Genomic DNA, 60,948 nt, shown 5'->3' on the forward strand with positions numbered 1-60,948 from the left:
TCTTGCAGCTTTGTCCTTTGCTTCTGCCTCTGCTTTCTTCAGCCTCCATCCAGCACCAAGGTGAAAGTTGGAATGAATCTCTCTTGCCTCCGAGAGAGGGCTTCTCTCTGAACTCACTTGACGCTCCCCTCTCAATCTTTTGAGCTGAACTCCCAACTGAGCCTCTGTCTGCTTCTTATAGATCTCCTCTGAGAGAGTGGGATTATGGGTTTCCTCCCAGAGTACTCTCTGGGCCTAAGAGCCTCTTGCTTATATGAGCTTTCTAAAGGTGTGAACACAAGCATTGTTTCTCAGTTTCACTTAGTACCTTGTTTCTTCTGGCCCATAACATCTCCTCATAAGATCAGATCAATCATATTGAACCATGCTAAATTATATAATTATTGTCTCTATCAACTCTAATGACTTTACACTTTGTAAGGATTCCAACAGTCCATGAAGGAAGAACATATTTCATTCTGAGTGCAGAGTGTTAATTAGAGCAAGGAAATTAGGTCTTTTTGTGTACATATGCATATAGGTATTTGTGTACATAAATCTATGTATGTAGATGTCGTATGGGTATGTATACATGTTTCTATGTAAGGGTAGCCATCTCTAGCATGGAAACAGGCAAAGTGAAGGGGAAATTTTGACATGATGATATTGCTGTGTCTTTGAAAGGAATAGCAAGATGTTATAGACTTACAGTTTCATGTTCAATCATCTTTTTTAGAGATGACTACCGTTACATAGAAATATAGAAACCCAGGTTTCTGCCAGAATGGAGCCTCACAGGATAGGAGGTGAGAGGAAAGGTCTATGGCTCTCTCTCAGAAGAAGCTGTACAAATGATGGGACACTTCTTATTTTAGGTTACTGTCTTTACAATCATTAGGGAGTAAGTATAGACTAATATCTATGAACTAATGGGCTGGATTTCAACATGAAGCAACTCTAGATCTTCATCCTTTCCCTAAGGATGTAATTACAAATTTCTCTCCATCTTCATCTCTCTGATTTCCCTGCCCAGGGCTTCCAGTTCCCAGAGAAGAGATGATCTCTTATTTTGAGGAAAGGGAGCTATGAATGTAGGATCAAAAAGGCCTGAGGAGCTATTCTCCAGGTAAGTGAGGTGAAAGCAGGTGTAAGAGATTTGTGCTTCTAGGAGTTATCAAGAAGTGCTAGGCTTAGGGAAGAACTACCTAGGAGTTCTTTTTCAGATATTTCTTTCCAGTGGGGTTATGGGCTGGTCAATGAATCTAACTTTCCCCATCTGTAAAATGAAGGAGTTACAGTCTATAGCCTGGCAGGTCCTTTCCAGTTTCATCTATGTTCCTATAAGATGCCACTGTTTGGGATTTGGGGGCATGAAATTCTCCTGAAAAGGAGATTAGATTATCCAAGGTGAGACATTTCTTAGAACTTTTTCAAATTAGTAAATAATTAAGTGCCTGCTTCATGGCAGCCCTGGGCTACACACCAGGAACATAAAGAGATGTAAGAGACATTCCCTGCTCTCATTGAGGTCACAGAATGGCAAGGCAGTCAGTACACCAGCAACTATGGAGAAACCCTCTGTGAACCAGATAAATTGAATAAATTTACTCACTAAATCATTCATTGGCAAGGATAATAATGGTTCAAAAGGGAGAGCAGAATTGGGGAGGAAATAGTCAAAGTGAAACAAAATAGCTACCATTTATACCCCACTGTGTCATGTTCTGCATTGTCTTATTTTATCCTCAAGAGAACCTGAGGGCTTAGCCATTATTATTATGTCCATTTTACAGGTAAAGAAACTGAATCAAAAAGTGGTCCTATAACTTAACTAGCAAGGTTCTGAGGTGGGATTAAAACTCCAGTCTTCCTGATTCAAAGCCCTATCCATTGTGATTATATTCTGATTTTGAAAAAGATATGATGAAAATGGTCATACATGTATCGGGTGGAAAATAGAAGGAGAAAGAGACAAGCTCCTGTTGAGACATAGAAATTCGTTTTTTTAAACTCTGTCCAGTCAAAGAGAATTGCTAATTACTGTTTTTTAAAATCTATATTCCTATTAACTCATGACAAATATGGCACTAAATGACTCGAGGGTCAATTACAAATATTGTTTTGTGTTTTTTTTTATATAATATTTATATTCTCACAACCTTTAAAAGGATAGCAACTGAAACCCTACAGAATGACCAACCCATGTTGCCAACCAATTCCTTTGAGAAACTGCCGGATAGAAGAAGATAACATACACAGAGGATACATTCAAATTATAAAATAACCTCACACATTTCAATGAGCAGCACTTTAAGTCTGTTTTTCTGGAAAGATTGTGGCCTTCCATGATGATTTCATGATGGCTTCTCCTGTCCTTGACTCCTGACCATGATTTTCAAGTAGCCTGCCTCCACTGCTGCAGGAATATAGACCCAGGTAACATCTCAATCAAGTGATTAAAGATTTGTTGAGATAGGTATGCTAGGTAACAAGGAGTGAGAGAACTACTCTGGTCCAGTGAGAATAGTCCCCAAGGGTCTTTGCAAACCTGTAGCCATTTGTACATGAATGTCCAACCTTCCTGGAATACTGGAAACAATCTGATGTCAAGTTGAGAAGCCAAAAGACTGTATTGCACTTAGAACCAGTGAGAGTTTGCTCTCCACAGTCCTCCACAATAGTGTATTGGTGATCATGAGAGATTGAAATCACTGCAGAAAGAGCTGTTATGGTAGAAATATGCACATCTGTGTTGTCCCAGAGGACAGCTGTCTTTATAACCAAATCAGACTATTATTTATCACTTAAAGTGCCACTAACATATTTTTGGGTCAGATCCCTTAGATCATTATCTCAATCCTTCAAGGGTTTCAAAGGGAAAGGATTGCAGTAGTGGAGCATGAACTACCTTTCCATATCACAGGATTATGAACTCAATTTTCTATATGAGATACATTTTCAAATGTGGATAATTTCATGCATTTTTTTGAAATTGTGTTTGTTAGAATATGCAGGGGGCACATAATGATAATTTTTATATCTTTTTTTTATTTAATAGTCTTTTATTTACAAGATATATGCATGGGTAACTTTACAGCATTAACAATTGCCAAACCTCTTGTTCCAATTTTTCACCTCTTATCCCCCACCCCCTCCCCCAGATAGCAGGATGACCAGTAGATGTTAAGTACATTAAGATATAAATTAGATACACAATAAGTATACATGACCAAAATGTTATTTTGCTGTACAAAAGGAATCAGACTCTGAAATATTGTACAATTAGCTTGTGAAGGAAATCAAAAATGCATGTGGGCATAAATATAGGGATTGGGAATTCAATGTTTTTAGTCATCTCCCAGAGTTCTTTCTCTGGGCATAGCTGGTTCAGTTCATTACTGCTCCATTGGAAATGATTTGGTTGATCTCGTTGCTGAGGATGGCCAGGTCCATCAGAACTGGTCATCATATAGTATTGTTGTTGAAGTATATAATGATCTCCTGGTCCTGCTCATAATGATAATTTTTAAAAAAGAAATAAGTAATAGGTATCTCAAAAAAACAAAATCACTTATATCTCAGGTAAATACAAAAAACTTTCTGTTACTTTCTGAATATGACCTCAGATAACATAATAGAAAAAAAAAAAAAGAAAATTGAAAGTGATCATGTTATGATTATAGGCAGGATAAATCATGAAAGTTTAGTATAAATCATGAGTGTTTAGTATATAAGCACCAAATTACATATCTAAAAAAGGTTGAAAGATCAAATAATGAAAGGGAAATAGAAAAGTTTGTCACATACTATAGGCAGAGTATGCCCATTCACAGGGTATAACTTCTAGTCTCAGCTTCTGGGATTTAGGTCAAGTCATTCAGCCATTCTGAGCTGATGGCCTGAGTTGTTCACTTAAAGAGAATGAAGGCACTTTTTGTACTGACACATATTTAATGTGAAGTTCCAATATAAGTGTCCATAAAGCTCCTTAGAATTTAAATTTTGTTTGAGATGTGAACTAATGGGATTTAAAATGATTGTTTCTGCCCATTTAAGATTTTTCTCTTTGCCTAGGAAAATAATTTCTCCTCTGCTGATGAAGGGTAGGGGATATTGATGTGTGTGTGTTTGTGTGTGTGTGTGTATGTGTGTGTGTGTGTGTCTGTGTATACACCTGCATCATGTCTATATTTGTTTTATTATTTCTTTTCTTTTCTTTTCTTTTTTTGAAAGAAGAGCTCAGACTTGAAATGAAGGAAACTACAGCAGAGCTAAGCCTTTCTGTGGTAGAAATTCACAAGCAAAGATTCATGAGTCGTGATGGTCCCTGTGACATTACTTGGAGAGAAATCTATGCAACACATGAGAGAATTCAGCTTAGAGAGAGACATTATGAATGTAACCAATGTGAAAAAGATTTTATAAAAAAAGAAACTCTTATTGGACATCAGAGAAACCACACTGGAAAGAAGCCTTATGAATGTAACCAATGTGGAAAATGTTTTCTAAAAAAGGAAACTCTTATTGTACATCAGAGAAAACACACTGGTGAGAAACCTTATGAATGTAACCAATGTGGAAAATGTTTCATAAAAAAGGAAATACTTATTGTACATCAGAGAAAACATACTGATGAGAAACCTTATGAATGTAACCAATGAAGAAAGACTTTTACAAAAAGGGAAGTCCTTACTTTACATCAGAAAATTCACACTGGAAAGATACCATATTGTACTCTGAACTCTGAACTTGAAATAAGGGTGTTGTTAGTGTAATTGATAAAGACAATGGTAGTTCAGTCATGATTCACGCCTATGACAAGAGAGCATATAAGCTCAGACAAACTCAGCCAGAAGGAGAACTAGAAGACAGAGACCATAGTGGTGGTTCTCCTGCCTCTCCCACAGAAACCAAGACACATTCAGGAGGACCTCAAGAAGTTGGCAGAGGAAGAGAAGACAAAGGACTGTCAGCAGGAGCTCAAGCTCTCGGAACCAAGGAGAGAGATGGGCCTCTAAGAAAACTAACCAAACTCTAGGAAAGGAGACAAGACTTTGTAAGAGATAGTAAAGGATCTGGACTTTAACACCTGGCTGCACTTGTGGTGATTACTGAACTGAAATGAAGGCTGCTCCCAGAGCCCCCCAAGAAAATTGAACCAAGAGAACATTACATTTTAGAGAGAACATTACACCTTATGAATGTAACCAGTGTGAAAAGACTTTTAGATAGAAGGGAGCTCTAACTGGACATCAGAGAACCCATAGAGAAACCTTATGAATGTAAGCAGTATGGAAAGTGTCTTTAAAAAGGGGAAGTTTGTGAGTAGATGCCCAACAGGTAGAGAATGGCTGAATAAGCTATGGTATATGAACATTATGGAATATTATTATTTTATAAGAAATGATCAGAGAAGCCAGAGAGAGTTATATAAACTGATGTTAAGTGAAATTGAATTGTTTGCCACCTAGGGGAAGGAAAGGGAGAGAAAAAAATTGGAACACAAGGTTTTGCAAGGGTGAATTTAAAAACTATCCATGCATATGTTTGGAAAATAAAAAGCTTTAATAAAAAGAAAGGGAGGAAAATGGGAAGTTTTTACTCTGAGTTAGAAAATCCACACTGGAAAGAAGCCTTATCAATGTAATCATTGTGGAAAGACTTTTAGAGAATATAGAGCTTTCTCTGGACAACAAAGAATCCACACTGACAAGGACCTTATGAATGTAACCAGTGTAAAAAAAAAAAAAAAAAAAAACTAACACAAGAGAGTTCTTACTAGACACCAAAGAATTCATACTGGAGAGAATCCTTATGAATGTAATCACCATGGAAATGCTTTTTGAAATGGGGAATTACTTACTCCACATCAGAGAATCCACAGCAGAGAGAAACTTTATAAATGTAACCATTGTGGACAGGATTTTATGAAAATCTGATTAGTTATTGCCAGATCTGTGAAAAAAGATAAAATCATTAAAATAAATAGGAAATTTAATTAGGTAGAGAACACTGGCAGCAGATGTGGTGGTGCTGATGTTTTTATACTAAGCCTTCTCTACCCATAACCATACTGGGGAGGGAAGGAGGGAAAGGAGAGATCACCGATAGCTTCTTAAGCAGAATGGATCTGTTTTCACCTAGTTAACCACTTGAAAGGCAATACAGTGGAATGGAAATATCATTAGATTTGGAATCAGAGGTCATGAGTTGAAATTCTGATTCTGTACCTGTGTGGTCTTAAAAAAAAAAAAAAAAGTAATTTAAATTAGCTGGGTCTCACTGCATTTAGATTAGGTTCTCTGTCAGCTCTAAATCCTTTAAAGATTCTGTGGATCTGGAAAGCTAAAGAGGGACTTGAAGATGAATACCACCCCTCAATGCTGTTCTTGCTGGGTCCTCAGTTTCAGATTCAGGCTAATAACTAAGTCTTCTGGGTGTGGTTGGCAGTTTGGAGAGGCAGCATGACATAGGAAATTCTAAACCTTGATCTTTGTTGAGTTAGGAAATTTGTATGTCATTCCTAAATGAACAGCTCTTTTTGTGCAACTACTGAAATAGATTTCTTGCCATATTTACTCAAAAGAAAAGTTTTATTAAGATGCTTTTAAGAAGGAAAAATTTAAACCCTGAGGTTACACTTTATATCCACTAATTTGACAATGATGATGCCAGAAGTTGGAAATATTGTTGAGGAGTGGGGCTATAGAATTAGAGACATAGTAATACAATATATATAGATATGAATTGGCCCAATCGTTTTGAAAAGTCATTTGGTACAAATGCCCATATTCTGTGACACAGAGACCCCACCACAAGGCATGAAATTGCCTAAGGGAGCGAAAGTTAGATGCAAAAGAGAAATAAAATAGATGCTTTTCAGTTGGAGAATGTTTAAACAAATTGTGGTACATGAACAGAATAGGGTACTTTGGTGTCATAAGAAGCTGTAGATAGCAACAGCTAGGTGGTGCAGTGGATAGAGCACTAGCCCTTCAGTCAGAACAACCTGAGTTCAAATCTGGTCTTTAACACTTTCTTGGCTGTGTGACCTTGGGCAAATCACTTAACCCCAATTGCCTCAGCCAAAAAAAAAAAAAAAAGAAAGAAAGAAAGAAAGAAAAGAAGAATAAGAAGAAAGAAAAAGAAAAAGGAAGAAGAAGAAAGGAGGAGGAAAGAGAAGGAAAGAAAAAGAGAAGGCTATGTGGCCCTGGGCAAGTCACTTAACTTCAGTTACCTCAGCCAAAAAAGGGGGAGGAGGAAAAGAAGGAAAAGGAGGAGGAGGAGGAGGAGAAGGAGGAGCTGTAGATTTATAGAATTCAGAGAAGCATGAAGATGAACAGCAGCTAGGTGGTGCAGTGAATAGATCCTGGGCCTGGAGCCAGTAAGACCTGACATCAAATCTAACCTCTGACACTCACTAGCTGTGTGACCCTGGGCAAGAAAGTTTTTATTGCCTCTAAAAAATGATATGGAAATGGTCTCAAAGTAGCCATTCATAGCTTACTTCCCTTGAGGAAGGCAGTTTCCAAACCAAGAATTCACTTTTCTATTGAAATCATAGGTCCATCCTCAGCAATGAGATCAACCAAATCATTTCCAATGGAGCAGTGATGAACTGAACCAGCTACACCCAGCGAAAGAACTCTGGGAGATGACTAAAAACCATTACATTGAATTCCCAATCCCTATATTTTTGCCCACCTGCATTTTTGATTTCCTTCACAGGCTAATTGTACAGTATTTCAGAGTCTGATTTTTTTTTTGTACACCAAAATAACAGTTTGGTCATGTATACTTATTGTGTATCTAATTTGTATTTTAATATATTTAACATCTACTGGTCATCCTGCCATCTGGGGGAGGGGGTGGGGGGGGTAGGAGGGGAAAGATTGGAACAAGAGGTTTGGCAGTTGTCAATGCGGTAAAGTTACCCATGCATATAACCTCTAAGTAAAAGGCTATTAAATAAAAAAATAATAATAATAGCTAAAAAAAGAAAAGAAAAAAAAAAAGAAATCATAGGTCCAGGTATAAGGTGGAAGGGGGAAAAGGGACAATCTTGTTCTGTCTCCCTTGAAGGGTATTTCTGAGAAAAGTACTTTGTAAAATTTAATTATTTTACAATTATTAACAAAGGCCTTGTCCACTGAGAGTCAAGTAAGAGTGTACAGATGTAGAAACACAAACATAGTAAACAGCTAAAGAACATCAAAAGGAGAAAGCTATTTTTAAATCTTAAGGTTATATTGTCAGAATAGATTTCCTGCATCACAGAGCTCTGCTTTGTTGCCAAGCCATAAAGCTACCTATTAAAGCCATGAGTTACAAGCAGCATGGAGAATGGGGCATTTGTTTCTTTTACTAGAAAATGTATGACTGAATCCCAGACATCTCCTCACTTTTTCCTTTTGTCAGCATCTAAGCATGATTCGTTGGTAAAATCTCTTTATTTTTTTTTAAAGAGCCACATTTGTATTCATCAGCTAGTCATCAGTAGTGATAAATTAATATTCAAGGTATTTGTGAAGAATATAATGATAACATTTTGTTCTTTTATTTTTGCTCCACAAAGAGAAAACACATAAAGTTGTACCCAAGGAGGCACAAAGAGAAAATGAAAGCAGGTGCAGAAAAGTGACAAAAGTTCATTCTGTTCCCACTTTAACTAAAACATGTCAGCTCTGGGAAGCTGAATTAAGCTGCCATTATATGGTCTGATAATCAGTGAAGAAAGAGTTCATAACATGAACAAAAGTAGAAAATCTCACACATATGCACACACACACTTGGAGGTGTGAACGTAATATAGTGTAATGGATAAAGCACTAAACATTGAGTTCAGAATCCAATAAATTTTAGCTCAACAGACACTAAAACACTTATAAAATATCAGGTATACTTGGCATTAAGGATTCAGAGAAGTCTCTGCCCTCAAAAAGCTGACATTTTCTGCTGGGGAGAGTGAAAACATGTATACGTGTAAATAAATACAAAGTTAATGAGGGAATTTCTTTTGGGGGGAGAGGGAATTGGTTGGTACTAAAGACTGCATATAGCAAGGAAGGACATATATGAAAAATGGCCCTTAGGCTGAGCCTTAAATGAAGCCATAGCTTACCAGTAAAAGTGAAAAGAGAGAATTCATATGTGGCACATGGTACCAGGATGATGGTGACCAGAGATGGATTGCTGGGAAGAAAGGTCATAGTTCACATCTAACTTCTGACTGCTTTGTATGATAACCTTTCTGAAAATTGGGCAAGCTTCTGCAAGGCTAAGTCACTGACATTAGATTCTGCATACTCATGGTAGGAATTCCCATATTAATAAAAGCACAGTTTCTTTGGACGTGTGTGACAAAGATGTAAAATAGATTTACATACACATCCATGTTGGTGTTGTCCTTTGTGCTTAAGAGAACCAAGATGACATCTCTGTATTGGGGGCAAGGTAAAGTATAAGCCAACTATGGCTGATCCATCCAACATAAGCCCGTATGAATGTCATGGTTGAGCACAAATGGTCTATATGAATATTTGGAGTGGACTTGGCTCTAAATCTGTGCAGCAGTTCTTTTGAGCTACTGAAATTCTGCTTTGCTCCTGGACCACTGCACCTTCTCTGATGCACATATACCACACTGGGTAGTCCTGTGCAATGTCTCTCATGACTCCTAATTGATTACAAAGTTCTTCAGAGAGACCTTGAGAATGTCCTTGTGTCATTTTTCTGACCACCCTGTGAGTCCCTGCCTTGTATAAGTTCTCCAAAAAAATAGTCTTTTAGGCCAACATACATTTCACAGTCAATGTGGCTGGCCCACTGGAATTGCTCTGTCTTTGGTAGGACTTGTCGGTTCGGCTCAAGCAAAGACCTCAAAAGGCTGAGGATGCCCAGAAATGGCTCTGCCCAGCATGTGGTTTCAGATGCACATAGACTGACTTCTCTATTAAACTTGTTTTTAGAACTGGCTTCACCTAGACTGAGGATGACTGAGAAGAAAAAATGGAAAGATAAGCAAAGCACTAATTTGATATGACCAAAGGAAATTTGATGAGGCAAACTCACTTGGATCTCCACTATTCTAGCACTTCAAGAAAATCATGTATATCAGGGACCAAGGCTCCAAAAGATCTTCAAGGCGTGCTTCAGCTCATGGATTTCTCCTCTGGGTATAGTGGTAAAGTCAATCAATCATTTAACATTTATCAAACACTTATCATAGCAGGTTCTGTGATAAGTGCTGGGAATACAAAGGGAGGGGAAAACTCTAGTCACAAAAAGCTTATAGCTTAATAAGAGAGACAACATATAAACAATTATGTACAAGCAAGATATAGACAGAATAAATTGGGATGGTTTCCAAAGTTAGCCACTAGGATTAAGAAGGCCTGAGAAAAGCTTTATGCAGAAGATGCAGCTTCAGTTATGATTTGAAGAAGCAAGGGGAATTTAGAAGATGGAAATAAGGAGGGGATTATTAAATTATTAACCATTATTAAATTACAGGCATGAGGGACAGACAGTGAAAAAGCTAGGAGTCTGGAGATAGACAGTCCCATGCAAGGAATAATGAGGAGGTCCATGTCACTAGATTAGTCACAGGTCCCAAGTCTAAAGATTGAAACCAAGACTAAGTTTCTGATCAGTCACAGGATACATGAAGCAAAGAAAAGTATAAGAAAGATAGAAATTAGCCAAGTTAATGAGTGATTTAAAAGCCAAGTAGAGTTTATTGAACACTGGTGAGGCTCACCAGGGCAAGGAAATTCTTGATGTAACAACTCTAAATATTTTTCCTTTCTCCAGATGTCCCAAACTTGGTATAACTCTAAATATTTGAATGACTTTAGATATCTCTGAATGAGGTAGAGTTCATAATGGTATATGGTATAATATAGTTCATATAATGTTATAATGGAGTTCATAAGAGAACTATTTTGACTATTTATAAGCTCAGATATGTGTTTTCTTCACTTTGGGGTGAAATAAAGCCTGTTCTGTATTTGATGTATTGTTAGCCCTGATGCTTATATGGGAGCTAAGGATCCTTTTTCCCTCTTAATGGAGACAGAATTACTGATCAGAAATTATGGAAAAGCCTAAAGATTCAATCCAGGACTAAGTTTCTGGGCTATATGTTAAAAAGTACATATAGGGGCAGCTAGGTGGTACAGTGATAGAACAGTATCCCTGAAGTCAGGAGGACCTGAGTTCAAATCTAGCTTCAGACACATAACACTTCCTAGCTGTGTGACCTTGAATAAGTCACAACCTTAATTGCCTTAGCAAAAAAAAAAAAAAAAAAAAAAAAAAAAAAAAAAAAAAAAAAAAAAGAAAAAAAAAAAAAAAAAAAAAGAAAAAAAAAAAAAAAAAAAAAAAAGAAAGAAAAGAAAAAGGAAAGAAAGAAAGAAAAGAAAAGAAAAAGAAAAAAGAAAGAAAAAAAGTACATATATACTTTCTGCAGATGTTTACAGATGGGCAATGTACAGGCCTAGGAATAGAATACTTTGTATTCCATTTGGGAAATGCACAATACTTCCACTGACCCCAAATTGCCATCTGACACAAAAACCAATCTCTTTAACCTGAATATTCTCCTAGAGATATTTTATAACCCTAGATCACTGAACATTGTAATTTTTTTTATTATTATTATTATAACTTTTTATTGACAGAGCCCATGCCTCGGTAATTTTTTTACATTATCCCTTACACCCACTTTTGTTCCAACTTTTCCCCTCCCTCCCTCCACCCCCTCCTCCAGATGGCAAGCAGCCCCTATACATTGTATCTAGCAGTCCTAGATACAATATATGTGTGTGCAGAACCGAACAGTTCTCTTGTTGCACAGGAAGAATTGGATTCACAAGTTAAAAATAACCTGGGAAAAAAAACAAAAATGCAGGCAGTTTACATTCATTTCCCAGTGTTCTTTCTTTGGGTGTAGCCGCTTCTGTCCATCATTGATCAATTGAAGTTAAGTTAGATCTTCTCTTTGTCGAAGAAATCCACTTCCATCAGAATACATCCTCATACAGTATCATTGTTGAGGTATATAATGATCTCCTGGTTCTGCTCATTTCACTCAGCATCAGTTCATGTAAATCTCCCCAATCCTCTCTGTATTCATCCTTCTGGTCATTTCTTACAGAAAAATAATATTCCAAAACATTCATATACCACAATTTACCCAACCATTAATTGATGGGCATCCATTCATTTTCCAGCTTCTTGCCACTACAAACAGGGCTGTCACAAACATTTTGGCACATACAGGTCCCTTTCCCTTATTTAGTATCTCTTTGGGGTATAAGCCCAGTAGAAATACTGCTGGATCAAAGGGTATGTACAGTTTGATAACTTTTTGAACATAGTTCCAAATTGCTCTCCAGAATGGCTGGATGTGTTCACAGTTCCACCAACAATGTATCAGTGTCCCTGGTTTCCCACATCCCCTCCAACATTTCGCATTATCTTTCCCTGTCATTCTAGCCAGTCTGCCAGGTGTGTAGTGGTATCTCAGAATTGTCTTAATTTGCATTTCTCTGATTAATAATGACTTGGAGCATATTTTCATATGGCTAGAAGTAGTTTCAATTTCTTTGTCTGAGAATTGTCTTGAACACTGTAATCTTTAAGAAATTCAAATTATAGGTGACTCAATGAAGGAAGGAAAGGCATATGATGCTGCAGCATGTTTCAACTTTTTTCATGTGAGATATAGTGGCAAATACAGCATCCAGAGAATGTAGGACTGGAGGAAAAAAGAGCTATTACAATTCCATAATAAGATAAAAGGAAGGAAGACAGCTTTTCTACTACCCTGACACTAAGAGAATGTCAAAGACAATGTAGCCATCCTTGTATGCACTGATCCCAGGTAAGCTATTTATAGAAGGATTTGGGAAAGAGTCTCAAAGTGATGAAAATATATGGATGAATTATGATTTACAGCATTGGAATATGTACATTGAGAAAACCAGAGATCACCAAGAGCAAAGGTGTCCAATAGAAATGGAAGTCACTAATCTGCATAAGGATCCCTATAAATCCATGAATTGTTTTAGTTTTAAATGTAATTGTACCTCCTTTTTCTTCATTTTGTTAAATATTTCCCATTTACATTTCAATATAGTTTGGGTTATATTCTGGAGTGTTGTGACCTGGTGTAGTATTGAAGTAGCATGATTTAAAATCTATGTGAGTTTGTGTCCTCTCTCACCTTTCCACCACAACTAGGTAAGACTATCCAATGACTATCCTATGAATGCTATCCCACTTAGTACTTTTATCTCCTTCACAAGAGGTACCCTAAGGTATAAGCTGGTCTTGCCTTTTTCTGACACAGCTAAAAAGAAAGATTTGAGGAGAAAACACCAGTAATTAAACTTGAACATGATGTATGGCCCCAGGCAAGTCACTTAACCCCAGTAGTTCTCAGTTTCCTCATCTGTAAAATGGGGCTAGTAATAGCACTTGCCTCCTAGAGTTGTGAAGATCAAATGGAGTAACAGTGATAAAGTATTTTGCAACAATTAACAAAATTGTCACAACTTGGCTACTTTAAAGAACCACAACTCTCCCTTTGTAGAAGTATGATTGACTACATTCCACCTAAAGCACACATAGCATTTCTTTTTTTTTTTTTTTTTTTTTTAATAGCCTTTTATTTACAGGATATATACATGGGTAACTTTACAGCATTAACAATTGCCAAACCTCTTGTTCCAATTTCACCTCTTACCCCCCCACCCCCTCCCCCAGATGGCAGGATGACCAGTAGATGTTAAATATATTAAAATATAAATTAGATACACATTAAGTATACCTGACCAAAACGTTATTTTGCTGTACAAAAAGAATCAGACTCTGAAATATTGTACAATTAGCTTGTGAAGGAAATCAAAAATGCAGGTGTGCATAAATATAGGGACTGGGAATTCAATGTAATGGTTTTTAGTCATCTCCCAGAGTTCTTTCTCTGGGCGTAGCTGGTTCAGTCCATTACTGCTCCATTGGAAATGATTTGGTTGATCTCGTTGCTGAGGATGGCCAGGTCCATCAGAACTGGTCATCATATAGTATTGTTGTTGAAGTATATAACGATCTCCTGGCCCTGCTCGTTTCACTCAGCATCAGTTCATGTAAGTCTCTCCAGGCCTTTCTGAAATCATCCTGTTGGTCATTTCTTACAGAACAATAATATTCCATAATATTCATATACCACAATTTAATGCCATTCTCCAACTGATGGACATCCATTCAGTTTCCAGTTTCTAGCCACTACAAAAAGGGCTGCCACAAACATTCGTGCACATACAGGTCCCTTTCCCTTCTTTATAATCTCTTTGGGATATAATCCCAGTAGTAACACTGCTGGATCAAAGGGTATGCACAGTTTGATCACTTTTTGAGCATAGTTCCAAACTACTCTCCAAAATGGTTGGATTCGTTCACAACTCCACCAACAATGCATCAATGTCCCAGTTTTCCCGCATCCCCTCCAACAATCATCATTATTTTTTCCTGTCATCTTAGCCAATCTGACAGGTGTGTAGTGGTATCTTAGAGTACACATAGCATTTCTATCACCATCAATTTTTCACAATAAAGGGAAGCAGCAATGTGCAAGAGACAACTGGAAGATAAAGGATTGTGATATTTTTATATTCTTTCTCTGACTTTTACTCTCAATGTTACAGTCACTTGTCTGTAAAATGGGAATCATGTTAATAGCTCATCTTCTGATAATACTTTTGAGTTTTCAAAGAGCTTTATCCAGAGGCATCTCAAGCTCAACACATGTAAAACAGGACTGATTATTTTTACCCAGCTCTTCAATTCTTTCTTCTTCCCAGCACCTCTATCATTACCGAGGATACTGTAATCCTCCTAGGGATTATTTCAATATCGTTTTTTTACTTCACTCTTCCTCATTCCACATATCTGCCAAATCTTGTGATTCCTATCTATTCAACATCCCTTTTTGAAGGAGAGGAAGGAGAGGAAGGAGGAGTGAGAGAAGGAGGGAGAGAAGAAGAGGAGGAGAAGGAGGGGGAAGAGAAGGGGAAGAAAAGGAGGAAACGAGGAAGAGGAAGAAGAGGAGAAAATAGATGATGCTAGATAATGATTAACATTAATAATAGCTAGCATTTACATAGCACTTTAAGATTTGCAAACTTCTTTGCGTTATGATAGCCTTCCAATTGGTCTTCTTGTAATGTCAAAAGAAACTGAGCAAGACAGAGATTAAAGACCAATTCAATAGTTTATTAAATGGAGAGAAATACTGGGACCAATGGATCCCGGGGCTAGAAGAGACTATCATCTCAAAGAGTCTAGCCCCAAGTATCGGGACAGCAAGGCTTTTATAGTATAACAAGAATAATGACATAATGCAGAGACCTAGGTGGGGATAGCCTCATAGATGGAGGTTACTGATATTCTAATGACATTAAGAAATGTCTATAACACCTTTATTTCAACCATTAAGAGGGGAACGGTCATAATCTTAAGGCAGAATACGAAATAGGACAAATGGAAGAACTGGTCACCCCATTAAAAGTGACCTTTGGCATTACATTCTAACCTCATGTCTATCCATTCCAATCCATCTTCCACTTAGCTACTGAAGCGATGTTCTTCAAACCAAGGTCTGATGATGTCTCATCCAATTCCCAGGCACACAGGACACTCGACACACACTTATGAATTTCCTATTAGCTATAGGATTAAATATGAAATATTTTGACTAGTATTTAAATTCTTTCTTATCTTTCGGGCATTCTTATACTTTTTACTCTCCTCCATACATTCTATAGCTTTATGCTTACTTGGCATTCCTCCCTCACATTCTGTCTTTCATTTCAGCCTTGCATAGCCTGTCGCCATCCCTAGAATTCCCTTGCTCCTAACTTCTACCCCTTACTTCCCCTGGCTTCCCTCACATCCTTCTCATCTCCCCTGTTTGTGCTCTTAGTGCCTTCCTTCTGAGATTATGTTAAATGTACCCTATGTGTGTGTGTTTAATCCTTTTCAGATTTGTTATTAAAATTTTTAGTCCTTGAGGGCAGGGATTATTTTTGATCTTTTTTTGAATCATAGGAAATAACAATCTGGCACACGGTAAGCACATAGTAAGATTTCTCTTTTAAAATGTATTTAATTTTTAATTTATGGAATAAAACAAGCATTTTCATAATGTAATACAATTTTTAAAAAGATGAATATATGTGAAACTGTAATTCCATTTTAAACAACTTGCTTATTACTTTTAAATATATACTAGACTTATCATGTAAATTTCTCTTTTCTTTTTTTTTCTTCTCTCCTTCCTCCTCCTCCACCCCAGAGAGGGCTACCAGTAAACTAACATTAAAGCTGTTGAGGTGTGGATCGAATGTTGAGGTCTAGATTTGGGGTACCTAAATGAAATTAGAGTTTAGTTAAGGTCTAGTGGCAGGTCTGGGGTACAGGGAGTCAAACAGAGTTCCCCTGCAACCCCCTTGGATTCGGCACAAGGATATGGCGGTATATGAGGTCTAGTAGCTGCCTGGAATTCCCAATAAAAGCATTTATTGGCCCGGAGAGCTAGATTGATAAAAGAGGTTTATTATTGAGTTTAAAAGTAGGAGATAGGTGAAGGTAGAGATAAGGAGGGCACTGGACAGAGGGTCCAGTGGACAGAGGGTCCTCACATGGCTGGCATGTTTGGAATCTCTGCAAAGAGGGGTTCCCAGTGTGGCCCTTTTAAGTCACAGACTTAGCTTGAGGGGCTTTTGGGTGTAGCCCCAGGTGGGGCTGGGACAGGTCCGATCTTCTATTGGAATTCAAAGGGACCAGGATTTGTGAGTCAAAGGGTAATTTACATTAACTAGGGGGGGTTGGGAATCAAAGATTGGAATCTTTCCCGCATCAAAGCTTTTAAGCCTCACAACAATCCTGTGATGTAGGTGCTATAATTACTGAGTTTCTAGATTCAGAAAGTGAGGCTTAAAGAAATGAAGTGACTTGCTCAGGATTACATAGTAAAATATGAAGCAAGATACGATCACAGATCTTCCTGTGCTCATGGTCAATACTCTTTCTATTAAACAATTCTTTCTAAAAGAAGATATATGTATAATATATACATATTATAATTATAATAAATAAGATAATGCATTTAAACACTTTATATGTATATTTTTGCTGTTATTATTACTCCATTTTTCTGATGGGTTTCAGATAGAAATGATCTGAAGACAAGCTTGCTATATCCTGCTACTATTGTACATTTCATGTTATGAAAACTATTGTCAGATAGATGCAGTGACTTTCTGAAAATGAAGAAGATTAGGATTAAAGTCCTTCTTATTTGTTTTTCACCCAGAATAGAAATGAGGCTGATTCCATGGCTAATCAGCACAGAAACTTTGGTTTGCCCTATTTTCAACACTGATTGGTTCATCACTCCTCCTAATACCATCTGGTGTGCACCCTTTCCTTCCCCTTTATAATACATGGGGGGAAAAAATCCTTTCTTTAAAAAGAAAAGGAGAGACAACTGCAAAAACAGTAAGTACATTAAATAAATTTAGTAATATATGCAATATTTCACACCTATGAAATATAGCACTTCTACAAAGGAGCAGAAAAGGGTATTTCCTTATATCTTCTTTGGCTTCAATCTTGTTCTTTGTAATTTCCCAAACTTCATTTTCAATTGTTTTTTAGAGGTTAATCTTTGCATGCACATTATTGTAGTCATCATTTAAACTATTTACTTAGTCCTGTCTTCTTCACTTCCCAGCAGTTCAATGTCTTTCCATGCTTTTCTGTAAACATATTTGCTATTTCTCATAGCATAGTCATATTCCATTTCATTCATATGCCAAAATCTTTTTTAACTCTTCCCCAAAATAGTTCTTTATTACCAAGAAAAGTAATATTAGAAATATTTTAATGAATTCTGCATTTATATGTATATATTGCCTTTAAAAAATAAGTTACCTTCTTCAGGTATGACAAGTAGTAGAATATCTGGGTCAAAGAATATACCATTTTAATCACTGTTTTTTTTACATAATTCCAAAATGTTTCCAGAATGGTAACATTCCACAGTTGTACCAACAGTGTATTAGTGTGCCTATCTTCCCATAACCCTTCCAACATTAACTTTCCTCATTATTTTTCATCTTTGCTAACTTGATTTATATAAGATAAAACTTAAGGTTTTTTTTTCTTCTTTTTATTGATGATTTGAAGTATTCTTCCAGTTTGTGATTTTTTTGGGGAATTGATTATTGATATGCAAGGCCTACTCAACTATTAGGAAATATAATATTTGATGTTGTATATTTATGTTAAATTTCCATATGTCTTGGACACCAAATCAATAAATTTGATACAATGATATATTCCCAGTAAACTGTGTCCCTGTGCATTAATTTAGTTTGTACAAAAGTTCTTCAATTTCATGCATCCAAAATTATCTGTTTTATTTTTTTGTAATCACCTTTATCCCTTATTTGGTTAACTCCACATATCTATGTGAACGAGATGAGATGAGATATTTCAAGACAGTTGTGAAAATCCAGTAAGGCTTCATCTACTTCAGAGTTTGAGTAGGCCTGAAGGACTTTGAAGATTGAATCAAGGGCATACTTAAGTCCCCTTCCTGCTGTCTTCTCATGACATCATTTTCTCCATGTTTCAGTCAAATATGGGCATCTGTGTACTTATTGGTCAAGTTCAATTTCTTGGGTAGTTCCCGAGTTTAGAATGTAAGATCCTCAGCCAATGAGGATAAGGGTCAGTGGTGGGAAGGGGGTATTTGCGTTAGGGATTTCAAGTGTTAACCCTGCCCCAGAAAGTGCATCCTCCCTTCCATTGTCTGTCCCGCCCTTCTCATGAGAATGTATAATAAATTTTGCTTTGCTTCTAGAGATCTCTCCAGCTTTTTTTTTTTTTATTAAATGGTGACCCCTCACCATTTCTGAACCACACATATGAATAATATGTGATGTTTCTCTTTTAATTTTTATAATGTAATTTTTAATATTTCACTATTATATCCATTTTGAAATTATTGTGGAAAATGGCATAAATTGTTGGTTGAGGCATTATTCCTGTCAAACTGGTTTCCAGTTTCTCCCGTCATTTTTATCAAAGAGTGAGTAGTTTCCTACGTGTTATATTTTCAGATTTCTCAAATATGGGGTAATTTTTTCTTATTATTTCTCATTCTTGTATGGTCCTAGATCTACTTTTAAAACAACAACAACAACAACAACAATAATACCAATTGGCAGAAATGGAAACCAATAATTTAAACTCATGTACATGCATCACATGGTTAGTATAACTTTCTGGTGAGACAATGACAGTAAATTTAAAGTGTCTCCTTTAATATATCCTAGTTTCCTTTAATGTGTCCTAATATCCTAGTTTCCTAGGAGACATCATATTCAGTAGCAATTCTTGACATTATTTTAATGGGGACATATTTTAAAAGGAAAAAAAGGAAAAGTTTTCCATGTTGACATAAAATCCTTTAGCATTCTCACTCTGCTCAGATATATTTTGCATATCTACAATGCTTAACTAACTCATGATTTCAGAACTGAATCAAGGCTTAATGAAAATCAAAAACCTAATTTAATGTTTTGGTATTTTTATGTACATTGTCCAAAAATCATTGACTATATAACAAGTTGTTCTTTATAATCCCAGGACTTTTTAGTACCATCTTTATGCTCCTCAGAAAATACACTGCTTTCTTCTAAGTTGTTTTAGGTATTTTGAGCAATAAAGCTGTGAATGTTTTCTACATGGTGCATAAACATACAACTCCTCTGCATTTGGAAAGGTCATTGGTGCTATCATCAGTTGATCATAAATGTGTATTGCCTTCTGTTCAGAAAGCTGAGATCACACTTTCAACAAAGAGGAATGAAGCTATTTTAATAGTAATTCATGTGCGACTATAAAGTGTTTTATCCAATCATTACAAATGTTATCCATCCATACATTCCACCTTCCACTATTATGAGGAATCTGGAATTTCAATTACTTCATTTGACATATTTTTTTTGGTTTTTCGTCATCTGAATGGTAACACATTCTGTCATGATGCAACTTGAGTTTTTAACGTGTTGGGATTCTTTTGACCATATAGATGACTAGAAATGTCCATTTCTTCCTTCTTCAGTTTTCTCTCTCCTAGTTTTTTTTGTTTCTCAAGTCGCTCTAGTATTATTTTCCATTGATATTAAGTTGTTTATTTTGTTTCTTACACCACTTCAACTTATGTCACTTTAACATTTTGACTGATCTTTTACTTTTTATTAAAGATATCAAGAATTTCTGATAAACATATTTTCCAAATTTTATCATATACTTTTAACATTGTATTTAATAGATAATAACATGTTTGATTTTTTTGTTGAACAATATGAACTAGACGTTGATGTCAAAGGTTTCAAGATGGACACACAAAAAAGATGATGTGCATTATGATGCTTTGGGTAGTTGACTTGTATAAAAATAAGCAAATACATAATTCCTCTTTATATCTCTGGTGCTTCTGGAGCATATCCTTTTGTGCATCTCAGAAATTATAATGTTCTTATAAATGATATAATTTTTGAGCAAATAAAGTTGAAATTTTTTTTCTAATATATTTCCTCAACTCTTCTATCATTTTCTTAACTCACATGTGTCATGGTGGCTTTTTAGTTATTTTTAGTTAGCTCCATCTTTCCTCCTAGGATACTTAATATATCAAGTAGTTCTATCATTTCCAAACTATGGTGCTTTGTTCATTATTATCACCCTGTTCATCTCTGTCCCACTAGAATTTTGGGACTCTGTACCTAGAAATGCTCAGCTCCAATTTTTGACTTTCACTTTCTTTTGCCCCAAATCAAACTTTCATTTTATTTCTTAATCATCATTTCAAAAAGATATTACCATATGTGTACTGTCCCTCACCCTACTTGTGCTTTCCAATTTTTTTTTCCTGTGTCTTGCCTACCATTAAAATGTAAGCTCCTTAAGGACTATCTGTATTTATATATCTACAATTAGTCCCTAGTGCACAGTAATCACTTAAAAGTTTTATCATCCATCTTTTCATTGCATAAAAATCTTTAAATGATATTATCTGCCAACTATTATGGGAAAATATATTTATGCACAGTAAATATTCCCCTTTGGATTATTATTTATCTACTAGCTAAATCTGTAATGTTTGGGCTAGCTATCTTGAGAATCTTTGGATGGGCCTTGGTCTTAACAGGAGTGTCATAACAAGGATGGTTAGGGATAGAGTCTGAAGTCTGGAGTCTGAGCTTGAGCTTGAGCACACACATACTCGAGTCTGCTTATTTCAATTCCTCTCAGCCCTTAAATACCTTAGTACAATTACATCACTATAGCACACTGAGCATGTGCCAACTGTAGAAACATTATATTACCATATCACATTAGAACTAAGTATATGTGAACTAGAGTACCATTATTTCATCAATCACACTGAGTAAACACCCTACTGTAAGTATCTTTACTTTTCCAGAGTTCCCCAATATCTGCAGTTCTCTACATAAATCCATGCTATGAAAGTTTTTTAAAGCACTTCAAAATTACAATCTAAGGATGCCCATCTTTTCAAAATCTTTGAAGATTTCAGCATTGTTTTCAACATTTGTTTCATTATTAGATTAACAGTTTTGAGTTGCTGTTAAATATAGATTTTCAAGGCTGCCTATTTCTGCTTTCATTACAATTTCTGTTATTTCATCTCATTTGGGCATAGGAATATAGCTATTTATGACAACAGTCCAATACTGATCAGCAAAACTCTGTTATTTAATTTGAGGCTAAGTATATTATTGTTTTTAAAGCAATATAAAATCTTTATCTTTCAGTTTCTAAATTTCATATAATTTGATATTGGTAAATAATAAAAATAGGTGTGATAGATTTGACTTTGAATGGGGCTGTTATTGTGTTTTCTCATCCTTTTTAATGAGGTATGAACAGAAATATGTCGGAATCAAACCAAAAACCTGCCAATATTGTTTTCTATTTAATGTTCTAGAGGCTATCACATAGAAATATAAACAATTGATTTTTGTAGTTACATAAGTTATTAGGATGTAACATAATGTTCTCTCTAGGATCAATGAAAACATTCTCGTTTTCTCTAAAGCAGATGGGAAAACAGGAATAATGTGTACCTGATCTTGTTGACACATGATTTTGGCATTTTATGCTGGTCTTTATATTTTGAAGATTATTAGTTCTATATAGCCCTGAGTATATAATCAATTTGGCATATGATCTTTAAGAAACTTGGAAGTACTTAGGGCTTAAGTCCAGACCAGTGAGATTTAGGGTTCTCACCATCAACCTCAGGAATAATTTGCTGCCAAATAGCTAAGATGTCCTATGAATGTCTTATGAATAACTAATACCTCATTTTCTCGTAAAATACCAATGGGCAACGCAATTGTAATAGCCTTACCAACACCAATATTTAGGAAAGCTATTTCCTTTTTTGAATTTCATTCAGAGTATATTGTTTCATGAACTAGCCCTTATAGCAACCTTATAAGTGGACAATATTGGCCTTATTTTAAAAATAAAGAATGGAAAAACTGTCTTGCCCTAGTTTGTTTAATTAGCATCAGTCATCAATAAAATCTTAACTTGCCTGCCTCCTCCCTTTTACAAATATTAATATCATATTTCTAAAGCAATCATATTCTTTTGGAACTATGCCTCAAAGGGCACCAAAATCTGCATACCCTTTGACTCAGCAATAACCAAAGAGATCAAAAAAGGTAAAAGGGCTATTTTACAAGAAAATACTTATAGCAGCTCTTTTTGTGGTGGCAAAGAATCAGATTTTGTTGGTATGTCCATCAGTTAGGTAATGACTGAATGTGTTATAGTATATTAATGTAAAAAAAGTAGTGTTCTACTATAAGAAATGATAAGCTAGCAGATTTAAAAAAAAAAACAAAAAACCTGGGAATATTTACATGAAGTGATGCAAAGTGAGGGGAGGAGAACCAGGAGAACATTGTACATAATAACAGCGATATTGTATGATGATAAACTATGAATGACTTAGCTATTCTCAGCAATACAATAATCCAAATCAATTCCAAAGATTTAAGGGAGAGACAAAATCTGAAACTCAAAATTTTTTAAAATGAATGTTTAAAACTGTCTCTATGTAATTGGGGAAAAATAAAATACCATGTTTAAAAAAGTAAACATGTTCAATACATTCCACTTTTTGCATATTTATTGTGTGTGTGTGTGTGTGTGTGTGTGTGTGTAGCATGTGCATGGGATTCAGCACTGGTGGGAGTGTGTTAGAATTCATCTACTCTAAATTTCTAATAAGTCTAAGGCACCAACTCTAACCCATAGAGGTTAAATGACTGCTACAAAATTACTCAACTAATAGGGGAGATAGAATTCAGAAAGATCATTTGACAATGTAACCATTGCACAATGATGCATACAAATAAATGGATTCTGAGTCACTATTCCAGATAAGGTCCAGGATCCCAAAATATGAAAATTTAAAATAGCCACCAGATCTAAGTATGGCTAAGTTATTAAAGATAAATGACTAGATAACTTCCAGATAGCATAAAGACTTTTTAAAATAACATTTATTTTAAAATTACCAAATAAATTATGAATATTTAAAAGTGATTATCCTAGCAATTTATACAGAAAAATCAAAAGGAATTAAAATTACTATCCGCTGGACCATATCATCATTAGGGGACAAGTACACGAGTACACATATCAAGGGAGAACGACAATGATCTGGCCTTCAAATTGAAGAGAAGGATAAAGCAGGTTGGGTTACATTTGAGAAATGGTTCAGTGATTCAAATGATATCAAACTACCTCTTCACATGGACACAAAAATATCTTTTTAAAACTAATGCTATCCCAGATATGTGATATGATTGAAAATCTCAAGCCACAATCATTTCTGAATAATCAGAGATGGCAATGACTCAAAGGGTGATGAATAGAAACACAGTTAACAGAAGTAGCATATGTCCAAAAGTAATCTGCATGTAAGAAGTAGAATAAGGGAAATTCTATAAGGCATAGAATGAAGAACCTGGGTACTACATAAAATGTATCAAGACCTAGAAGAAGGCTTCAAATGGTTTGGGAAGATTCTCTGGGGATGAATATGACAGAAAATTGAGAAGCATTATATAAGATGAGAAGGTGGATTACAATCTTTGCTAAAGGAAGAAATACTACAATTGGGTAAAATCATGAATGAATTAAAATACATCTATACATTTAATAATAATAATAGCTATATATAGTTCATTACAATTGGCCAACTCCTTTATCCCTTATGATTTTTCTCTGTGAATTTCACAACACCCCTGAGATTGATAGCACAAATAAATTATCCCCATTTCATAGATGAGAGAACTGAGGCTCAGAGAGTTTTAAGCGATTTACCTACGGTCACACAGTAAATCAGTGGCAGAGCTGGGATTAGAACTCAGGTTCTCTAACTCTAATCCAATGCCATTCTCACTACACAGTGTGTGTGTGTGTGTGTGTGTGTGTGTGTGAGAAAGAGAGAGAGAGAGAGAGAGAGAGAGAGAGAGAGAGAGAGATAAAGCATATAAGGATAAGATTCTGTAAGCCTTGGCCCTCAATTTCCCTCCACGTCCATGGGGTAATTACAGTACAGTAAACTATTATTCACCCTGTTTTGTAGATGCTGAATAACCCTGGAAACAAATATAAATAAAAGAATACCATTCTGAGTGGATTCTGGCCAAATGCCCCAAGGACACATTATCTATATACTGGAACTAGCCATTCCAGGAGTAATGCTTCGCTCTTGACACTCTGGCAGGACTGGGCCCCCTTCTGGACTTGCTCAGTAATGCTGGCATTTAGCCACCTTTGCTCCCTGGGCTATTTAAGTCATGATGTATCACTACCCAAATTGGAATCTCACCCATGAAGAGGATGCTCTGCTTGGGACCCTCCCAGTCAGGACTTGTAGGGATGTAATAAGATCTCCTATGTTGGTGTTTCCCTGAATTGGTGATGTATTTTTTCTTCTCTCCTCCTTTAGTCTATGTATCACTTTAAATTATAGTTGTTACATTAATCATAGGATACATTAAGTGCTTTTGTTGTAAGAACTGCACTGTCAATTCTTGTTTTCCTTTTTTATAATTCATTAGTATTATTTATTGTTATTAAACATGTTCATATAACCTGGTATATTAGATCTTACTGTGGGAGCGAGTCATTCTGTAGGAGCAAATTTATAAATCTTAAACCTAACATAATTGGCATCACAAACAAGATTAATTTTCTGTACAGGATGCCACTTTTCCAAAAGGTAAGCTTAGGAGAAAAGGAGATGTATATCCCTGGTTATGGTGATTTCCCTTGTTTGTCCCTGGCCAAAGTATGGGCACAGGGCACTAGAACATGTGAGGATTGAGGGTCTTGTGTAAAGTAACGATCTCCCACCCAGGTAACAAAGTGTTTGCAACAGATTTCCTATTGAAAAAGGGAAAGAAATGACAGGTATTTGTAGGAAGGTTTGGGCTTTGTTGTACTGTCTGTAATGAGAGAGACTGGAAAATATTAGGGAAAGTGGAACTGGAAAAAGAACTTGCTTAGTTACAAGGCAAGTTATCTGTTACAGTGTCAAAACGTTATATTGGGATATCAAGCTAGAAATGATCAGAACATAACAGAAAAGGCTGCAGTAAAGATGGCACAATATAAATAAAAGAAAAGGAAGGGGAAGGTTAATCAGAAGAAAGTACATGCTGTGATAGCTTCACCCCAATTGACTGGGATCCAGATATATGGGATGGTGATGTATGGGATGAAAGTGAGGAGGAGGATTTAGAAGAAGAGGTATAGAAAGATCATGAGAAAAAATACCCAGATGATTTGACTGCTCACCCATGTATATAGCAAGAGGTTAGAAGAGGGCCCAAATGGAGCTCAAAGGACTAAGAATGTCACTGAGGATTTTACACAACAAGGGGTTACTGACATTGTTGCCCACTTCTTCCAAAAGTCAGAGGAGCCCTTAATTACCTGGGTAGTCTGTCTTGGTGATGGAGGAATGGGAGGAATTTGGCTAGATTCTAAAGACTATCACAAATTTATTAGTATATCCAGCAAAATAACTGTTTGGACATGTATACATATATTGTATTTATTATTATTATTATATATGTAAAATATATACTATAAAGTAAAATATATGTTATATATTATACTTTAACATATTTAACATGTATTGGTCAACCTGCCATCTGGGGGAGGGGGTTGGGGGAAAGAGGGAAAAAGTTGGAACAAAAGGATTTGCAACTGTCAATGCTGAAAAATTACCTATGCATATAACTTGTAAATAAAAAGCTATAATAAATAAATATATATATAAATTTATTAGTACATGTTCCAATCCCTTTATTCAACAAGCTTTTAGAGACTTGCTAATACAAATGCTGCTGCTGGCACTCCCATAAACCCCTCCCTTTCACAGATAGCACAAGAGGGTCTGAAGAACCAATGTTCTAATACTACAACATGGCCAAATAAAGACACAGTTTGGTACCCTCTGAAAGATGGTATTCAGAGGTTAAAAGGGGAGGTCATGAGAACTGCTATAATGATGAGAGACTCTGATACAGAATTGACAGTCCTGTAATAGCTCTCCATCACAACCCAATAATTAAAACCACATTTCCCACTTAGAAACATCTTGTGTTAACCTTGCCATTGGCAGCCAGGAGAAAATTTAGGGAGAAGATTGTTGGAGTCCAGCCCCTGTAGTGAAATGAAGGGTGCCATAGGCAGTCAGTTAGAACTCTTCAGATTTTGTGGATCAGTACTGAACGAGATAAGGTGAGATCTTTCAAGACAGTTGTGAAAATCGAGTAAGGCTTCATCTATTTCAAAGTTTGAGTAGGCCTGAAGGACTTTAAGCATTAAGTCAAGGGCATACTTAAGTCTCCTCCCTGCTACCCTCCTGAGGGCATACTTAAGTTCCCTTGTTATCCTCCAATGACATCAGTGTCTTTCTGTTTAGGTCAAATATGGGCAACTATGTACTTATTGGTCAAGTTCAATTTCTTGGGTAGTTCCCGAGTTTAGAATGTAAGATCTTCAGCCAATAAGGATGAGGGTCAGTGGTGGGAGGGGGTATTTGGGTTAGGGATTAAAAGTGTTGACCTTGCTTCCTACGGTGTCTCCTCCGTTCGATCATCTGCTCGAAGGGTGGGAGAACGTAAAATAAACTTTGCTTTGCTTCTAGAGATCTCTCCAGTTTTTTATTAAATGGTCTCTGAACCACACAGTACCACAAATATATATATACCTTAAATGCTTATAGATTTGCTACAAAGTACACTCTTTTGAAGTTCCTATGACAAACAAGATCTACTGTGATGTAAATGATTAAGCCCCTTAAGCCCGGGATCTTGGTTACTTGGAGACATAAATAGTTATACCATTGTCTCAGGTATCTTTCTCCCAAATGCCTTCAGTCTTATTGTGGGCAGTCTTCCCTCTCCTAAGTTCAAAGGTTTACATTTAATCCTTTAAGTAGTAGTATTTGCATTTTGTTTCAGTCGCTAGATTTCCAATTTATAGCATTACTAAGCATGTCACTGCTATTTGTAATAGAGAAGAGATGTTGGGGGAACCAAGTTACTGTGAGATTCAAGATCTGGGATGGATCCTTACCTCCTGGCTCTCTATAGGTAATAGATAAAATCTCACCAGAGAGCTGGGGGAGTTAGGGCTTGCTCCTACAGGCAGTGATGATCAATCCACGTTGACTAATACTCCAAACAGATTGTCTAGGCGAGAATTATTTACTGCCCTACTAAAAAAAGGAGTAAAATGGGAGGAGACTAATGGAATCCCAGCTTCTGACATGTATCAGATGTAATACATAATTGGTGTAGATATTTTGAGAGGGATGACTACTCAATTACCAGAAGGACAGTATCAGTTTGCTGTAAGAAAATTATGAGCTAGGGGCAGCTGGTGGTGTAGGTGATAGAGCACCAGCCCTGGAGTCGGGAGGATCCAAGTTCAAATCTGGCCTCAGACATTTAATATTTCCTAGCTGTGTGACCCTGGGTAAGTCACTTAACTTCAATTGCCTCCAAAAAGAAATAGGAACTCATGAGCTATGCTTTAAAATTTTCAGATCTGCTGGACATGTATATAAGATCTATGAAGTTATTTAGCTGTTAACTATATTGTGAATCTTAAAAGTTTTGAAGAAAAAGGAAACAAAGGAAAAGAGAAAAGTGTTGATTTTACTTTATTTTATTTACATGGGACAAGAAAGATTGATTGGCAAAAACAATTAATAGTTTGAACAGAAAATCAAGTTAGAATATCACATGGGAAAGTTGATTTTTTAAAATAATTTTAATTGATGTGTATGTTAAAATAATTTAAATTGATGTTGTTATGCCACAGTTCTTTTATTATCCTGACTCAGTTTCCCTAATTATCCTGACAAAATTTCCTTAAATTGTCCTGACTCAGTTTCCCTAATTGTTCTGTCTCAGTTCTGCTCAATCCTACAAAATCACCCCTCCCCCTTAATCAGAATATTTGATAAGGATAACAGATTTTATATTTTAGAATATCAAAATGCCTCTCCCCACTCCAAGGTATCAGAATACTGTCTTATCAAGCTGCCTCTCCCCATCTCCAGGGTGCCTCCCCCATTGTGTCATCCCATCTCCGTGGCTCACCCCACCCTGTCAGAGTCCCATTCGTTCCCACTCTCAGCACCCTGAGTCTGCCCCTGCCGTAGTCTACCCCAAGTCTGAGCCATGTGTATATCTGTCATTGAGAACTCACATTGTTTGCTAGATTCTTGGAGATGATAGTCTCAGTCAGCCCTGGGACCAAACCATGCATCCATTTGGTCCCAGTCAATCTCTCCCTTTTAAATAAATCATTAAATACTCTCTAATCTCTATCTTGCCTCAGTTTCTCGGCATTACAATGTTAAAAGAATTTGTAACTTACATGGGATTCCTATTCATTTTTGGGATGGGTTGTAATGTTTATTTAGCTATCATGTGTGAAAATTGTGAAACTGATAATTGTATAGGGGTTATTGTCGAAATATTGAATCTGAAATTGTTCAGAGTTATTGATTTAAAAGCATATTAGGAGGAGAGAGAAAGAACAGCATCTTAGAGAAGCAGGTGAAAAGAACAGAAAGCTTTTGACAAAGCAAAAATAGCAATGTAAATTGCCTTAGATTTGTGGCCCTAAAGGAAGGGCCAGTAGAATTGCAAGTTTCTTTTTTTTTAATGACTATACAAATTGGAACTTGTGCAAAAACAGGGAAATAAAAATGTCCTGTTAGGATTTTGGTTCAGAAAACTGCCCAATTCAGGTTTGAACTACAGACTTTTGCGCAGTGGTTGCTAGCTGTATATCGGGCCTTAGTGGAAACAAAACAATTGACTATTAATCTCAAAGTGATATTGAGATCATTAATTCCTATTATGAGTTGCATTATGAGCGCCCCTATTTAAACAAGCATGGTTTACTGCTGGAACTGCTAAATACATAGGGCAATAAAATTTTTTTTTTTTTTTTAAATGCAGGGGCCAAATATGAGCAAAAAAAAAGAAGAAGAAGAAGAATTAAAAGAGGAATTAGTATGGACAATAGCCAGGAATTCCACCCAGAGGAAGGCGTGGGGGTGGGATGGGGTGGGAGAAATATGAGGCTATCATGAATGCCTCTCATCCAAACAGCTTTTCTTAGGATAAATACCAAGGAATGTTTTCCCCCAAATCCTCACTTTAATATCCTTGAAGGGGTGAGGGCACTGTCTGAAGTAGTGTCATTAATGAAAAGATCACTCAGTCAGTGACCTGAGCTGCAATAATATTTAGGAGTACTGAGCATTGGATAGAGAGTATGAAGTGCAGAGTGGAGATAATAATTAATCTGAAATGGGTTTGATCTCCTTGAGCAAAAACCTGAGCCTTCAGTCTTACACGGGGAGGCTTTTACCCAATTAGTAAAGGGGACAATAAAAACCAAAAACCAGTTTGAAGCCCTTGAGTGGGGCCATATGTGCACAGTCCATCTGACAGTTCTCTAAGTATATGCCCCTCCTCCAGATAGGCTTCAGGAGGTGGGGAGGGAGGGAGAGGAGGGAGGAGCTAGCAGCCCTTTCACAAACTGAGCATATTTGACAGATCTGTTTAATTGTTTCTCCCAACTTGTGACCAGTGAAAACAGGTTTCACAAGGGACTGGAGAGCATTTTCTACAAGTGAGTGGTTTGGTGTAGGCCATAGAGAAATTCCCACTGGCTGGCTTCAGGATTCAGAATGTTAGTTCTCAGAAGGTTAAGAAGAAGTTTCAAGGAAGCTGGTGTAGCAGCATTATGAGTGAGTAAGCCAGAATCATTTTGGAATGGATATCCTACAATTATTATGTGGGTAAAAGTTCCTTTCCAGGGGGTAGCCAGGTGGTGCAGTGGATAGGACACCAACCCTGAAGTCAGGAGGACCCGAGTTCAAATCTGACCCCAGACACTTAACTGGGCAAGTCACTTAACGCCAATCGCCTCAGGAAAAAAAAACAAAGAAAGAAAATAAAGCAAAAAAGACAGAAAGGCAGAAAGAAGGAAGGGGGAAAAAAAGAGAGATCCTTTTCAGCAAGAAGACAGGGAATATAGTCAGGTTAAAGTTATTCTCCTGGGCATGTTTTGCTGAAATTGCTGAAAGCTGGAATGATTGGTCTCAGGATATACCTCTGTTGGTAGTTTCAGGTGCCAGGGCTCAGAGAATGCTGACCATTGAGCCTTACCACCACTCCCCTAAAACTGGGTTGTAGACGTGTTTGGAAAAGGTTGTATGAGGTCCCCATGGCTTTATTTCCACTATTTCTACAGGTGAGGAAGAATTTGAGTTTTAATCTGATCTGAAATGAGAGGAGTTAGAAAACAGAGGGACTTGGGCTATATTGATCTTGTTAGCAATGCCCATCACTGAAATACACTCTGGGGAGTGGAGTGGGCAGGGTCCCTTAATACCTTCTGAGGTGCTTTCCCAAAAGAGTAAGAAGGGGACTCCCGACAACATAAGAGTCAAGGAAGGCTTAGCAAAAAGTTGCTATTTACCTAATTTTTTTGTTATTTATTTTATTTTCTTTCAGAATGGGGTAAATTCCTGGAATTATCCCCAGTATTTCAGGATTTTTCTTGTAATCTTAAAATGACTAATTGCCAAACGTCTTAATCATTGCTTTAAAAATTTGGAGACCTTGCTAAAATGTTTTGTTCTCAAAACTTTTGGGAATCTGTAAAAATGTTATTTTAATTTAAATTAGCTAACTTTTGTGTAATCTCCAGGTTGGCCAAAGCTTAGATCCACAGAAAAAAATCAGAGTTTTTAAGAAATTTCCCCAGCATTCTAACTATAGCCTAGAGGAGGATTTTGTTTGTTTGTTTGTTTGTTTTCCTGGTTATATTTTGATTCTTTCCAGGTAACAAAATTTATCTCACAGAACAAACATGCCACAGACATTGTGCACAGAGGTAGATACAGACAAAATGACATAAAAGAGGAATGGCCCATCTTTGCCAAAACCATAAAATTTTGCCAAAACTATCCCATAGCACTTTCTCTGGCATTCCAGAGAAGGTGAAAGGTGGCAAAGATTACCTGGGAACTTTGCCAAAAATTGCAAGAATTTCCCAGCCTGGGCATTCCCAGTCAAGGAAAACTTGCTGAGCTTGGTGCTTGTTAAGATCCAGAAAAATCTTCTGCCAGGGAATTGGTGTGTCCCACTATAGGATTATAGGATAGGGAGAAAAAAAAGGGGAGGGGGGAGCTTACTTTGACAAGGAAAGAATCAAGCCAAGGGAAGCCAGACTCTCCTTATACTGGACCACAAAATGTTGAGGTTGGGAAAGTGGATCGCAAAAGTCTGGGGTCCCAAACCAGTGTCATGAGGTGTCTCAAAAAAAATTTATAGGCTTAAACCCATCTCCTAGTCAAGGGGCAAAGTTTATTATAATTGTAAAGTCATTGCAAAACAGGCTGTATTTCAAAAGAAATTAGCAAAGTTCTAAGAGAGAGGAGGCCCCTTTATCCAGCTTTCTGTCACTGACATGCTAATGTTATAGCCCATAGGTATGACCACGAGGAGACTCCAGAATTTGGTTATCACTGACTAGCAGAGTATCTATCTGACAGTCAGCAATGAACTAAAGAACAGACCACTGTCCATTCACTATTGCCTCAGGAGTTTAATGGGGTGGGAATATTATGAGGCCAGCAGCTATGTGACTGAGGAGAGGTCTATTCATTATCCAACAGATGGGGCGTGGGAGTTTCCTGAGGCAGGCTCTAAAGCCAGAACATTTAGAATTTAATGACTTGTTAGAACAGAAACTCCCCTAAAATCAGGGGACCACAAAATCATCACATCACATCATATCATATCACATCACATTACATCACAAGCAGATATTGGGTCAAAGGCAGACACCAAAAGTGGAGTGAAAATAGAACAGTTATATTGTGAGGGAAAGGTAAAGAAGTGGGGGACTCTCCTGGAAACTCCTGGCTTTCTCTTGATTTTCAGAGAGGCTTAAAATTAAAGCCTCCCATGTTTAAGTGTGACCTCTATTAGTAAGAGCTTTGGCTGTTGCTAGTGTAATGCCGAAGAAACTGAGCAAGACAGAGATTAGAGACCAATTCAATAATTTATTAAATGGAGAGAAATACTGGGACCAATGCATCCATGTTGATGCCAGGGCTAGACCAGACTATCATCTCAAAGAGTCTAGCCCTGAGTATCGGGACAGCGAACCTTTTATGGAATAACAAGAACAAGAACATAATGGAGGGATCTAGGTGGGGATAGAGGGAGGTTACTGATATTCTAATGACATTAAGGAATGTCTATAAAACTTTTATCTCAACCATTAAGAGGGGATGGTTATAACCTAAGGCAGAATTACGAAATAGGACAATTGGAGGAACTGGTCACCCCATTAAGAGGGAACTTTGGCATAACACTACTTGGGGATCCATCAAGGGACTCTGAGATAAAGACCAATTCCTGTGAGAAACTATCAGACAGAGGAAGAGTAAGATAAACAGAGAATAAGTTCAAATTCGAAAACAACCTTACAAATTTCAATGAGCAGAACTTGGAGGTCAGTTTTTTTTAGAAAAGTTGTGGTCTTCCATAATGATTTCATAATTTCTACTTTCCCTGCCTCCCAACCATGGTTTTCAAATAGCCTGTCAGCACTGTTGGAAGAATGAAAGCCCAGGTAACATCTTGGTCAGGTGATTAGAGATTTGATGAGATGGGGTTGCTAGGTAACCCAGCAGTCAGAGAATTATTCTGACCCAGTGAGAGACAGTCCCTGAGGGTCTTTGCATGTCTGTGGCCATTTGTCCATGAAAGTTCAATTTCCTAGAATGTTGGAAAAGATTTCATATTAAGTTGAGAAATCAGAGGAATATGTTGCACTTAGAACTGGTCAGAGTTTGATGCACAATCCCCCAAAATCAGTGTTTTCCTGATCATGATAGATTGAAATCATTGCAGAAAGAGAGCTCTTCAAGTAGAAATGTGTCCATATGTGTAAGGACAACTATGTTTATAACCATATCAGACAATGATTTACCACTTATGGTGCCACTAACAAATTTGTGGGTCAAATTCCTTGGATCAATCCTTCAAGAGAATTGTGAACTTTTATTTTTTTTTTTTAATTTTTTACTGTACTTTGAAGATTTTTTTTTCTAATTAAATCTTTTTTTTAATTTTCAAAGCATATGCATGGATATTTTTTTCAACATTGTACCTTGCAAAACTTTGTGTCCCAAATTTCCTCCTCTTCCTCCTACCCCCTCTCCCAGATGACAAGTAATCCAATATTTGTTAAATGTGCAATTCTTCTATACATATTTCTATAATTATCATGCTGCATAAGAAAAATCAGATTAAAAAGAAAAAAAATGAGAAAGCAAACCACAAAAAGAATGAAAATGCCTATGTTGTATACCACACTTAGTTCCCACTTTTCTCTTTCTAGGTGCAGATGGCTCTCTTCATCACAAGACCAATGGAATTGGCCTGAATCATTACATTGTTGATAAGAGCCATGTCCATCAGAATTGATCATCATATAATCTTACTGTTGCTAGTTCTGTGTTGGAATCTTTACAAAGTATTAAGACATTTCTTTACAAAGTGTTAAGACATTGGAGTTGATTTGATCTTAGAAGATATTTTGGGCCAGAACTTGAAACTAGGTACTAAGTGGAACTGATTGAACAATGCTTGTGTTCACACCTTTAGAGAGCTCATAAGTATCTAAGAACTCAATGGAGTTCACATGTTTGGGAGATTTCAGAGAACATGCTGGGAGATATCCCACAATCCCACTCTCAGAGAAGTAGCATAAATACAGTTCCAGTGAGCGACGCAAGAGAGTTCTGGGAAACTTGAACTGGGGTTGGAGACAGAGCACTCTGGGAGATACAGAAGCCTACTCGCCTCATTTGGAGATTGAGAAGCCACGAGTCGGAGTTGAGCTGGAGGCTGAAGAAAGCAGAGGCAGAAGCCAAGGACAAAACTGCAAGAGCTCAAGCAGATAGGCCTCAACTAACCGGGCTAATTTGGAAGGAGAAATAAACGTTTGCATTTTTACCAGCTGGCTGCGATTTTGGAGTAATTATTTATTTCAACTGAGACTAAGGCTGCCTCCAGGAAAACCTCCACAATTCTGCTGCTTCACTTGGCATCAGTTCATGCAAGTCTCTCCAAAATCATCAAATTGTGAACTTCTAAAAAGGAAAGGGCCTGTACTATCCTTCCCTATCACAGGATGATGAACTTAATTTTCTGTATGTGGATAATTTCATGCATTTTTTAAAATTGTGTTTGTTCGAAGGAAGTGCATGGGGCACATAATGATAATTTTTTTTAAAAGAAAAAAGCAACAGCTATCTCAAAAATAAGTAATAGATCAGAACAAAATCACTTCTACTTCAGTTAAACACACAAAAATAGCAGTGTTAACATTCTGAATGTCACTTGAAATAATATAACAGGAAAAAAACAGAAAAAATATGAGAGTAGAAATTATTTTTCAAATAATGTAGGCAGAACATGTCCATTCACAGGGTGAGAATTCTAGTTTCAAGTGCTGGGATTTGGTCAAGTCATCCAGCCCTTCTGAGTTGATGATCTGAGTCATGCATGGAATGAGAATGAAGGCCCTTTTTATGTTGTCACAGATTTATTGTGAGGATCCAATATAATTGTGCAGGAAGCTTATTAGGAATTCTATCATTTTGGGGATGCAAACTAATGGGATTTTAAAATGATAGTCCTGCCCATTTTAGAGTTTTCTCTTTGCCCAGGAAAATAGAAAATAACTGAGTTTCTGTTCTGATGATGGAGGGAAGGGAATGGATATATATCTATGTATATATATATATATATATATATACACACACACACACACACATACGTGTGTTTGTGCCTATATCATGTCTATATTTGTTTTATTGTTTGTTTTTCTTGTTGTTTTTCAGAAGGAGACAGAATTTAAATTAAAGAAACTGCTGCAGACCTAAGCCTTTCTGTGGTAGAAACTCACAAGCAAAGATTAATGAATGATGGTCCCTATGACTTTTCTTGGATTTTCATGTGTGACACATGAGATAATCTACCCTGGGGGGGGGTGGGGGGGGAACATTATGAATGAAACCAATGTGGAAAGGTATTTTTGGTTGTTGTTGTTTTTGGTGTGGTTGTGGTGGTGGTGGTTGTTGTTGTTAAAGGGAAAAGTCTTTATGTACATCAGAGAATGCACACTAGAGTGAAACCTTTTGAATGTAATCAGTGTGGAAAGGGTTTTACAGACAATAGATCACTTAGTCTACATGAGAGAACCCACACTGAAGTGAAAACTTTGGAATGTAACCAATTTGGAATGTAACCACTAATCTGGATCTTGGTGCATTCAGTTTAGGATTAGGGTCTCTTCTGGTTCTAAATTCTTTGATCCTGTGGATCTGAGAAGTAAAAAGAAGCTTGATGTTGAACTCTACTCTTCGATGTCACTTATTTATTGTTGGATCCTCAGCTTCAGATTAGGGCTCATAACTCAGCTGACTTCTAAGCCTTCTGCATATGCCTGACAGTTTGGAGAGGCAGCAAGAGATGGGGAATTCTAAAGCTAGATATTTGTTGAGTTAGGAAATTTGTGTCATTCCTAAATGAACAACTCTTTCTGCACAATTAGTGAAACTGATATCTATGCAGAGACACATACACACACATACACACACACATATAAAACTAAGTCAGATTCATACAAAGACCAGTCATTCCACAAATGATATAAAAAAAAAAAACTCAAAGTATATGAACGGGCAATTTTCAGATGAAAAAATCAAAGCTTTCTGTATGTCATAGGAAAATATTATTTAAAATCATTATTGAGTAGAGAAAAACATATTTCAGATTTACTAATATGAGTTGCAGAGGATGTGGGAAAACTGGAAGAACTAATGTATTGTTGGTAGATTTGTGAACTGATCCGACCATTCTGGAAAGCAATTTGGAACAAAGCCCAATGGGCTATAAAATTGTCTAGGAAAAGATGAGCTGGTGAATTTCAGAAAAAACCTGGAAAGACTTAAATGAACTGATGGTGAGTGAAGTGAGCAGCACTAGGAAAACATTGCACACAGTAACAGCAACATTTTATGAAGATCAGCTATGATAGATTCAGCTATTCTCAGCAATACAGTGATCCAAGACAATTCCAAGAGTCAAGACAGAAAATGTTTCCATGTCAAGAAAACGACCTATGGAATCAGATTGCAGATCGAAGAATACAATTTTCACTTTTTTATTTCTTTCTCTTGTGGTTTTACCTTTTGTTTTGATTCTTCTTTCACAACATGACTAATGTGGGAAAATGATTAACATGATTTATATGCATAATTATAGGCTATATTAGACTGATTGACATCTTGGGGAAAGGATCTGGATATGGAGGAAGGAAAAAAAATTAGAATTCAAAATTTTACCATTTTATAAAACACTGAAAACAAAAATTTATGGGATTCAACCTCATGCTATCCCATACATCTAACTTCTTATCAGGCATTTTGCATCAGATAATCAAATGGCACAAATTCACCATACCCAAAATAAAACCCATTACCTTCCCCCTCCCCCCCATCATCCTCCTCTTCCAAATTTCCTTATTATTTAGAGGGTATCAAAACTACTACAATCACTCAAATTCAACACCCTCATTTTATTCTTAACTTCTCACTATCTTTCAATTTTCATATCTAATCAACTGCCAAATTTGATCATTTCTATGACTACTATATCTTTTACATTACTTCTTCATTCACCCAGCAGATGACTTCTAATTCAGGTCCTTCATGGGACATCTTCCTTGGGACCTAGTTTACTCAGACCTTCGGCCTCTCTAATAATCCTAGAATAATCCTACAATGATTTCCCCCAACATGTAGGAATAAATGTCACTCCCCCACTCAGCAACTCCAAAAACACTCTATTGCCTCCAGAATCAAATAGAAAGTCCTGATTAGCATTTAAAACCCTTCACCATCTTTCCAGCGATATTATACATTACTCCCCTTCACACAGTCCAGCAAAATTGTACTTCTTGTTCTTCCTTACACACAACAAACCTTCTCCACTCTCAACACCTATGAGCTGTCTTTCATGCCTGATCTTATTCCTTCTCTCTGCTTCTTCTGTTTCCTTGTTTCCTTTGAAACACAGCTGAAGAAACTACTTTAACAAGAAGCCTTTCCTCATCTTCTCAGTTGTTAGTGTCACCTCATATCTTTCTGAGATTATCTCCAATTTAAAAGGTGTACATCTTACTTGTACCTAGCTATTTGCATGTTGCATAAATCCTTAGAATAGGTTTTGCTAAAGTAAACACAAGGGATGGTGAACTGAAAGCTAGGTACAACAGCCTCCCAATGCTTGAGTTCTATAAGTAGGTAATTTTGTATGGCCAGCAAATGATACTATAAATATCAAAATAGATCCTTGGCAGAAAAAAGGTTCTTCATTCCTGGATTAGAAGTTGAGTTTTCTCTGAGCAGGTTCTGGTTTTGCCACTCTGCACTTAGTACAGCAACTAGAATGTGGTAAGCACCTAATACGTGTTTCCCAATATGTTGGGAAGAGAAGGGAAGATTTTACTTAAATTTACTGAGAAAATTTTAAAAAGTGAAAAGTAGAGACCTGGGTTATCCACCAGAGAGACTGTCTATATCATGAAGCCGACACCCACTTTTCAGTTCATTTTATGCAAGACAGAGCTCGCAACAAAAGAATGTAAACTGGAAACCAAGGGCTATTTCTCTTTTCCTTTTCCTTAGTTATCCAGGATAGAGCCTGGCCCATAGTTACTTAATAAATGTAAGATGGATGATCAATGAATGGATGATCCCGGTGAGAAACAAAAAGATAACAACTACTAGTAGAAAAGGTCTGATTGCTAATGGCAACTGCTGTGAGACTCAATGCAAACAATTGTGGGTGCTAAAAGCTCATCAGAAGTCAAACATCGAGAAAGGAAGAACAGTGTTGGGCTAAATGACAAGAGAAATTGCTGTAAGTAAGGCATTGCTGAGTAAGAAGGTGGTAGTATCACTTACTCTGCCCTGCTCATACCAAGTCTGAAACATGTGATAACATCTGTGACCACAGCCTAGCCAAGATGCAGGTAAATTGTAGAGCATCCAGAGGAAGCGAGCCAGCATGGTGAAGGACCCCAAGTCTGTGCCATGAGGATCATTTGGAAGAACTAAGGAGCTTTAGTTAGGAGACCTGTGAGAATCTAAATCCATGTCAGTTAGAACCAGGATTGCCATCTTAAGGTATCTGAAATCTTTTCAAGTCTTCTTAGATTTTTTCCTGGCACATCAAGATGACCAGAATCAGAAGCAACGGTGGCAGAAGGCTGATTAACTTTTCAAGTTAAAAAAATAATAATAAACTTAAAAAAAAAAACTTTTTTAAGAATTTTAACTTCCCAGATGTGACATTATCTGCTCCAAGAGATGGTGGGATCTTTTTTTCAGAAATCTTTAAGCAAAGACATGTAGTCTTTTGGGGTTTGACTTGCATCAGACAACCAATGAATTCCCTTCTAACTCTGAGAACCAGTGCCTTCAATTCTCCACTTGGACTTGCCTCCTCAGGGTTCTTATTGAATTTTTTTCTAGTTTATGGTTTCATGGTTATTGACTAATTCTATTTCTGCCATCTGCATTGCTTCATAATACTGAAAATTTCAGACACTTCTTCCGGGATCTCTAGAGGCAATGTTTTCAGTAGTTTCCTGAGAGAAATTACCTGCTCAGGAAACTGTATTTAGTAGATCTAAGGGTTACAACTTGGACTTGAGTATAAATAATGAATGAGGTATTTCAAGACAAGTGGGAACTAAGATGGTAACTTAACAATTCATCTTTTTTGAGACATTTCCTAAAAGGCCTTGAACCAATAATTAAGAGAAAGAGATTGGCAAGACAAAGAATTATTGCTTATTCAAGCCTTTTCTGTTCATAAAGACACATAAAAATATTTCCCCATCATAACACACATTGCTAATGCCACTCGACTGGAATAACATGGCAGTATTATTGAGGGATTTTCCTCAAAATGTACCCAGTTAAGTGTGGAAAAGTTTCAACATCGGAATGACATTTTGTCACAGTTCATAGTTTCACAATTCGAATAGTATAACATTTTGGAATGTTTGAATGGAATAACTATTCCTGGAGTGCAGGTCCCAAATGTATCCAAATAAAAATATGTAAGAAGCTTTAAACATTTTAATAACACTCTTGCAATTTAACTCCTAGTTTCATAGTATCCAGTTCACAAAAGGAATCTTCTAATAATACAATGTTATCAGCGCCAACAGCAGCACAAATCGAAGTCGGTGGATCAGAAACAACGCTGCAGATTTAAAGCGGGAAACCCTCGCTAAACAATATCCATTCCGTTCTGTGCATTTCTGAATTATCTTACATAGAAAAATCACTTCATCCATCTCTCAGTGTTACTGGAAACTGCATTCAAAATAGAACAGTCATTCTTATCCAATTCCTTTCACTTTTATTCTTGCAGTTCCATCATTTTGCTTGAATGACGGAGTTTCAGGGTACATTGCCTTAAGGTCTGGCCCCTTGTAGAAGAAGATCAGCCATTTCCAATCCAATCTAGATTAACAGTTACAAACTGCAGATACCATTCGCGTCTTCTCAAGACCCATTTGCTGCCCCTCCTCCAAGAACAGGGTCCCTTACTTTGGCTCAGTCCGCTGAGGCAGTTTCAGCAGGGCGGTCTCTGCTCGGAAGGATGAGGGGCCGAGTCTGAGAGGGAGGCAGCTGGAGGAGGCAGCGGGGAGGAGGAGCTCTCAGAGATGACCGGCCAGTGGGAGTGGCCCAGAAGGAATCTGAGTCCGGGGGGGAGTTTGAAAGGAGTTTAGGGCAGAAGAAGGGATCTTTGAGTGATGGGGGGCAGGGCTTAGGTAGGCGAGGCTCTAAGAGTCCTAAAGTCCCGGCCCTGACTGTGATTGGAGGAAAGAGATCATGCATCCGGGGTAATAGACAGGGCGGGGCTCTGTAGGCCCTGGCAGAGGGAGCTGGTGGGAAGCAGGAAATCTTTGGGCTGGGATCTCTGCCTTCCGCTGCAGCTGCGACCTCTTTGTCTTCTGGAAGCCAGACCCGTGCCTGCAGGTCCGGGGAGGTCTGCGGCAGCGCTCCCACCTTTCCTGGTCTCAGCTGACGGCCCGGGCCACCGAGTCTCCTCCTCCTGACCTTGTGGTGAGTGTCCTCCGAGCCTGCCCGCTGGGTGAGCTCCCCCCCCCAAACCTTTTCCAGACTCCCTCTCCCTTCCCAGATTTGGGTCACATGTTTCCAGACTCCAGACTTTGCCTGAAAATAGAAATCCGGGAGTCCCGATTTCACCCTTCTGTTCCGTGCCCAGGGCTCCCATCTTCCTGTCCCCACCTCATGTTTGCGATTCGCATGTCCTGGCTTCCCAGCCTTTTATCTTAGCTCAAGGGTGAGATTCAGGGGTCCTGTCTTCAGATCCAGCCCCCTTTAAGGATCCAAGAGCCCTGCGTTCCACTGCAGGACCTCACCTTGGACACAGTCACCAGAGCACTTTCCTGCTCCGCCTTTACCCTATACCTCTTGGGCTGGTTCCCCATCAGCTCTCAGGCATGTGACTCCCTTTCTCCACTTTCCGTTTAGAGACTCCAACCCTAAAATTTACAAGAATTCCAGGAGTCCTACCCAGTTCCTAGGTCGGCCTCCTGTTCTCTCAAGCTCGTGTTCCCCTGAAGCATTTCTGTCACTTGAGAGGCCCTGACCTATATCAGTCTGTTTTGCTTCCCAGACCTCCTCTTTCTCTAACCCTTTCTTCCCTCAGAGTTGAAAACCAGACAGGATTTTGTTCCCAGGCCCAGGCTTTTTCTGGTCATCATCTAGGGGCTTCATTCTCCCCATCCTCCCCCTTCCCTAGCTCCCCTCCCTCCTACATCGAGTAGTCTGTTGCCTAAATGATGAAGTTTGTGTTAGTTGGGGAGAGGGAATACAAGGAGGGCAGAGCGCTAAGCGGGGAAAGAGCTCTGTCTCAGGAGCCACCGAGCCCCTGACTAGTCTCCTCCCATCTGCGATCCCAAAGCCCCTTGTACCTGTGGAGTCTCTGTAGGAGGATGGGGAGAGGAGGGAGGAGAAAAGAAGGAGTAAATTAAGGAAGGGAGTAGTCTTCCTTTTCAGACCACCTCCCTTTCCAATTCTGACCCTCCCTGCATTCTTCTGTAGGGTGAAGTATCTCCCCTGAAGTGAGGATCAAGTTCATTGTAATTTCTGGTGCACCTCACTCCCTGAATCCCTGTGGAATTGTCTCCCACACAGAGAAAAAGGGGGAAGTCCTTTCCTCCTCGGGGATGCTTCTCCCTCTCCTGCTTCATCTTATAAGGACCAAAGCTGATCCAAACAGGAACTGAGTAAAAGGCAGACACCCAAAGTGGAGTGAAAATAGAAAACAATTTTATTGTGAGAATCCCAAATAGCATTCTCCAAAACTATGAATATAAAGGCCATCTTCCTGGGAGGGACTAAGATGAGGGAGTGGGGGAAATGGATTTTTTTATGCAGAGATAAAGAAGGAGGCACTCTCCTCGGGGTTCCTGCCTTTCTCTTGGTTTTCAGAGAGATTTAGAATTAAAGCCCCCTCATGTTTAGGTGTGACCTCTCTTAGTAAGAGCTTTGACTGTTGCTACTTCTGTGGATCTCCCAAGAGTGGGAGCAGCAGGACCTTGAAATAAAACGCAGGGACCAGAGGGAGGAACATGACAAAATGGAGTCACTTTGGTTGCTTTGCTACCTGCACAGGGAGCCTGGAGCCAGAGGGAATGGGCCCCGGAAGCCTGCAACCTCCTCCTCAGGTGAGTGCAGTCCATCCCACACACCTGACAGAAAGCTGCAATCACAACCATTTCCATAGATATAGAAGATGGCCTGTGAACCTGGCAAGGCCTTATGTATGGGTCATTTTTATTTATTTATTTATTTTGTTGAGGCAATTGGGGTTAAGTGACAGGGTCACACAGCTAGGAAGTGTGAAGTGTCTGAAGCCAGATTTGAACACAGGTCCTCCACTTCAGGGCTGGCTCTATCCACTATGATACCTAGCTGTCCCTGGATGGATCATTTCTTTACAAATAACAGGTCTTGGGGAAATAGAGTAGTATTCCTACTACTCTAGAAGTAGAGTACTCTAGAAGTCTGCCCTTCCATTCCTCTGTTTCCAACTGATTTCTTGGGTCCTTAGTATCTTGGGCACAGAGACACACTCCACATACATCCCCTAAATTGGTGCCTTTCTCATGACAATCTACTGATGAGATACAGTACTTCATCATGAATCTCCATTCCACCAGGATCAAGTTTGGGCCCACCCAAAATCTCTTTCCCTCCCCTCCGCTTGGTTTCCTGTGACCATGCTCTCCTTTTAGCCCTGAAGGTCCTGAAAAATCCTTCACAGAGTTTGTCTGATTAGGCCTGGAGCTGAGCCTGGAAGGCTTCCCCAGTTTTTGTCCTGTGCAGTGTGGTCCTCAGAACAGCAACTGTGATTCTGTGGCTGCTCCTATCCTTCTGCCTCAGGTCCCCCAAAACTTCCCAGGTATCCCCAAATCCCTCCTCCTGACCACTTCTTGGGTCCAGCAAAATAAGCCCTGAGAAAGGCCCTAGGTCCAAACTTGGGAGTTGTAGTACAGAGAGGTCTGGGGCCATCCTGCTGCTCTGGTGCTTTTAAGAACTACCCTGGCACTTCTAAGAATTGCCCCGGTACAGGAACTGATCTCTACCACTTCAAAAAGGTTGCTGAGATTTTCCTTACCTCTGTTGTTCCTGGGCACCAGGACTGTGGGCCCTGTTACTATACAAACTGGTTTCTTAGTAATTTAATTTGGGCTCTCTCACGCAGAGTGCCAGTGTAGAGACCATGAGAACAACAGGGTGAAAAAGGATTGAAAGAGCCACATTAGTATGTCACAGCACTTGAGAAAGTTTCCTAAAAATTATGACTCTGCCATAGGCTGCAGCAGGTCCTAGATTGACCTGGAAGAGTAAAATGGAGGGAACGGACTCCAGCCAATGTTTAGTTTAAATGTTCAGCAAACATCAGGCACTCATTTATTCTACAGGTAAAAGGAGATTGATGAGTATGGCCTAGAAAGGGCATTCAGTATGAACACACGTTCTTTAGGTTCAATACACAAGGCTCCTCTTGCCTCCATGTGGGAGCTTCTTGGGAAGTCGCATAGGTGAAGGACCCTGGATTCACAATGTCAGATCTTTAGGTTTCCAGGCAACCATACTAATTTGTCCAGAGGCCCTCAGCATAGTGCTGGGATGGAGGCACATGGAGCCTTTGCCCACTATATAAGTCTACTGGGCAGCTTTGTCACCTTTCAAGGTAAATAATAAAACTGACCCAACCATGTGGCACGGGAAAGACAGAACTCGAGGAGATGGTGGCCCTTCCACCAAGGCTGATAGGCTCAATGGGGAGGGTGCTACCTTTGATAGCCATCAGGTGAGTAGCCAGCCTAATTTCAAGACTGCCTGAAAGAAGAAAACTGGCCATTATTATGAGGGGCTTATTAAGTGCCAGACATAAGTTAAACACCTTACCAGTATCTCCTGTGATCCTCACAACAAACCCTGGAAGGGAGGTGTTTTTAATCCCCATTTTAACAAATATTAACCTTCTCAATCTTTCCATGCTCTCCTACTGATAAAGCAAGAAAAACTAATTCTCTTTTACAGAAATGTATCTAGTCAAGCCAACAAAATTTCTTATTGTTCATATCGAAACAATATTATCTCAATGTGTGCTGTGAATGTCACTTCTCTATCAAGAAATAGGCAATGTGTCAAGAGGCCTCGGGAATTCACTGATCATTGCATTGCTTAGACCTGCTATATATTGATACATGTGTGTGCAAAAACATGTGTATTGAGGGCATGTGCCCATATGTGCATTTATATGTTCATGTGTTCACATTCAAGGTAAATATAATTTCTTGTTGGCCACCTAAATATTATATCTCAAGGAGTAGAAGGTAACATGTCATCACGAGTCCTCAAGCATTGATTAATCAGTTTTCCTATGTATACATACACACACACACACACACACACACACACACACATATTTGTATCGACCAAGATCCATCTTCTCATTTTTTCATATGCTCCTTATCCAGTGGAAACATAAATAAAACCAAACCTACTACACACAACATTCAATCGATCTGAAAAATAAAAAAAGAAATCCACTTGCCTTTGTCCTAAAACATATTTCTCATTGTATACCAGAGCCTTGCATTTTTAAGTGGGAGAGAGCAGCTGTTTCAACATTGTTCCTCAGGAACTGTATTCCATTATATTTATGGCCCTTATTCATGCATTTCCCATTCATGGGTAATCCCCCAGATTCTCTTTACTACCTCAAAAAGGACAATCTATATTCTTATATATCCATTGAATTTTTTCTGGTTAGGACTAATCCTTCCCTTAATCTATCCTCCCTCAAATACCCCTGCATCTTTTTCTCCTTCTCCCTTTTTCACTGGTGAGTAAAATGTATTTCTCCATTCAGCTCTGTGTTGTGTGTATCTTTCCTATTTTGGTGGGATGATTTGAGGTTCAGGCGTTTGATGTACCCTTCTTCTTGTCTACTTGTGGACCCTCCTTACCAAGACATTTCCTAGCCCTCCTTTCTCTCCACCCTCTTCTCCTCTTTCCAGTCTCTCCTCAAGGTCATTAAGACGGAACAGAACCACTTCCAGTTTCATTTTACTATGATTCCCTCTGTGAGCCCCCATAGGGATCTGAGGTGACACATGTCATCTCACCCTAATTGAATATAACAAGGTTGTCCTTTTGAGTCCCTGAGGCTAGTTCATCCTGGATTACTTTTTGGAATTTCTCTTCACTTGTGTTTAAACTTCTAAAGTTTTCTCCATTTATATTCTTTTCCTTAGGAATGCTTGAAAGTATTTTCATTAAAGGTCCTTTTCTCCTGATAGCATTATATTTGTTTTTGCTTCATAAATTGTTCTTGGACATAAGATCATGTCCTTTGCCACCTATCGTATCCTATTCTCAAATCTCTTCTGCTTAATGAGAGGTACTTCCAAATTGTGATTGGTTTTAATAGAAGCTCCTTGGTACTTGAATTGTACTGGACTTTCTTTCTGGCTTCTTGAAGGATTGACGTGGAAGCTCTGCATTTTGGCGATGATTTCCTGCGAGTTTTCTTTCTGCAATCTTTTTCAGGATGTTGATGTGGTTCCAGGTAGTTACAGAAATAATTATGAGAGGCTTTTCTCTTGGTTATCAAGAGCTGTATTCACATAAAAGTGTACAAGCTAATAATCATGAGAGAGGCTACCAGAGTGGGAGATCAAAGGAGTTTGCCTATATTGGGAAATTTTGGTACTTTGCCAAGGCTCCTAGAACTAGAAAAGGATCTAGGGCATGGTCTTTTATGACCTCTAAGATAGTTACGGACTTTCTCTGGAAAAGAAATGTTCCTTTGACTGTGCAAAGGTATGAAAAGAACAGTTTAAAGGACATTTCTGTGACAAAATTCAAATCCTGTCCCATCAGAGGGTATTTCTACTTTGTCCTCTCTTTAGAAGATATGTTGGAGCTTAAGTACTGTCTAGGCTGCTTTTTAGGCTGATAGACTGATGAGACATAGGTTTCCTTTGCAGTCTTTTCTATGTGACTTGTTTTTACTTTGAGATGTCTTATGTTTTCTTCTCCTTTTGAAAGTCTCTTGAATTTTCTTGTGGCTTCCGGTTGATTTATACAAATTTTTAGAGTGTTTGTTGTGTGGGAAAAGTTTTATGAGCTCCTTGATTCTTTCTTTTACAAAACTTGTTTCTTTTCCATTTAGTTTCTTCTCCAAGTATTCTTATTGTATTGATAAATATGTCTAACTCTAACGTTTACTTTTCCAAGAAGTCTGGTCCAACTATGGTAAAAATCTAATTAGACATATAGACAAAGACTGTTGTACTTTGACCAAAGCATTTTCTTTATTGTATTGACTATGTGCTTTTGGGTGTTCTCATTTAGAATGAGATTATGTTCATTGCTCTCCCAATGTTGAACTACCCTTCCATCCCTACTGGCAATCCCACTTGATCATAATGAATGGTTTCTTGGACAATTCACTTGGATGTTTTGATAGGATTTTGTTTAAAATTAGAGGGAAGAGACAGTGTTCATTCTTTAACTTCTAATTTACTCTTTGTGTTTAAATTTTCCTTGGTTTCAGTATTGGGTCTATGTTAGACTCCTAAAAGAATTTTTGTAGGATACTTTCTTATTTGGTGGAATTAGTGGTGAGGTGTGGGTATTAACTGTTCTTTATAGATCTGATAGAATTTTCCTGTGTTCTGATAATTTGAATATTTCATGCTTTTGGCAGTATTCCTCTTTGCTTTTCTTCCTCAGTTTCTTTACTACAATACTGCATAATATGGTCTGATGATCCCTTTTATTCTAGGTTTCTTCTGATTTTACCTTTGCCATTTGCTATTCTATTGATGGAATTTTCTTCTTTCTTCCTTTTGATCAGAAAAGTCATTTTTAGTTTTGTCATTTTTATTTATTTCCAATTTGTCTTTTTCCCTGCTAATTTTAATATTTTGTCTTTTGTACTTTCTAAGTTTTTTATAATGCATATTCATTATATGCATTAATCTTCTCTTTTTTTATATTCTTACTGCGTTTCGGTAACCGTTTCCCCTCTGAGGATTGCTTTGATTGAATTCCAGAAATTCTGTGATATTGTTTAATTAATCATTCTCATTTTCTTTTGCAAAGTTATCATTTCTAAAATTTGTTTTCTGACTCATTCATTACTTATCATATTGGTAAATTTCCATTTGGGTTTGTATCTTTTGTTCTGAAGCAATTTCCATTCTTATTTCATTAAGGAATATATATAGTGATTATTTCTGACTTTGTACATTTGTCTACCTTTTCTATGTATTCTAGTGGTTTTGTAGAAGTTCCATGTATTGCAAAAAAAATTTGCATATTGTTGTTATCCCATTTAGGAAATGCTATAAGTCTATCTCATCTGCTTTCATCTCATTATACATTTCTTCATTCCTTTTAGTTCTCTTATAGATTCCCCTTTCTCTCTTGTCCTTTGACTACTCCTGTTGATTATTTTCTAATTTCATTCATTTTTCTTACCCCTTTTAACAGATTTCTCTCCCTCTTCTCATTGTCCATCTTCTCTGTTTTCCCTAGATTCTTGTTTTCTCTCTCATAGCTCCTCTACTCACCTGCTCTTTCTTTTGTCCCTGTACACTTCATACAATCAAAGCCTCCAAAGTTTCCATTCTGAGCTCTGTGCTGTAGGTGCTTTCTACCACTGGCTGTAGGCCAAGCCCACAGATGCCTTCCTTTCAGAATACTGTGTATCAGAGCAGGTGTCAGAGAGAACACTGCTTTGTAGCAGGGACCATCCCCTGAAGCTGTTCATCCTCTCTTGTTGTCCTTTTTTCCTCTACATTTTCCTACAAATCTCAACCCTGTGTCAATGCTGTCCTACTCCTGGTTCTCTCCCAGGAGTGACAGCTCCTAAACCCTCAAGCGTCAGGGTGATATACTCTGTCTCTTATAAGAATATTCATCAGTGGAACCCAATCCCAAAATCGGGCCTCCTTCCTTGTTTCTCCTTTTTCCAGCTTTCCACCCTCTTCCCTGACTATCCATGTGGTCTTCTCCTTAGAAATCTCAAAAGTGTAAAAAAGCAATTAATTCCTCAGTTGTTCAGGACTGAAATAATAGAATAGAAGAAATAAACTGAAATGTGTTTTACACGTAGACCAGGATGAGATCAGGGTAGAAATTCCTAGTCCAAAATAAATATGTGAGAAATTCACAATGGCCATTCACTTTGGTAAAAGATGGTTTATTTACAAAAAGAAGTTATTTGGTTTATTTACAAAAAGAAGTTATAAATAAAAAGAAGGGATAAAGTGGTCGCCAGGAGTGAGAAATATGAAATGGAGTTTAGACAGCAATATTGTTACCAAGGAAAAGAGTTTGGAAGACTCTTTTGAAGTAACATGCCATGAGGCCTGAGTAGGCCATTCCATTACAAGGCACTTCTCATTATATGACATCATCCATAATAATTCCATAATTTCTCAGCTTTCTTCCATCTGATCCTATAAAATGCTTTTCTGAACACTCAAGACTCTTAGTGACCAAGGATTTAAGAGTTGACTCTGACACTCATAAAGGGGATGACCTTTGGGCAGATCCCCTCTCTGTGTTTGTTTCTTTCTGTAAATTGAGGAGGGTTGGACTTTTTAACTCTGAAGTGTTTTTCAGCTCTACATCTTATGTCTTTTGATGGTTTAGGAGTTGGTGACATTCAAGGATGTGGCTGTGGACTTCACCCAGGAGGAGTGGGGCCTCTTGGACCATTCTCAGAAGGAGTTGTACAAGGAGGTCATGTGGGAGAATGCCTGGAACCTGCTCTCCCTGGGTAAGGACACTTTTGATAGTTCCAAGTCTACAATCAAAGAGGATATCTTCAATCCCCAGTATGCAGGGTTTTATTTGGGGGGAGGGGGGGGAAGGGGAGGAAGGGGATGAGAGAAGATTATTAAGGAGGAAAGAGAAAGTGCTGGTCTTTGCATTGTTGGGTAGGACCTGAGGGTGTCTTTTGTTGCTCCTGAAGCTCTCTTTTACCAAAACTAGGCATCTTCAGGTCAAAGATCAAATTAGAAAGGAAGCATCTGAAACATGGAAGTAATCTCATATAACCTCTATCTGGATAAAAATTTTCTCTGTCAAAGCTCTGAAAATTGCTCAGGCAATTTACAACCCATTCCTCTATAGAATGGCTCTAGTATTTGGAATATTCAACTTTTTTAACAGTCATCAATTTATAGCCCAAAGCACCTTGTTGTCTCTAGTATGGGAAGTTTCTCCTTAAACTTCCCTCAAATTCCAGCACAAGTGGTGGGAAAGATATGGAAGGGAATAAGCATTTCTTTTCACTTACTGTTTTCCAGGTTCTGTGCCATATGCTCTCTTTAATATATAGTAACAATGATATTAAGAACAATTTCTGGCCAATATGTTATTTTGACTATTATAAGGACCTAAATTAACAATAAAGAACAAATGAGGAAAAATACTATTTGCATCCAGAGAAAGAGGGGAGGAGGGTTTGGCTCTTTCTCGGATAATGTGATATATCCTACTTGGGGTTACTTGCTCTCCAACCACTAATGGATAAATACAGGCTGATACGTGTGAACATGATGGGATGAATCTCAAAAAGAACCAAATTACAAACTTTTCTCCATCTTCATCTCTAACTCATTTCCATACCTAGGACTTCCAGGTCCCAGAGAAGATGTGATCTTTTATTTTAACCAAAGGGAAGCACCTTGGATGCTGGACCAAGAAGGCCTGAAGAGCTTCTATCCAGGTGAGTAAGGTGAAAGCAAATGAATGAAAGTTGTGGTTAAAGAGACTTCTAGAAGTTATTTAAAAAATAACTGCTAGGTTTGGGAAGAAAGACCAGTTTTGGAATTCTTTTTCAGATATTTTTTGACAGTGCCTTCCTGGGTCCAACTGAATCTGGGTTTCCCATCAACAAAATAAGTGGGTTGCAATCCATGGCCCTGTATATCCCTTCCAGTGATCATGTAATTATTTATTTGGAATTGGGTCAAGGGAATTCTCCTGAAAGTTCCAAAAGGGACTAGGTTTTCCGAGGTGAGCCATTTCAGTGCCTGCTACATGCCAGGTCCTGGACTAAGTACCAGGAACATAAAGAGATGCAAAGGACATCTGCTCTCCTGTAGGCCAAGGACTGGTGGGGATAATACTACACCAACAACTTTGTAGAAACCCTACATGAGCCAGATAAGTGGATAAACTTAGTTACCTCATGAAATCATTTATTAGTGAGAATAAGAACAGCTTAAGAGAGCACAATTGGGGAGGCAAAAGTCAACATGAAATTCAACATGAAATCAAATGACTAGCACTTCCACAGCACCTACTGTGTGCCATGAACAGTGTTGTCTTACTTTGTCCTCATGAGAACTCTATGATTAGGTGTGATTGTTGTACCCATTTTACAGTTAAAGAAACTGAGGCAGACAGGAATACTGTAAATTGACTAACCCATTTATGAGGTGGGATTAAAACTCAGGTCTTAATGATTAAAAACCCTATCACTGTACCACCAACTGCATTCTGATTTTGAAAAAAATATGAGGAAAATGCTTACACATATATGAGGTCAAAAATAGAACTGGACAAGGACCCATTCTTTAAACTCTAGCCAGTCAAAGGAATTGCTAATTATTTTTTAAAAGATTTTTCTATTGGCTCATGACAAATATGGCATTACTTGACAAATGTACTCGAGTCAATTGCAAATAGTGACTTGTTCTATGTTTTTTTTAATAATATTTATATAGTCATGACCTTTGAAAGAATAGAACTTTTTCAGAAATAATTTTTCTACCACTGATAAAGTCACTATACTCTCACGGAAACCCTACTGAATGACCAACTCATGTAGCCAACCAATTCCTTTGAGAATATGTTGCACTTAGAAGAAGTCAAGACTTTGATACACTCATTGCACAATCCCCAAAACAGTGTATTGATGATCATGACAGATTGAAATCATTGCAAAAAGAGAGCTCTTGAGGTAGAAATGTGCACATACATGTTGTCTGAGAATTATCTTTAACTGGTAAATCATTGTCAGATTTGGTCATAAAGTTCCACTAACCAATTTGTGGGTCAGATCCCTTGGATCACTGTCTCAATCCTTCAAGGCAATTGTGAACTTCCAAAAGAGAAAGTGTTGCAATAGTGGAGCATGCCCTACCCTTTCATTCTACAGGATGAATTTAATTTTCTGTGTGAGAGACATTTCTAGATGCATAATTTAATGCATTTTTTAAAAAAATATATGTTTGCTGCAAGGATATTCAGGGGTCATATAATGATAATTTTTTTAAAAAAGAAATGAATAATACCTATCTCAAGAAAAAGTAATGGGTCAGAATAAAATCACTTCTACCTCAGGTAAGCACAAAAACAATAGTGTTGACATTCTGAATGTGACCTCAGATAATTTAACAGAAAAAAAAATAAAATGGAAAATGATCATCGGGGAAATTTATTATGTTTATTGATAGGATTGTCATGAAATAATTTGAGTAGTATATATGCAGCAAATGACATCTGTGAAGAAAGGATTGAAAGTTCCTATAATGAAAGGGAAAGATTGAGAGTGGAGTTAATTTGTCAAATATTGTAGATGCCCATGTTATATTTCTTCTTGTTGCTGTTTTTCAGAAGATGAAATGGGACTTGAAATGAAGGAAACGGCTGCAGACCTGAGCCTTTCTGTAGTAGAAAGTCACAAGCAAAGATTTATGAGTGATGGTCCCAGTGACTTATCTTGGAAAGAAATCTTTGTGACACATGACATAATCCACTCTGGAGAGAAGCATTATGAATGTAACCAATGTGGAATGGCTTTTAGATATAAGAAAAGTCTTATTAGACATCATGGGATCCATACTGGAGAGAAACTTCATGAATGTAAGCAATGTGGAAAGGCTTTTATAAAAAGGAGAGCTCTTACTGTACATCAGAGAATCCACACTGGAGAGAGACCTTATGAATGTAAGCAATGTGGAAAGGGTTTTATGAATAGGAGAGCTCTTACTTTACATCAGAGAATCCACACTGGGGAAAAACCTTATGAATGTCAGCAATGTGGAAAGGCTTTTACAAAAAAGGACACTCTTACTGTACATCAGAGAATCCATACTGGAGAGAAACCTTATGAATGTAAGCAATGTGGAAAGGGTTTTAGGCAAAGGGGAAATCTTACTACACATGAGGCAATCCACACTGTAGAGAAATCATATGAATGTAGCCAATGTGGAAAGGCCTTTTGGCAAATGGAACATCTTACTGCACATCAGAGAATCCACACTGGACAGAAACCATATGAATGTAAGCAGTGTGGAAGGGCTTTTGGGTATAAGAGAAATCTTACTAGACATCAGAGGATCCACACTGGAGAGAAACCTTGTGAATGTAAGCAATGTGGAAAAGCTTTTATAGAAATGCATCCTTTTAATGCACATCAGAGAATCCACATTGGAGAGAACCCATATGAAAGTAAGCAGTGTGGAAAGGATTTTAGGCAAAAGGGAGCTCTTACTGTATATGAGGCATTCCACACTGAAGAGAAATTATATGAATGTAACCAATGTGGAAAGGCCTTTAGGCAAAGGGGAGCTCTTACTGCACATGAAGCAATCCATACTGGAGAAAAACCATATGAGTGTAATCAATGTGGAAAGGCCTTTAGGCAAAAGGGAGCTCTTACTACACATGAGATAATCCACACTGGAGAGAAGCCATATAAATGTAACCAATGTGGAAAGGCCTTTAGGCAAAAGGGAGCTCTTACTGCACATGAGGCAATCCACACTGGTGAGAAACCATATAAATGTAACCAATGTGGAAAGGCCTTTAGGCAAAGGGGAGGTCTTACTGCACATGAGGCAATCCACACAGGAGAGAAACCTTATGAATGTAACCAGTGTGGAAAGGCCTTTAGACAAAGAGGAGCTCTTACTGCACATGAGGCAATCCACAGTGGAGAGAAACCTTATGAATGTAACCAGTGTGGAAAGACTTTTATAAAAAGGAGAGCTCTTACTGTACATCAGAGAATCCACACTGGAGAGAAACCTTATGAATGTAACCAATGTGGAAAAGCCTTTAGATATAAGATAAGTCTTACTGGACATCAGGGAATCCACACTGGAGAGAAGCCTTATGAATGTAACCAGTGTGGAAAAGGTTTTACAGACAACAGATCACTTAGTCAACATCAGAGAATCCACACTGAAGAGAAACCATATGCATGTTATCAGTGTGGAAAGGCCTTTAGGCAAAGGGGAGCTCTTACTGCACATGTGGCAATCCACACTGGAGAGAAACCATATAAATGTAACCAATGTGGAAAGACCTTTAGATACAGGGGAGGTCTTACTGCACATCAGAGAATTCACACTGGAGAGAAAGCTTATCAATGTAACCAGTGTGGAAAGGCCTTTAGGCAAAGAGGAGCTCTTACTGTACATCAGAGAATCCACACTGGAGAAAAACCTTATGAATGTAACCAGTGTAGAAAGACTTTTGGATATAAGAAAAGCCTTATTGTACATCAGAAAATTCACACAGGAGAATGTATCCAATAAGGAATGGGGTTTATAATAAACTCTGAAGAAAGTAAAGGTATTAAAATGAGGAAAATGAATCAGAGAACATTGGGAGAAGATGCAGTGCTGCCGATCCCTTCTATATTTTGTCTTTTCTAGCCAATTCTAACAACATAGGGAGGAAGGAAACAAAAGATGACTAGGGGTAGCAAATAGGTTCTTAGGCATATTGGATCCTTCTTTTCCACCTGGTGACCTATTTGAAAGGCAGCATGAAAGATCATTGGATTTGTATTAAGAGCACATGGTTTGAAATTTGGGTTCTGAACCTCTGATCTTGGGAAAGTAATTTCACTTAATGGGGTCTTGGATCATTTAAATTAGAATTCCAAGATCTCATCTGTTTCAAAATTTGGGGGGACATCTGAGAAATCAAAGAGGAGCTTGAAGATGAACCCTATCCCTCTTGCCACATATCTTGCTGGGTCCTCAATTTTGGATTAGGTCTAATAACTCAAGATATGGGAAATTCTAAACCTAGATCAATGTTGAATCATTCCTAGATGAACAATTCTGCAATTAATAAATCAATTTCTTGCCATTTGCATTCAGGCAAAAAATAAATGTTTTATTAAGACTTTTTTTTAAAATAAATGATTTCTACTCAGATTTCAGCTTACGTCTATCAAATTGTTAATGGTGACCCTAACAGTTGGAAGTTGGGAGTAGTTTTAGGGGGCTGTAAGAGACAATAATAAATGGGTATAGCTATGAATTGGTCTAGCTGTTGTGAAAAGTCATTTGATATTAGGATTTGTTAAAACGTGATCAAATGCCCATCTTTTGTGACACAAGAGACCCCACTGCAAGGCATAAACTCAGGTTCTAGCTGCACTACGATTGCAGTGTTTTAGTTCGGTGGGGCAGAACACTGGGTGAGTGGACAAGCTATAATTTCAGGAATGATCATAACTTAGTCCTGACAGATTGAGGGTCAAGGAATAGGAAGCAAAAGACAGAGAGTCTGGGCAAGAGATAGTGAGTACTACCCAGCCATTTGAGATAAGCCATCTGGAGTTTTATGATTCACTGGAATGTAGGAGTGACCAGAGCTTCATGGGAAAGGAAAAGGGGGATGGTGGCCATAATATAGGATATATCAGGGAAACTGAGGTATAATTAAGGGAAACTGAGGCATTACAAGATCATTCTCCCTTGCCTACCATGGAAACTGTTCTCCTTGGAGTTCACATCTCTTCCCCCTTTTCCCTGGGAACTCGGGTTTCTCCCCCTTTTTTTTTTCCCTTGGAGCTTAGGTTTTTCCCTTTATTTTCCTGTGAGCCCAGGTCCCTCTCCTTTTTTCCTTAGGAATGCAGGTCTTTGCCTCTCTTCTCATTGAAGCCCAGGTTTCTCTCATTTTTTTTCCCCCTGGGAGCTCAGATTCCCTCCCCCCCCCCCTTTTTTTTTCCCTTGAAGCTCAGATCTTTTTTCTGTGGGAGCAGTGTTTCTTCAAGTCTTGTATCCCAAAGAGATCATAAAGGAAGGAAAAGGACTCACATGTACAAAAATGTTTGTGGCAGCCCTTTTTATAGTAGCAAGAAACTGAAAACTGAGGGAATACCCATCACTTGGAGAATGGCTGAATAAGTTATGGTATATGAATGTTTTGGAATATTATTGTTTTATCATTGCTTATATATAATCATCAGCAGAATGATTTCAGAGAAGCCTGGAGAGACTTACATGAACTGATGCTAAGTGAAGAGAGCAGAACCAGGAAGTCACTGTACACGCATCAACAAGATTATACGATGATCAATACTGATGATTGTAGCTCTTTTCAACAATAAGATGACTCCAGTTTCAATCACTTTTATAGTGAAGAGAGCCATTAGCACCCAGAGAGAGGCCTGTGAGAACTGAGTGTGGACAATAACATAGTAGTTTCACTTTTTTGTACTTGTTTGCTTGTATTGTTTTCTTTCTGATTTTTTTCCCTTTTTGAACGGATATTTCTTGTGCAGCATGATAATTGTTAAAATATGACAGATATTTCTTGTGCAGCATGATAATTGTTAAAATATGACAGATATTTCTTGTGCAGCATGATAATTGTTAAAATATGTATAGAAGAATTTCATGTTTAACTTATATTGAATTCTCATCCAGGAAAGGGTGTAGGAAGAAGAAATGGGAAAAAAAATTGAAACTTGAGGTTTAAAAAGGGCGATTGTTGAAAATTATCCATGCATATGTTTTGAAAATAAAAAGCTTTAATGAAAAAAGAAAGAACAATTCAAAGAGACAGAGAAAGACAGAGACAAAGAGAGCAAGTCAGAGTAAGAGAGGAGAATAGAAACAAAGTGACAGAGGGAAAAAGAGAAAATGAAATAAGAGAAAGAAACAGAGAGGGTCAAAGAAAAGGAGAGAAAGAGAAAAAAGACAAAGAAAGGAACAGAATGAGATATAAAGAGAGATAGGCAGAGACAGTAAGAGAGAGGAATGAAAAAGAAAGGAGGAAAAAATCAGAAAGAGAGATGGGAGAGAGATGAACAGAGAAAGTCTGAAAGAGGCAAGAGAGAGAAACCAGAAGATCCAGAAAGACAGATAGACAAACTTGACAGCGAAGAAACCAGAGATTAGAGAGTGGCAAAGAAAGAAAAAGAAAGTTTAAAAGAGATAGAATGAAAAAGACATAAATGCAGTGCTAGAGCCAGAGAGTAAGACAGAGCAAACTAGAGAAAGAAAGAAGAAAATAAATGAAATATCAAAGAGATAGGGACAGACAAACACAAATGCAGACAAAGACAAAGAGAGACAGGGAGAAAATTTTCTAAAGGGATGAAGAGGGAGAGGGAGTCAGAAAGAAAGAGGAACCCCTATAGTGAGAAAAAGAAACAATCAGAAACACAAAGAGAAGGAGACAGATAAAGACAGATAAACAGACAAATACAGGGAGAGAATGTGCCAGAGGGATAGATAGAAAGAAAGAGAGTGTGTGTGTGTAAGAGAGACAAAGAGTTAGAGACTGAAACATGGAAACACACAGGGAGAGGAAAAGTCAAAAGAGAGAAAGAAAAAGCAAATCAGAGATAAACAGAGATGGACAGAGCCAGAGAGAGCAAGTCAGAGAGAATCAGAGAGAAAGAAAAACAAAGAAAGAATATGCCAGAAAGAAAGAGGGACAGAGAGTGAGAGTAAAAAAGAGGGTTAGAGAGAAACAGAAAGAGAGTACCAGAGAAAGACTGACAGAGACAGTGAGAAAGAGAGAGCCCAAGAGAGCAAGTCAGAGAGAGACATAAAGTGAACAAGAGCAAGAGGCAGAGAGGCAGATAGAGAGTGAAAAAGAAAAAAAAAATCGAATCAAAGAAAGAGAAACAGAAAGAATCAGAGAAATCACAGAGCCAAAGACAGATAGACAAATCAGAATTAGTCAAGATTTTGAAACAGACTCAAAGAGAGCCAGAGGGAGAAAGAGAGAGATTGAAAGATCAGGTGGGGAGAAGAGAGAATTGACTTATTGACTTCCAGGAGTGGAACCAAGATGGCAAAGTAAAGCCAAGAAGCTGTTCCAGCTCTCCCAATTTCCTTCCACATGAATTCCCAATTTCAATCCACATGAAACCAAGCTTCTAAATAGTCTCATGGAATGAAACCACTTTCTGGCTCAAGATAGACTGGAAAGACATCAAAAAACATTGAGGTCGCATTAAGGTGAAAAAAAAAAAAAATGCCAGAAAAGCCAGTAAGAGGGTCTTAATCACAGCAAATCAGCAACTGAGGACCTTGGCCCTAGCTCAGTAGAGGAGCATATCAGTGGAGTAGCCTCCAGTTCCACCTCAGAAGACAAGCTCTGAGAAACCAACGTCTTTCCTGAAAAGAGCAGTCAAAGGCACTCTCTGCAAAGACAAGAGGCCCCTGTGATCAAAGCCAAAGCTTAGAGATTCATAGTAAGCTTGGGACAGCGCCACTTTTATTCCAGGAGCAGAGCTTGAGCATAAAAACAAAAAAAAAAAAACAAAAAAAAAAAAAAAGGAAAAAAAGGAAAGAAAATGTGCAAGAAACAGAAAAGAAGCTTGACCACAGAAACAGGGAAGACCAAAACACCAACTCAGAGGAAGACAGAATGTCCACAGAGGAAATCTCAAAAAGTGATATGAATTGGTCTCAAGTCCAAAGAAGCTTTGTGGAATTGCTCATAAAAGACTTCAAAAGGCAAATAAAAGAGGTAGAAGAAAAAAAGGCAGGAAATTAGAGGTATCTATGAGAGTCAACAGCTTGGAAAAGGAAAAAAAGAAATTCTGAAGAAAAAAATGCCTTACAAAGTCTAATTAACCAAATGGAAAAAATGAGATTCAGAAACTGAAAAAAAAAAATCACACATTAAAAATTAGAATGAGACAAATGGAAGCTAAGGATAACAAGACTCAGACAACTAAAATGAATGAAAAAAAAAAGAAAATGTGAAACACCTCATTAGAAAAACAATTAACATGGAAAATAGATCCAGAAGAGACAGTTTAACAATTATTGAAGATCATGACCAAAAAAATAGCCTGATAGCATTTCAAGAAACCATTAAGGAAAATGTTCCAATATTATAGAAACAGAAGGGGAAATACTTACTGATAGAATCCATCAATCACCTTCAGAAAGAGATCCCATTAGGAAAATCCTAAGCAACATTTGTAGTGTTCTCTTTTTTTGTATAATATATGATCATTCTCTCTAGGAGCAGGTTTCTCTGGGAGGTTTTCTGGAGGCAGCCTTAGTTTCATTTCAAAGTAATAATCACTTGAAATGCAGCCAGGAGTTAAAATCCAGTCCGTTATTGTGTCCTCCAAAGTCTTGAGCTTCAGCCCCTAGCTCCCTCCAAATGTCTCCAGCCAGCACAAAGGTGGAATATGGAATGAATCTGTCTCCGCCTCTGAGAGTGGGCTTCTGTGCGCTGTGTGGCCTTCCGTGATTGACCCTGAGAGCTTCTTGCTTATATGCTGTACACTGAGTACACACCAATCATTATATCATTGGGAAACCATTATTTGTTGTAGGATTAAATCAATTCTAAACTAGATTTAAACATTGTCTCCTCAAGTCCACTTCTGGCCCATAACATCTCCTTGTAGGATCAGATCAATCATGCTGAACCATGCTAAATTAGATAATTATTGTTTCTATCAAATTCTAATGACTTGACACTTTGTAAGGATTCCAACAACATTGTTGGAACTCCAGAACTACAATCTCAAGCTAAAAATACTGTAAGCTGCCAGATAAAAAATCAAGGAGCAACAGTCAGGAATACCCAGAATCTGGCACCTTCAGGATCACAGAGTCTAGAATATCACATTCTAGAAGGCAAAAGATCTGGGCTTACAATCAATAATTAGCTACCCAGCGAGACTGAACATTATCTTTCAGGGGAGGAGATGGAGCTTCAATAAAGAGACTTTCAGTCATTTCTATTGAAAAAAAAAAAAAAACAGAACTAAACAGAAAATTTGATCTTCAAACACAGGACTCAAGAGAAGCATAGAAATATAAATAGATAGGGACATCACAAGGACTGAATGTATAGCTGTGAATGGACTTTGATGTGATGACATCAAAGAAAAAGACATCAAAGGTGGGAAAAGGTCTGTAGTGGAAAGGGAAGGTATAATGAGACAATTAGATCACAAATCAAGGGAAAGAAGGGAGGGGGGTGAGCATTGTCTGTAGCTTGATTTCATCAGTTTGGGCTTTAAGAGGGAATAACTTAATTGTTTGGTTGAGTATAGAAATTTATCTAACTATTAAGAAGTAGGAAGATAAAGAGAAAAGAAAAGGGGCAGGATAGAAGGGAGAGCAGAAACACTAGGAGAAAAGGTAAGAGAAGAAAGAAAGGGGTGATAAAAGTGGGTAGAATGGGTTTAAAAAAACTACTAAGAGAAAGGAGAGGGGTGATAGGAGTTAAAGTATTGGGTAGGGTGAGTGAAAACAAAACTCAACTAAGAATAGGGTGAAAAGAAAAACAAAAGTATATACAAGGGAGAAAATAGGATGGAGAAAAACATGGAGCTGATAATCATAATTTTGAATGTGAATGGGATGAACTCTCCCATAAAAAGGAAGCAAATAGCAGAGTGGATTAAAAAACATTATTCTATAATATGTTGGTTATAAGAAACACATTTCACACAGAAAGAGATACAGAGTAAAGGTAAAAGGCTAAAAAAGAATTTATTATCCTTCAGCTGAAGTAAAAAAAAAAAAAGGGGGGGAATAGCAATTCTGATCTCAGATAAAGCAAAGATAAAAATAGAAAATAGATCTTATTTTTAAAAGTTTTTTTCTATTTTCCAAATATATGCACTGATAATTTTTCAATATTGACCCTAGCATATCCTTGTGTTTCAGATTTTCCCCTTCTTCCCCCATCCCCTTCCCTAGATGACAATCAGTCCAATATATGTAATATGTGTTAAAATATATGTTAAATCCAATATGTGTAAACATATTTATACAATTCTCTTGCTGCAATAGAAAAATCAGATCAAAAAGGAAAGAAAATGAGTAAGAAAACAAAATGCAAATGAACAACAACAAAAAGAGTGAGAATGTTATGTTGTGATCCACATTCAGTTCCCACAGTCCTCTCACTAACTTTCTTCATCACAAGTTCATTGGAACTGACATCAATCATTTCATTATTGGAAAGAAGCAAATTCATCAGAATTGCTTGTCGTATAATATTGGTGTTGCTGTGTACAATGATCTCCTGGTTCTACTCATTTAACTTTGCATCAGTTCATGTAGTCTCTCCAGACCTCTCTAAAAATCATCCTCCTGATAATTTCTTATAGAATAATAATATTCCATAACATTCACATACCATAACTTATTCAGCCATTCTGCAACTGATGGGCATCCACTCAGTTTCCAGTTACTTGCCACAACAAAAAGGGCTGCTACAAACAAAAAATAGATCTTATTAAAAGAGATAAGGAAGGGGTA

General features: G+C 37.7%; 1 protein-coding gene across 2 annotated transcripts; it reads left to right on the forward strand.

Moving 5' to 3' along the window:
- The first annotated feature begins 40,675 nt into the window (after positions 1 to 40,675).
- Positions 40,676 to 55,510, forward strand: LOC100919053 (zinc finger protein 420-like). Of its 2 annotated transcripts, XM_023498450.2 has the most exons (5): positions 40,676 to 40,939; positions 42,518 to 42,570; positions 49,088 to 49,214; positions 50,073 to 50,168; positions 52,064 to 55,510. In XM_023498450.2, exons 2-5 carry the CDS (start codon positions 42,538 to 42,540, stop codon positions 53,989 to 53,991), a joined length of 2,184 nt encoding a protein of 727 aa, XP_023354218.1. In that variant the 5' UTR covers positions 40,676 to 40,939; positions 42,518 to 42,537; the 3' UTR covers positions 53,992 to 55,510. The 2 variants fall into 2 exon arrangements, with proteins under 2 accessions (XP_023354218.1, XP_031807022.1); XM_031951162.1 differs by lacking the exon at positions 42,518 to 42,570.
- The last annotated feature ends 5,438 nt before the right edge of the window (positions 55,511 to 60,948 follow it).

Source organism: Sarcophilus harrisii, chromosome 1 (genome assembly GCF_902635505.1).
Source record: "Sarcophilus harrisii chromosome 1, mSarHar1.11, whole genome shotgun sequence".
In the NCBI taxonomy this organism is placed as follows: Eukaryota; Metazoa; Chordata; class Mammalia; order Dasyuromorphia; family Dasyuridae; genus Sarcophilus; species Sarcophilus harrisii.

Bases quoted from the DNA above. Each gene is read 5' to 3' on its own strand.
- LOC100919053 (XM_023498450.2), top strand. From the start codon at position 42,538: ATGGGCCCCGGAAGCCTGCAACCTCCTCCTCAG. The intron at 42,571-49,087 runs GTGAGTGCAGTC...TTGATGGTTTAG, and splicing joins GCCTGCAACCTCCTCCTCAG to GAGTTGGTGACATTCAAGGA. The intron at 50,169-52,063 runs GTGAGTAAGGTG...GCTGTTTTTCAG, and splicing joins CCTGAAGAGCTTCTATCCAG to AAGATGAAATGGGACTTGAA.